Genomic DNA, 72,089 nt, shown 5'->3' on the forward strand with positions numbered 1-72,089 from the left:
CCACAGCAGTATCATAATTTCCGAGATGTGTTCAGTCCTCAGGGGGCTGATGTATTACCTCCCCACAGGTCATATGATTGTCCTATAGACCTGTTGCCAGGCACCATGCCACCACGAGGGCATCTTTATAATCTCACTGGGCCTGAGGTTCAGGCTCAGCGGGAGTATATTAAAGAGAACCTTGAGAAGAATTTCATTCGTCCATCCACTTCCCCTGCTGGAGCTGGATTCTTCTTTGTGGAGAAGAAGGATGGAGGCTTGAGACCTTGCATCGATTATCGTGCCCTTAATCGGAGTACGGTGAAGAATCGGTATCCACTGCCTCTGATTGATGATCTGTTTTCTCAGGTGGCAGGGGGCCGAGGCTTCACCAAACTCGATTTAAGGGGTGCTTATAATTTAGTTCGCATTAGAGAGGGTGACGAATGGAAGACCGCATTTAATACCAGAGACGGGCATTACGAGTATCTCGTGATGCCTTTCGGTCTCTGTAATGCTCCCGCGGTCTTCCAGGAGTTCATCAACGATGTTCTCAGAGATTTCTTGGATAGATGTGTTGTTGTCTATCTAGATGACATACTAATCTACTCCTCGGATCTGGTCTCTCATCGGAGACACGTGTGTCAGGTTTTCCAGAAGCTGAGGGAGAACCGCCTCTATGCCAAACTTGAGAAGTGTCTGTTTGAGGTGAAGGAGTTGCCTTTCCTGGGGTACATTATCTCAGAAAAGGGATTGGCTATGGACCCATCCAAACTTTCTGCTGTCTTGGATTGGCCTCAACCTAAGGATCTTAAGGGGTTGCAGCGTTTCTTAGGCTTTGCCAACTTCTACCGCAAGTTTATTAAGAATTTTTCTGCGATAGTAGTACCTCTCACCAACCTCACTAAGAAGGGAGCTAATCCTTCTAAGTGGACGAGAGAGGCAGTCAGAGCCTTTGAGACGCTGAAATAGGCCTTTTGCACTGCACCAATTCTTACTCATCCAGACACCTCCAGACCTTTTGTTCTCGAGGTCGATGCCTCAGAGGTCGGTGTAGGGGCAGTTCTCTCACAGTATTCTGGGGACCCCGAGAGGTTACATCCCTGTGCCTTCTTCTCTCGGAAGCTCTCTCCAGCCGAGTGTACTTATGATATCGGCAATAGAGAGCTTCTGGGAGTAAGATTGGCTTTTCAAGAGTGGAGACATTGGCTAGAGGGTGCAGAACATCCCATCACGGTTTACACTGACCACAAAAATTTGGAGTATCTAGAGAGTGCCAAAAGACTCAACTCCAGACAAGCCAGGTGGGCATTGTTTTTCACTCGCTTCAATTTCCGCCTCACTTATAAACCAGGTTCCAAAAACGTGAAGGCAGATGCCCTGTCCCGCTGCTTCCCTGAGGCTGCTTCCGTCCTGGACTCTGAGCCAGAAACCATTCTCCCAACTAAATGTTTTCTTGCTGCCCTGGGGGCCGCAGAAGTAATGGAGGACTTGTCCTCTCTTCTTGAGCCCTCACAGGCAGAGAGTCCACCTGACAAACCCGAGGGTCGATGGTTCGTACCCATTAACCTTCGATTGGAGGTCATCCGACAGCTTCATGACTCAAAGTCTGCCGGGCATTTGGGTGTTAAAAAAACACTTGCCCTTGTTAAACGTCACGTGTGGTGGCCCAACATGTCCGTGGATGTTAAGGCCTATATCCAGGCATGTACTGTTTGCGCCAGATGTAAACCGTCTCGGTCTGCCCCTTCTGGGACTTTACTCCCACTGCCTATTCCCCAGGCTCCATGGACTCACATTTCCATGGATTTCATCACAGATTTGCCAAGGTCCTCTGGAAGTACGGTAATCTGGGTAGTGGTGGACCGTTTTAGTAAAATGGCCCATTTTATCCCACTCCCTGGATTGCCCTCGGCCAGAGAATTGGCAGATCTGTTCTTGAATCATGTCTTTCGATTACACGGAGCGCCGGATGACATTGTTTCAGACAGAGGAGTGCAATTCATCTCCCGCTTCTGGCGTTCTTTCTGCTCCCGATTGGGTATTAATTTGTCTTTTTCTTCTGGTTTTCACCCAGAGACCAACGGTCAGACGGAAAGGACTAACCAGACCCTGGAGCAATATCTCCGGTGCTTCGTGTCAGACTGCCAGGAGGAATGGGCAGCATATCTACCCTTTGCGGAGGTGGCTTATAATAACTCTGAGCATGCTTCCACTAAGATGTCTCCGTTCAGGTGCGTGGGGGGCAGGGATCCAAGACTCTCTTCTTTGGCCGGACCCTCCACTGACTCACCGGTGGTGGATCAGTGGTTCAAGGATAGGCGTCCCATTTGGTCGTCGGCCCAGCGGAATCTCCGCAGTGCGGTGGCGCAACAGAAGAAATTTGCTGATCGTCATCGCACCGTAGAGCAAAAGTTTAAGGTGGGAGATCAGGTGTGGGTCTCCACCCGGAACATTCCGCTGCGTCAGCCATCTTCCAAGTTGGGTCCTCGATTCATTGGCCCATACCCAGTGACACAAAAGATCAACCGAGTTACGTACAAGGTTGCTCTTCCACCGTCGATCCGAGGAGTGAACACCTTTCATGTTTCACTTCTCAAATCGGCAGCCGACTCCGCTCCCTTCATTCAGACCCCATCCCCGCTGGAGGTCCAAGGGGTACCGGAGTTCGAAGTGAACAGAATTTTGGACTCTCGTTTTGTCCAAAGGTCTCTTCAATACTTGGTGGACTGGAAGGGTTGGTCCAGAGGAGAGATGTTGGATACCTGCTCGCCAGGTGCATGCGGATGAGTTGGTGGCAGCCTTTCACCGGGATAATCCGGGGAAAGCTTGCTTGGAGTCTTCAGAGCCGCCTCCTCGAGGGGGGGGTAATGTAAGATCCTCACCTGCTTTGCACTCCAGGGGAACCAAGAGGGGTCCTCGTGGAGTTGCGGGACAGGTTATGCGTGTCTCTGATGCACCAGCGCTGACCCCTTTGCGAGCCAGTGCGGAGATGCGTTCGCGTGGACATCGGAGGGGAGGACCGTCGGAGTCCCGGGGACAGAGTGGCCAGGCGAGTGACAAGACGCCGCGGCCAGGGTTGTCTCCGGTGTCTCCTGCGACTTCCGTTTCCGCATCTGGGTCCACGCGCTCGCATACTCGCGCTGAGTCAATCATGCGTCCGTGCGTACGCACGAGGGCAGGTTCGCAAAGGGATACACGGTCGCGAGTACGCGCTTCTTATGCACTTCGTCGACCAGTGGCGCATATTATACTGACTCACAAGAGCAAAGTGGATTAGGGAGCCAGCCATGGGTTAATCAACTTGTGATTGCCTTAGGCCTTGTACTCAGGTGCAGGGCAAATTGTTCACCTATGGTAGTGGACACTTGGCACCCTGGGATTGGTCAGCAGGCATTTAAAAGGAGGTCTCTCAGGGTGATCAGTGCCCACTGTTATTTTCCCTCAACCAGGTATAGGTCACAACTCCTAGTGACTGAAGACTGCCAGGAACTTTGTCCTTACAGCGGACCCAAGATCTGGAGTGACTCGACTGCCAAGTGCACAGCATCATTCAGCACTGGTTGGGACTATTCCTGGAATCTCCTTGCCTGGTTTTTTGTTATTATTCCTTGTTACCAGCAAGTGTCCTGGACGTTTATGTTTCTGGTGAATAAACACCTTTTTGCTTTCATCACTGGTCTGTTTGTTGGTGCCTTGCATTACACCTACACAATATTTTACTAGCACCCAAGCTCAGCTCGAGGTGCACCACCATACAAGAGTATACAAAATATCTGTAAAGAATAAATCAAGGCAACTGGACATACTGTAGATTTCTTGAAAACGTTTCACTCGTTCTTCCAACGAGCTTTCTCAATTCTGAGTGACTGTACAAAAATTCTGGGAATAAATATGTAACTGAATCAACATATGGTAATTATACCCAGCATTGGGTCAAAGGTGTTGATTCCATTATCCTAATTGGAGTCAGTAGGTGATAAAGACTTCCCAGAAAAAGGTGTCATCACCTACCGACTTCAATTAGGATAATGGAATCAACACCTTTGACCCAATGCTGGGTATAATTACCAGATGTTGATTCAGTTACATATTTATTCCCAGAATTTTTGTACAGTCACTCAGAATTGAGAAAGCTTGTTGGAAGAACGAGTGAAAGGTTTTCAAGAAATCTACAGTACGTCCAGTTGCCTTGATTTATTCTTTACAGATATACCATGACCTGGATAAAGTAGAACCTTCACAGACAAGAGAAAACAAAGTTTTGTCTAGGTGGTACCTAACCCTAGCCAAGCTAAAAATGATGTACGGATCTACCTCTGACCTCTGTTGGAGGTGTAAAGTAAATAAAGGCTATTTCTTACACATATGGTGGTCATGCCCTTTGTTAGTGACTTTCTGGAAAATAATCTTTGACAATAGAAACCAATATCTTAAAACTATGCAACTCAAAACTTCCGATGTGTCCCAAGATAGCTTTATTATCTTTACTCCCAGATACACTCTCTAAATCAAAGCAAGGTTTATTGAGAATTCGAATAGCAGCAGCAAGGCTATTGATAGCCTTGGACTGGAAGTCAGAAACACCTCCTTCAGCCACTCTTTGGATTGACAAGGTAGAATCCATCTCCAGGTTAGAAGAGCTTTCCCACTGGGAACAAAGGTCTCACCAAAAGTATATCGCAATCTGGGCGCTATCAGAGAAATGGAGAGCTAATAAAAAAGGGTCCTGCAATTGACATTATGTCCCCCCTCCATTAAGAAGCTCACCAGGCTTTGCCCAATAGCAATATCCCTCCCTGTATACCTCAGTCGTAATAAGGTGTAGTGGTATACCCCCTCTTACTTAATTGGGGTCCACTGTGACGCGTCTGTCTGCTAGGCACGTGTTCTGCCGCACTGCAATACCCCTGCCCATCTCCCCTTCCCTTGTTTCCCTTGCCCCCACAACAGGTTATACATTTGTTAATGCTGTTTGCTCTTTATTTATGTGCTAATTGTATGCAATGCCAGCAAGGATTAAGAAATTATTTCAGCAGTACCACTACATCTGCATTGCCGGTTACCCCGTTATACACAGTCTCCGGCTATTGAGGACATGTCCATGCTAATGTATTGCACCTCATTTACACTGCTGGTCTACCAGAGTTTCTGAGCACCTTGGTTTGTTTACTATACAGTATATGTCTTCTTTGTTGTAAATCACTAAAAATATTTTGTAAAGAAAGAAATAAAGTACATTACTTTCAGGGGGCTTGCCTTGTACGACTGAGCGTCGCTTTCACTAACCAGCCATAAGGGATTACCTGGAACTATTGGGGCTATTCATGAAACAAGTTGTTTAGCTGGATAGATTAACCTTTTCACGGAAAGATGCTAGTTCCAATGTGATGTTCACTTCTAATGTAATTAGGTGTTCAGGGTCATTCACTGCGCGATAAAGAACCCACCTAAACAAGAGTGTTACGGCATTGTATATCTATCCTAATATAAATTTACATAAATATACCTGTCCACTCATGATCATGAAGGCAAGTAGTGACTACAGTTATACAGACACAGGAACACAATGACAGAAGCTCATTTTATGTCCAAAACAACCCACTTAAGGGGGCACCACTTTGTGGACGGCCACTTAAGGAAGCATCACTCTGTGAGGAAGCATCACTCGGATGGGGAACTTACTGTGTTGGGACCACTTAAGGTGTCATACTGTGCATCATACTGTCACCACTGTGTGGGAGGAACTTAGATGGCATCACTCTCTGTGGGGGCACTTAGGGGGGCATGACTGTGTGACAACCACTTAAGGAGGCATGGTGAAATTGTTATGGTGCTGGGGCACAAGGGAGCATCCTTACTGTGTGAAAAGGCACTAAGAGGGCACTATGAGTGTTGGGGGCTCAAAGGGGATTGGGTGGGATTAGAGGCATGGCTTATTGAAACAAATAAAAAAAAATGATGCAGTGTGATACAAGCCACTGTTGTCCCTCACCAAGGGCAGACCCAGGAATGTGGACCTTTACAAAAAGGTACCTAACTACCCCTACTGTATATGGTCACAGCATCACTTCTTTATATTTACATTCTCTCTATGACAATAATAACATTGAAAAAATCTTCTTTATAAAATGAATATATAGATATCATTTGGACAAGGAAGTTTGGCCCCATTGATGGTTGGTTCCCAATGGACGGCTTCCACAGCACCATATTGACAGCACGCTTGTCCTTTCTTCATACCAATCATCTTATATCAGACCTCTGTAAAATCTCATGGGTTAATTCCATTAAGTTTTTCATTCTTTTCTGTGCTGTACATTTCCATGTCGCTAAATGCAGGATTATCTGTCCCTTTATCTGGATGCGGATCACTGTCCTGAATCTTCCAGTTCAGTACTTCTACTTTCTCATTCTTCAGAAAAAGACAAAATAAGCAGAATTAATATAATTCATTTTTCAAACAATAATGCAGATATTATGTATTACACAACACTGCAATTAGTAAAGCAATGTGTATGCCGTACATGTAATTGTACTCCGTAATACAAACCGGATTCCCAAAAAGTCGGGACACTAAACAAATTGTGAATAAAAACTGAATGCAATGATGTGGAGATGGCAAATGTCAATATTTTATTTGTAATAGAACGTAGATGACAGATCAAACGTTTAATCCGAGTAAATGTATCATTTTAAAGGAAAAATAAGTTGATTCAAATTTTCACGGTGTCAATAAATCCCCAAAAAGTTGGGACAAGTAGCAATAAGAGGCTGGAAAAAGTACATTTGAGCATAACAAAGAGCTGGAAGACCAATTAACACAAATTAGGTCAATTGGCAATATGATTGGGTATAAAAAGAGCTTCTCAGAGTGGCAGTGTCTCTCAGAAGCCAAGATGGGTAGAGGATCACCAATTCCCACAATGTTGCGCAGAAAGATAGTGGAGCAATATCAGAAAGGTGTTATCCAGCGAAAACTTGCAAAGACTTTGCATCTATCATCATCAACTGTGCATAACATCATCCGAAGATTCAGAGAATCTGGAACAATCTCTGTGCGTAAGGGTCAAGGCTGTAAAACCATACTGGATGCCCGTGATCTCCGGGCCCTTAAACGACACCGTACCACAAACAGGAATGCTACTGTAAAGGAAATCACAGAATGGGCTCAGGAATACTTCCAGAAACCATTGTCAGTGAACACAATCCACCGTGCCATCCGCCGTTGCCAGCTGAAACTCTACAGTGCAAAGAAGAAGCCATTTCTAAGCAAGATCCACAAGCTCAGACGTTTGCACTGGGCCAGGGATCATTTAAAATGGAGTGTGGCAAAATGGAAGACTGTTCTGTGGTCAGACGAGTCACGATTCGAAGTTCTTTTTGGAAATCTGGGACGCCATGTCATCCGGACCAAAGAGGACAAAGACAACTCAAGTTGTTATCAACGCTCAGTTCAGAAGCCTGCATCTCTGATGGTATGGGGTTGCATGAGTGCGTGTGGCATGGGCAGCTTGCATGTCTGGAAAGGCAACATCAATGCAGAAAAATATATTCAGGTTCTAGAACAACATATGCTCCCATCCAGACGTCATCTCTTTCAGGGAAGACCCTGCATTTTTCAACAAGATAATGCCAGACCACATTCTGCATCAATCACAACATCATGGCTGCGTAGGAGAAGGATCCGGGTACTGAAATGGCCAGTCTGCAGTCCAGATCTTTCACCTATAGAGAACATTTGGCGCATCATAAAGAGGAAGGTGCAACAAAGAAGGCCCAAGACGATTGAATAGTTAGAGGCCTGTATTAGACAAGAATGGGAGAGCATTCCTATTTCTAAACTTGAGAAACTGGTCTTCTCGGTCCCCAGACGTCTGTTGAGTGTTGTAAGAAGAAGGGGAGATGCCACACAGTGGTGAAAATGGCCTTGTCCCAACTTTTTGGGGATTTGTTGACACCATGAAATTCTGATTCAACATATTTTTCCCTTTAAAATGGCACATTTTCTCAGTTTAAACTTTTGTTCCGTGATTTATGTTCTATTCTGAATAAAATATTTGAAGTTGGCACCTCCACATCATTGCATTCAGTATTTATTCACGATTTGTATAGTGTCCCAACTTTTATGGAATCCAGTTTGTACTATAATATATAGTATTGTATATATTTCGGCAGAGGGATGACTGGTTTCTACACAAATTGCCCATATACAGTTGCAAGAAAAAGTATGTGAACCATTTTGGAATGATATGGATTTCTGCACAAATTGGTCATGAAATGTGATCTGATCTTCATCTAAGTCACAACAATAGACAATCACAGTCTGCTTAAACTAATAACACAGAAAGAATTAAATGTTACCATGTTTTTATTGAACACATCATGTAAACATTCACAGTGCAGGTGGAAAAATTATGTGAACCCCTAGACTAATGACATCTCCAAGAGCTAATTGGAGTGAGGTGTCAGCCAATTGGAGTCCAATCAATGAGAAGAGATTGGAGGTGTTGGTTACAGCTGCTCTGCCCTATAAAAAACATACACCAGTTCTGGGTTTGCTTTTCACAAGAAGCATTGCCTGATGTGAATGATGTCTCGCACAATTCCAAAGGGTTCACATACTTTTTCTTGCAACTGTACACTGAAAACCTCTCTAACAAAGCTGCATCCTTCAGGATTATCACACCATGGATATGGCCAGCTTTGCTAATCAAACATCCCTTCTTTTAAAAAAAATAAGCCCCACCACCTAAATTGTATGCTATCAGTATACTCGCCTCTTTGCACCAGCTGGAAGGAAGCAGTACTTTAAGATATGCAAAGTCTTGAGATGTTAAGAGGAAATCTCGGTTTACATTTTGTTTTAAACCTCCTGTAAGAAACATTTAACAGTGGGTGAGATACTGATCACACTGATGAATGTAGTATTTATATATTTTTTTAGAGGAGCTCATTTCTGTATGTTAAATGATAAAAAAGATTTGACTGCTTTACATAAAGAATCATTCACCATTATTGCGTACTCTCAATATCTATGAATCCTCTATCCCCACGACAATGTCATAACACCTGGCCCTGTCAATCAAAGTGCCGCGGGTGCAGCAGTCGCAGAGAGAGAGAAGAGACTCTATGTGTAACGGCAATGACCCTGTTGCTCGTAGACGCTCATTTGTAGATATTAAAACATAATTTTTCTCAGCAATGCAGGGACATATGAACTTGGGGCCAACACAGATGTCTTCAGCTGCCAAGCGCACATGTAACAGGTCAGCCAGTTTGATAGGTACAAATCCCCTGACACATACTTTAATAAAGAAATGGGATGCACGGTAGCAAAAAATCCTAACACATATAGAGTGGTTCCTGTGTAAACAACTCGTTCTCAGCTTTTTGACCAAAGTGCTTTATGGGGATTAATGGGGTTATTTGTCAAACTGGTGTAAAGTAGAACTGGCTTAGTTGCCCATAGCAACCAATCAGATTCCACCTTTCATTTTTGACTGCACTGTAAGGCTGCATTACATAGCCTAATGTGGCAGACGACTGTTGGGAGTGAAGCAGAGGACAGCACTGCCATTACACGCAGCTATCTCCTCCGCAGCCATTGCTCGTCCCCATACTGTATAGACACCATGATCTTACGCCTGCAAACGATAATTTTTAAATTAACATTATTAATTTAATATGTCAAAAGATTTGGATTGCCCGATGATCATGCTTATTAGCTATCATCTGCCGAAGAATCGGCAGGTGTAATACAGGCTTTAGAATCAGTACTCCCATATATTGCTGTGTATGGGAGTATGGATTCCTCTTTGGCCACACTGAGCATCGCTGCTCCTGCCTGTAAGACCGCTGCTCTGCTAAAACCTTGCATAGCATATCTATTCCAGGCTTTAGCAGAGTGGGTACAGGCTGCGTCCTCTTGCTCCTCTCTGCTAAAACCTTCCATAGAACAAGGCTTTAGCAGACTATATTTTGTATCCGTGTCTGATCTGCATTTTCTGCGGATTGCACACAGACCCATTCATTTCTATGGGTCCACAAAAAACACATGGATGTCATCTGTGTCAGTTAAAGTGCAGAAGAAGCAGCAGTCAGTCACAGTAAGAGCAGGGCCTTTAGGAGTAATGGCAAGACCCCTGTTGCACCTAGAGGCTCATTTGCATATATTAAAACATAATGTTTCTCAGCAATGCGGACACATATGAGCATGGGACCAGCACAGATGCCTTCCGCTGCCAAGTGCACATGTAACAGGTCAGACAGTGTCATACTTATAAATCTGCTGACAGATGTCCTTTAATAATAAAATAGGACATAAAAATATAACTTTTTATTTTAAATGAAAGGGTTATGTTTGGAGAAAGGAAAATACTGCATTCCAGGATAAAAACCTTATCCCATCTATGAAACATGGTGGTGGTAGTATCATGGTGAAGGACAGTTTTGCTGTATCTGGGCCAGGATGCAGTGGCAGATTATAATTGGGCGTTTGGGTCTGTAGCCTCAGGCCCGGCATAGCTGGGGGGCCCAACGTGAACCCAAACACCCACAAACTACGGCGGGGCATGGGAGCGCATAGTTCTCTGCCTCTTCTGTCCGTCAATCACCGCCATAGGCTTCAGGGTAGAATTGGGTAGACAGCCCCGTGACTATCATGCTGCACTTTATCCGCCCCTGCCAGGATGGCTTGCCATCACTAATGGAAAAATGAACTATACCAGCAAATACTATAGGAAAATGTCAGGATATCAGTCCATGAGCTGAATATCAAGAGAAAATGGCGAAGTCTAATATTTTTGAATAATTTGTTTAATTTGGCACATTTTATCAATTTTTAGGATGCGTGAAATTCTGACGACGTTGTAGGTCAAATCTATGCAGAAAGATAGAAAATTCTGAAGGATTCGCAAATTTTCAAGAACCACTGTCTATAAATATATATATGTATATATATGTAGCCGTATGGCGACCAATTCTGACCTTTACTATGGGTATGGGGTCCCTTGGTTTCTGTGTACGTCCCTGGTTTAAGTACACTGTAAGCATAACCGCTAACCTGCAACCCCCAGTTATTGATTAATTATATGAAATAACAGAGGAATAGCACAACATAAAATTCTATGTTCTAGAACTGTTATATTACACTATCATATACTAAAGCTGACTATATAGTCCCTTTTAGTTTCCTTGCAGAAGCCGTCTTAGCTATATTGCCATGCTACTGTAGAGGCTCTGGCCGTTCCCTGACAAGTAAGGGCAGTAAGTTATTTCTATTAGCTACTGTGCGGTGAATAAAAGATCACTATGAGTTCTGGCTGTGGGGAGAGTGATTGAGCTTGCATGTCCACTCAGCTCAAAAGGTGGACATGCAAATGACTATACTGTACATTTTAAACAACAAGTGACGTCATACTATGTTAGAAAATGCTGAATTTGTACATCTGTATTATACTGTTATGTATTTTATTGTTTATCTGGACATATGTACTAGTACAGGGGTGGCCAACCCGTGGCTCTTGAGCCGCATATTGCTCTTTGCTTCTTAAAGTGCGGCTCTAGCTGTGGAGCCAGGAAGCAGTCAGGCGGCTCACTCTCCACCCCATGCCCAGGTCTCTTTTCCTGATTGGGCACTGTTAGTACTTTGCAGCTGCAGCTCACTCTTCACTACGTCCTGATGCACACAGTGTAAGAATGTAGTACGTGGAGACACGCACTATGACCTGACGTTGTGCTCATCAGGTCACAGTGGAGAGCGTGTCAGACCTTCAGAGTAGCAGGTGCCCGAGCAGGAGCCCAGTGTCTGATCAGGAGAGGGAAGAGATTTTTATATTATAGAACTGAGCATGGGGGCCTGATCTAAGCATGAGAGGTTCTGATCTGAGCATGGGTGGGGGGATTGTGGGGGGTCCTGATCTGGGTAATGGGGGTCTGAGCTGAGCATGGGGGGTCCTGATCTGAGCAATGGGGGTCGGGGGGGAATATGAGCATTGAGGTTCAGATTTGAGCATTGGCGCAGATCTGAGCATAGGGGCGTTTTGTTTGAGCATGGGTTGGTCAGGTGTGAGCATGGGGGGGGGGGGAATCTGAGCACAGATGGTTTGACACTGGGAGTCTGATTAGTGTTGTCTGATCAGAGCATTGGGGGTTTTATTTTGGGGGTCTGAGTTGGAGATCTAATGAGGTTTAGGGATCTTATTTTAGGTCAGATGAGGATTGGGGATCTGATTTAGGAGTCTGATCTGAGGTCTAATGTATAATATATTTTTTTTTCTCTGCTAATGAAAAATAAGAAAAATATTTTTATCAGACCTCAGATCAGATAAAAAAATATTTTTATTTTCTCTTATTTTTCTTTGTTAAAACCTAGGTGCATCTTGTGAGGCGAAAAATACCATGACTCGTGTGTAAATGTATAGCTTGTGGCTCCTGGTAGTCATAAGTTGTTGTTTTTTTGGCTCTTTGTGTCTGTAAGGTTGGCCACCCCTGTACTAGTAGGATATGGATGGCAAGGGTTAACAAGGAACAGGGCTAACTATCCTGTTCCTCCCCTCTTGGTAGGAGTTGACTGATCCTGCTTCCTGCCATGGGGGGGGGAGTTCCTGCCAAGATTGAGAGTGGGGAGAATGCACACTGCAGAGCTCCTGCATCTTTTACAGATTCTCTAGAGAAATCAACTTTATCGTGAGCCTCAAGTGAATCCTTGAGAAGACACAATGCAGAGTGACCCACTACAACCAGCATTAGGTGAGAGACTAAAGTTAAGACACCCATCACCTATAGCACTACAAGACTGGTACAATAAGTGGTAAATCGCAGCCGTCCAACCTGCCTCCATAATCCTTACTGGTGCCAGAGAACTGCACTTGAAATCCACTGCTTATTGAATGTATTTGAAGTTTTACATTGCACATAGCAAAAAAGACTTTTATGTTTAATTCTGACTTCATTCTTCAGTACTACATTTCCACTGCACCGATCCCCAGGGAGCGACGGCCTGAGGGAGTACATCATGACACAACACTTCATCAGGGCCACTCCTATCCTCTGCTCCGACTCCTCTGGACCTCGCTGTACAAACTCTTTAACATATAAATACATTCTCTATAAACCCTGTAAAGCTTGAAATAAAAAATGCATTACAAATTACATCATTAATTGGTTCTCTGATTCATGACTCATTTTCAATGCGATATCCAACTGTGATATATTATGTTTCTACTTTATTGTATTTATTAATATTGCTACAGTGCCTCAAAAAAGTATTCATATCCCCTGAAACTTTCCAAATTTTTTCACATTTCACCTCAAACGTAAACAAAGTAGAAAGTATATGTGAAGTGAAAATAAATTGGTACATGGTTTTCAAAATACTTTGTAGGACTTTGTAAGACCACCTTTTGCTGCAATTACAGCTGCAAGTATTTTGCACTATGTCTCTACCAGCTTTGCACATGCTAGAGGCTGACATTTTTGCCCATTCTTCTTTACAAAATAGCTCAAGATCAACTTGGGACCATCTGTGAACAGCAATTTGTCAATGAGATTTAGGTCTGGGCTTTGACTGGGCCATTCTAACACATGAATGGGCTCTTATCTAAACCATTCCATTGTAGCTCTGATTGTATGTTTAGGGTTGTTGTCCTGCTGGAAGGTAAAGCTCTTCCCCAGCGTCAAGTCTTTTGCAGCCTCTACCAAGTTTTCTTCCAAGGTCGCCCTGTATTTAGCTCCATCCATCTTCCCACTAACTCTGACTAGCTTCCCTGTCCCTGCTGAAGAAAAAAATCCCTACAGCATGATGCTGCCTCCACCATGTTTGAAGTGTTTTCTGCTACACATAGCATTTTGCATTTAGGCCAAAAAGTTCAACTTTGGTCTCATCTGACCAGTGCACCTTCTTCCGCACATTTGTTGTGTCCCCTACATGGCTTGTGGCAAACTGAAAACGGGACTTATTACGGCTTGCTTTCAAAAATTGCTTTCTTCTTGTGGAGTACCCAACTAATTGTTTTCCTGTGGATAGATTCTCCCATCTGAGCTGTGGATCTCTGCAGCTACTCCATAGTGACCATGGACCTCTTGGCTGCTTCTCTGATTACTGCTCTCTTTGCCTGGGCTGTCAGTTTAGGTGGATGGCCATGTCATGGTAGTTCTGCAGTTGTGCCATACATTTGTGCCATACACCTTCATTGAAGTGCTCTGTGAGATGTTCAGGGCTTGGGCTATTATTTTATAACATAACCCTGCTTTATACTTCTCCACAACTTTATCCCTGACCTGTCTGTTGTGTTCCTTGGTTTTCATGATGCTGTTTGAAGAAACCTCTGAGGTCTTCATAGAACAGCTGTAATTATACTGAGAATAAACTTCACATAGGTGAACTTGATTTATTAATTAGTGACTTTTGAAAGCAATTGGTCACACTGGATTTTATTTATGGGTATTTGATACATGGTGCTGAATACAGATGCACGTCACACTTTTTCTTTTCACATCACATATACTTGCTACTTTATGTTGGTCTATCACATAAAATCCCCCAAAAAGTTCAAGGGATATTAATAACTTTTCAAGACACTGTATATTTATTAGTATTGCTATATTCATTAATATTATTTTAATCATGCCTTACCAGACAACAGGCTTACTATTATTCCAACAATAATAGCAATGATTGTACCGATGGTACTGAAGTATAGATAGGACAATGAGTACCACTCATCAGCCAGTGCAGGTCTGGGAAATAAAGAAATGGAAACAAAATAGGTTATCTCATAATTACACAGTATAACAGGGACCCATCTTATTAAAAGGCTTTATGCATAATCTTTCAGATAAAAAAACACATTCAAATATTAAAGGGGTTGTCACCTCTTCTGTATTCACTTAGTATGTATGAGAGGAGCATCAAAGCATTTTAATGTTCAGGTGCTCCCCTTTGCCTGGCTGCCACTTTTTTTGTGAGCCGGTCATGCACCGAGCTTCACAATACTATGCTAGACGGAGGCTTCACCTAGCAATGAGCCCAGTGAAGTCACTGGCACAGATGGGTGGTAGTATAAAGTGCTGCCATAGGCTCTTTTGGAGGCGGGTACTATGCTACTTTGCACATCTCATGCATACTAAGTGAATACAGAAGAGGTGATATCTGGGTTTAGCCCTGAACCCGGACAACCCCTTTAATGCTGTAGTGGATGGTTAGGATGTATAATTTCTTGGAGGAGGTCAAAGACTAGACACAGTACCATATAAAGAATAAAATTTAACTGCTGCTGTACCTCCCAACTAAACAACAAACTATTTAATACACAACCAGCCTGCATGTATTCACTACCACAGATGCACTCCCTCCCACACCCAACAAATTAAGAGGAAGCTCTCTTGAAGAAATCTCCACTGATACACAAACTGTTCAAGAGCAAAATCTTACTGCTAAATTAAAGTGTTTGCCACCCCCTCAAAAAAATAAAAAAAATAACACTAATGCATGGAAACAGTGGAAAAATAAATAAAAAAAACACCTTTTGAAAGCTGCTCTGTTCCAGTGCTGCTTCTATACTCAGGTGGACAGGAAATGCTAATGTCCCATTCATGGTCACATGGGCTACTGCAGCTATTCACTGGCATCAGTGTTGACTTGTTCCCCCATCAGCCTCTTATCCTTATCTCTATTACTAATGACTGCAGTTTATATAGATAGTTGCTTTGTGTTTGTGAGTTTAGGATAATTTGTTAAGATCATGATAGGAAATAACTGTCATAATCACAAGAAAAATCTGAAACTTATTAAAGATTTTCCAGTTATATAGATCGGTCGAGGCTATATGTAGTATGCCACTGTTAGTAAGTAGAGATGTTGCTCACAAGGTACAATCATGATAATTACAACCTTAGACAGTGTACTAGATATCTTCCTATTGTCTTAACCCTAGGCACCATTTTGTGTATGAATCCATGACTTCAGTCTATTTCTGTAATATTGGATTCCCCACTTGTAAATGTCCAAGTCAGTTTTATTAGCATTCAGGTTATACAATATGAGATACTGTACCTAACATACGTACCTCTCACTGACTTGTGCTACTATCATTAAGTCTGTTACTGTAGGAGGTGCCGTTGTTAAGTTCCAGTTGGTATCTGTGGTACTAAAATTACAGCCCTCTACAGACAGGAATTTAGGTAAACTTCTTATAGGAAGAGGGGGATAAATCTGAGCTCCAATCCCAACCCACAATGCAACTGTAAATCCCACCAGGAGACCAACCATGGCACCCTGCAATACAAAATAACATTAGATTTAATGGGTATTTTGTCATGGCCCATCAAGATAATATATCCATTAGTAAATGTACACTGACGAGCAAAAGGGTAGCAATGTTTTGAACTTTTGACTTTCAGGCTCCATCTTTCACCATCCACTACAGCTTTGAATGTGAGACTACCATCATTTATAGACAATCATCTTTGCTATCTCATACACAAATTGGACTTGCAACTATTTAGCATATGATTAGTTATGCAGATTCTTGTCATGTAACTGCATCATTACTGTTGTGCTCCTCGTGGTGGAGAAATCTTTTTCTTCTTGTATACTACAAATTACAACCTGTTCTCACATTCCCTATTAGCTCAGTATTAGGTTGATTCCCAAGTGAAAGATCACTGGTTTAAATTGAGGAGCAGCCACGAATATTTCCCAAGAGAAGAGAAACAGCATCATCCAGTTCAATGGATAGGGGTATCTCGGCCAAGAAAATTGCCAAACTGCATCATGTGAATGCTATGACAGTTAGAAGAATACAAAATTAAGTCTGTCCATCCATTCCAAAGCCAAGAAGTGGATGTCCAGGCAAAATATCAAAGTCAACAAGTTGGCTCATCACTAGTGTTGATCACGAATATTCAAATTGCAAATTTTTATTGTGAATATCGGCACTTCGAGAATTTGCGAATATTTAGAATATAGTGATATATATTCGTAATTTCGAATATTCAAGATTTTTTTTTCCATCAGTACACATGATCCCTCCCTGCTTCTAGCTTGTAGGCCAATAAGAAGGCTGCAAAATTTTTGACTTTAGGAGTAGTGTTGATTGCGAATTTTCGTAATGCAAATTTTTGTAATGAGAATCAAAGAGATCGTGAAAACTCAGATCCGATAGTATATTCTAACCCCTAGGCATTCCCATGGTGATGGGGACGCTTAAGTTAAGCAGGAAGGAATCATGACTTCAGATGGAAAAAAAGATGAATATTCTAAAAAACAAATATAGTTATATATATTCGTAATATTCTAAAACAAGAATATATAGCAATATAGCGAATATTCGAGATTTTTAATCAGTAAACATGATCCCTCCCTGCTTCTAGCTTGTGGGTCAATGAGAAGGCTGCAATATCTTTGACTTTAGGAGTAGTGTTGATTGCGAATATTCGAATTGCGAATTTTTGTAATGAGAATTTTCGTAATATAATAATTTGCTACATTGCTATATATTCTTGTTTTAGAATATTACGATTATTCTAAAAAACTAATGTATAGCAATATAGCGAATATTCGAGAAAAAACTAATATAGAGCAATTTAGCTAATATAGTGCTATAATCTTCTTTGTCTAATAGTTGCAATTTTTTTCTCATCTGAAGTCCAGATTGGAAAAAAATTACAACTATAAAAAAAAAAAGATTATAGCGATATATTATTAAAATTGTTCTACATTTGTTTTTTTTTTCGAATTTTTGCTATATTGCTATATATTCTTGTTTTATAATATTACGAATATTCTAAAAAACAAATATATACTTTTATAGAATATTCGTCTTTTTATTTTAAATCTGTACAGTTGTTCCACTTTGGCATACTCCTCTCCGACAAGCGTACCCGTCACCATGGGAACGCCTGGGGGTAAGAATATACCATCAGATCTGAGTTTTCACAATCTCATTGATTCTCATTACGAAAATTCCCATTACGAAAATTCTCATTATGAAAATTTGCTAACAACACTACTAACTATCGCAAATTAAAATATGACCCCTGCCGCTCATCGCTACTCATCACTAGTGTTGAGCGCGAATATTCGAATATCGAAATTTTTTTGTGAATATTTCGAATATAGTGATATAAATTCGACATTTCGAATATTGTTTTTTTTTTATTTTTTATTGTTATATTTTTTTCTTTCCCACTTCCCTAAAGTTGTTCTTACCTGTCGTTTGGATTCCTGGCTTCCTGGCTGCTCCAGTCAGTGCCCGTTGCTGCTTCTGCCGACTTCCGTGCTCATGGAGCGTCCCCATCACCATGGGAACGTCTCCATATACTAGAATGTACTGTCAGATTTGAGAATTACGTTGAAATCGCAATTTGATTTTTTTCAAGTTATAATAATCGAATTTCGATTTTAACTTAAAGGCTACTCTCCTATTGAAATAGCAATGCGATTAATTCAAGTTATAATAATCGAATTTCGATTTTAACTTAGCACTGCTATATTCCATATTCGTTAATTCTAGCCTAATATGGAATATAGCAGTGCTAAGTTAAAATCGAAATTCGATTATTATAACTTGAATTAATCGAATTGCGATTTCAACTTGGACCTGGTTTACTATGGTTGGCTTGGTAGAATTAGCGAATATGACTAAATGTATTCGTCATATTCCACAAAACAAATATAACAAATGTATTCGTCATATTCCACAAAACGAAGATAACAAAGTATTCTGCATCTTCGTTTTAGCTACCTATTCATCAACTTCGCTAATTCTAGCAATCATATAGGAAAGTTTACTATAGAGACAGCTAAGTTTAATTCGCTATGCGATTATATTACTTTTCTTTTAGAAATAGAATAATTATAATAATTATCAGGTATTATAATTATTCTATTTATATATTTTTTTTAAAGCAGTCATATAATCGCATAGCGAATTAAACTTAGCTGTCTCTATAGTAATCTTTCCTATATAAATGCTAGAATTAGCGAAGTTGATGAATAGGTAGCTAAAACGAAGATGCTGAATACTTCATTATCTTCGTTTTGTGGAATATAACGAATATATTCGTCATATTCGCTAATTCTACCAAGCCAACCATAGTAATCCAGGTCCAAGTTGAAATCGCAATTCGATTATTTCAAGTTATAATAATCGAATTTCGATTTTAACTTAAAGGCTACTCTCCTATTGAAATAGCAATGCGATTAATTCAAGTTATAATAATGAAATTTCGATTTTAACTTAGTACTGCTATATTAGGCTAGAATTAACGAATATGGAATATAGCAGTGCTAAGTTAAAATCAAAATTCTATTATTATAACTTTAATTAATCGCATTGCTATTTCAATAGGAGAGTAGCCTTTAAGTTAAAATCAAAATTCGATTATTTAAATCGCATATTAATCGTGATAACAAGAATAATGACGAATATTCGATTTCGACGAATATAAAACGAATATTCTATCGAATATTCACGAATTTTGTCGAAGTCGAATATGGCACCTGCCGCTCATCACTACTCATCACAAGGTCTATCAGTTCTGGGGCAACAAACACTGCAGTGGAGGTGGCTTGTATGCTTCATAAAAGTAAGATGACAGACGTCCATGCAAGCCCCATGCAACGGGTATTACACAAGTCTGGAATGGTGACCCGAAAAAAGGTAAAGAAGCCTCGACTTCGATATCATCATAAGAAGCATTGGCTCAAGTTTGCACAAAAAGTACAGACAGTAGAAGATTGAAAAAGGGTGATTAGGAACAATGAGACGAAAGTCAATAGACTGGGCTCTGATGGGTGCAAATGGGTCTGGAAGAAACAAGGGAAAAGGGAACTATCGGATCGAGAAATTGAAGGAACTGTAAAGTTCGGTGGAGGAAGCCTGGTTGTTTCACAGCCAAAGTTGTTGGATACTTGACCAGGATCGATGGTGTCTCAATGCAGAGCTATATGTGAGTATCCTACAAGATGAGTTACTTCGTACGCTCGAGTACTATGGATATGAAAAAGATGACATAGTGTTCCAGCAGGACAATGGCCCAAGCATAGGTCGAGATTGGAGAAGAAATGGTTTAATGACAATGAAGTAGAGGTGCTGGAATGGCCCCCACAGTCCCCAGACCTCAACCCAATCGAACACTTGTGGGTAGAGTCGAAGAAAAAGCTGTATTCGTACCCAAGTGAGTTGACCAGTAAGCACCAACATTGGGAACGTGTAGAAGAGACATGGTAACAGACATGCTTGAATCTGATTGAGAGCATGCCCAGAAGGATTCAGGCAGTGTTGAAAGCCAAAGGTGGATTTACAAAATACTAACAAAATAATAAAAATTTAAATTTACAATTTTAGGAGCAAAACAGTAACAATGCAGTTACATGATAAGAATCAGCATAACTAATCATATGCTAAATAGTTGCAAGTCCAATTTATGTATGAGATAGCCAAGATGATTGTCTATAAATTATGGTAGTCTCACATTCGAAGTTGCAGTGGATGGTGAAATATAGAGCCTGAAAGTCAAAAGTTCAAAACATTGTTACCCTTTTGCTCGTCAGTGTATATTGATGGAATGTGGTAAGAAAAATAGGAAAACAACTCCATACTCAAATCCGCCTTGTCTAGCAAAAAGATGGCTGCTGCTCAGTGTCAGTGGAGACATTGTATAAGTTGTTATAAAAAATGTATTGAAATATCCCAGGCATGCTCAACCCGCGGCCCTCCAGCTGTTGCAAAACTACAACTCCCACAATGCCCTGTTGTAGGCTGATAGCTGTAGGCTGTTCAGGCATGCTGGGAGTTGTCGTTTTGCAACAGCTGGCGGGCCGCAGGTTGAGCATGCCTGAAATATCCCATTTAGATTAACATACAAATTCATTTATACTTACTAATGAATTAGCAAAAGGAAAGAGGATTCCTAAAGAGAAAAGCCCCAGCAATGGACCACCAACCATTCCAAAAATTGAGAGTGCTGCCTGTTTAAAATATAGAAAAAAGTCATCAGTTGGACATAAAAAGTGCCATAGTCATAATAATGTATGATACTCATTTACTGTAAACATTATATAAAAATGCTATTCCACATAGTACTGTACGGTTTATCTAAAGAACATTTTCTATTTACAAATCAGTTTATATGGATAAAGAAGACAAGAACTATATGTTATGTGGCAAATGTCATAAAATGTACTTTAGGGATGACTGAATCGGATTTGTACTGAAAATGTTGTTTGTTAATGTGTCTGACAAAAAGCAATTAGAGACACAAACCAGCAATTTTAGAGTGTTGCAGGAACAATATAGCTAGGTAGTCTGGGGATTCGCTCTGGTGTTTATTCACACATAAAGCAAAAACTAAACATCACTTTGCAGTCTTGGTGTTAGTCCACACACAATGGAACCACAAAATGGGGAAACGCTGACTCTGACCCTGGTTGTTGTGGTTCACCATCTACTATTAATACATTTCCCCAAGCTCAGGATAGGGTTGGGTCTCGGTGTTGTGCAATACCAAAATTATCCCCAGAGATATTAAGGTTGGCCAGCTCAGGCCCCGGCGGCTAGTCCACTACATCTCCCACCATTACATTCAGTGGGGTTGTCCCCCCCTCTTCCACCGAAGTGGTGGTCACCGCTACCGCTGGCCCTTTCGACTCGGGTTCCCAGGGTTCTGCCCTCCCCCCCGGAGCAAGGTCACTCTGCTGGGGTTACCCTTGTCTCATAGGTATCAGTCACTCTCATAGCAGGCCACATTGCCGGGAATCCCGAGAAGTCTCTTCCTATTATAAATTCATAGTGTAACTTTCATGAGTCCACCTGCCGGCCCCTGTGGTTATAGACACCAGGGCGGTGGTATAGTCTTTTAAGTCTCCATGGATGCACATGACCCCGACTTTCCAGCCAGTATACTCCATGGACCATACCAGGGGAGCCCTTACTAGGGACACCAGACTCCCTGAGTCCAGAAGAGCCTCCGCTGGAGTGTCTACCACTTCCACCCGGCACAAATGGTTTAGAGTTTCTGGGGTACCTGCTGCACACAGCTTCCTGGCATATAACGACTGATGGTAGCCATAGTTAGTATCCATGGGTTCCACCTGATCTGGACAGTCAACTCTTACATGGCCAAGCTCCTGACACCGCCAGAAGACTATCAGAGCCTGGTTCATAGGGGGTACGTGGGTTTGGTCTGTACAAGTCGCCGGGTCTGGGATGGAGATTTACAGGGTTTGACTACCCCCCCTCCCAAAATGACTCCCCGTAAGATTATTAGTAGCCTTGTGGCGCTCCACCAGGTCCACCATTTCCAGGGCATTGCCAGGAGACACCTGGCCGATCCAGCGCTGGAGAGGGGGTGGCAGAGCCCTCCAGAACATATCAGCCAATACTCTATCCACAGAGCAATGACCTCAGCCCACTGATCTCGGGGTAGCTTCTCCCTGATGGCCACTTACACTCGTACATCGCTAGGTAGGTTTTCGATGTTGTCTGCGGGGGTCAGCTTAGGAATCGTGGCACGGACTGCTTTCCAGGCATCGTGGACGTTCGGAGTTGCTCCTGCTGTCTGCAAAGTCATCACATGTTGTAGCAGCAACTGATTGGTCTCCTGCTGCTGCTTATTAGCCTCGCATTGGTGCAGGTTTGTCTCTCGCTGCTGCACATTAGCCTCCATGAGGGCCTTCACAACAGCCTCCATTTTGCCACTGGTTGTAATACAGCTGGTTTAATGATTGACATACATCCGTGCGTGGAAAAAATGCAAAACCCAAAAATATGTCTGTTCATGCCAGCCTCACTGCTCTTGCTCGCATCCTTCACCAATTGTGGGGATTCGCTCTGGTAGACAGAGTGTGTGGATGCAGTACAGAGGCAAATTACCAGTTCTTAAATCAAACTTCCATGTTTATTCCCACATAAAGAACAAAACGTCACTTTACAGTCTTGGTGTTAGTTCACACACAATGGAAAGTCCACAATAAAAATCACCTTGTTGGCCTCCAGCAGTCCATAGCAGGCTTTTAGGGGGCCCGTCTCTCTCTTACAGACAGGTCTCAGCCCTCCAGCACAGCACAAGCCTCAAATCCCAGCACACACACCTCCTGAGCTCCACTGTCAGACTGGGGTAATCCTCCTCACCTGGCAGTGCTGGCTGTTTTTTTAGGCCTGGCAAAACCTGGCCTGGAACATGGGAGTTGTCACCCACCCAGCACTTTGACTACTCCCAGTAAGAGCCGTCCTAGATCAGCTATACAGCCATACTATGTATTAAGGTGTCCAACAGCAACTGCTGTCTCTTACTCCACCAAGGCCAGGAACCTCAGTGACACATACCTATCATTCACAATGATTCCTTGTACCTTCTTACAGTAGATTGAATCAATATGTATAAAAGTCAGGTGTGTGTTTCATACTGAGGGCATGCATTGCAAGTGGAAAGCTTCACACTGCAATAGCCAAAACCCACCCAAACTAAAAAAAAAAACAAAAAAAAAACTGAAGCTTCTACAGTGTTTTATAGCTATATTCCGAGGCAACCCCAGCACCGTTGCATACATTTAGACTACACTGCACAATTGTATCCTTTTCTTTTTTTAAAACCAGCTGCAATTTTGCGACTATTTAAAACTGCACAATTCAAAGCATTGTAATACTGCATTAAGATACCAGTTCAACATATTGCATTAATATACCAAATAAATTTAATGCATCATACTGTTGCCATAATATACCTGTTAAATTCAACGCATTATACTGTTATGTTATATTCAATGCATTATACTGTAAATAAAGCATTGAAATTTAAAGCATTATACTGATGCATCATATACCCATTAAATTCAATATACCTTAATATACCCGTTAAATTCAGTGCATTATACTATGGCATAAATAAAGCATTTAAATTTAGGGCATAATAGTGTTGCATTAATATAGCAGTTAAATCCAACACATTATACTGCTGTATAAATAAAGCATTTTAACACATCATACTGTTGCGTTCATATATCAGAGCAATTTAACACATTATATTGTTGCTTTAACTGCATCAATGTACCATTATTAACACCAGTGTGCAGTGTGTTCGTAAATGAGGAGGGACTGTGTCTGTTAATTACTGAAAAAACACTTGGAATTTTGCTGCCATTAAATAATAAGTGTACCATACAAACCTGTAACTTTTCATTTTCATTTATAGGCCTCATAATAAAATGTCTAGTAATCGGAAGAGCGGAAAAAAAGAGTGGAAAGACCCATACCTCATCATCCAAGAGTCAAAATGTGGGTGGCTGTAGTAGTGTAAAGAGCAGGAACAGCACCAGTCATCCAACCAGTAATAGTAGAAGTGGCAGCAGGCCACAGTTCTCCCTTGCTTCCATTAGGCACCAGATTATTATTGAAGAGGATGACATTGTGAACTAGATGGCTCACTCCTCCTCAGTCACAACATGAAGATGTTGATGTCACCTCTGAGTCTGACACCATGCCTTTGAGCCAGGGGTTACAGCATCCCTCTTGCTCTTCCTCCTCCGCCCCAACAATGCAATTCACTTACATCATCTCTGTTTTTACTGCCCCCACCTAGTGGGGTGCCTTCTTTTTTCCTAAGAAGAGGCAACAAAATCCTATTTTCTATGGAAGATACTCAAGATAATCTCCCTGTTGATGATTTGTGGGAGAACAGTCAATGTTTGGACTGCCATGAGGAAGAGTTTCAGGTGGAGATAGGGGATCCCATGCGTAGCTTTGTTGCTTTTGGTAGTAGTAGCAGTGGCATTTGTAGCTACAGTGATGGTGGTAGGCAGTGGTAGCTGTAAACGGAACGCCTGGCACCCCGACTGGGCACTTTCCACTGATGTATGCTCTTAGCGCTTCCCGAGGGCTCCAAGCACTCCACCGGACACCATAACCACCACAGACCCTACAAACCGCCGCAACTTGGTTGAGGTCTCACTGTCCTCCACCCACGCTGGACCCAAGACCGGGCTTCAGCTTCCAGTGGGTGAACCTCTCCTAAATCCAGAGTGCAGGAACCAGGAACAAGCTCTTACAAGAGCTTATACTCAGGGGAGTATTGTGATATAGTAATCCCCAAGAGTGTAGTTATCCCATCCCCCAAACATGAGCCAAGACTTCATGAAGGGGTAAAGCAGGACTCTTTAATGGGCTACCTGTCAGCCTTTTATGCAGGTCTTCCAGCAAGGGACACTCCCCCTGGGGACCTTGTGGAGGACTGAGACAGTTTATACATTAGCCAATCACTTGCATTTACAGTATTGAAACACTCCCAGCAATTGTAACACCCCCCCCCCTGCCTGTGATAGAATTAACAAAATACAATGGGCATTGTTTGTGATGCAATCAACAAATACAATGGGCATTGCTTGTGACACAATTAACAAAATACAATGAGCATTGTCTGACACAATTAACAAAATACAATGGGCTCTGCCTGTGATAAAATTACCAAACACAATTAACTTAATCACTCACAGGCAGAAAACACAAATTTTTCCCAACCACCCAAAACACCACATATCCCCATAAAAGTCACATCCCCTGATAGCCTCGATCTGGGTGAACAACCTATCCAAAAATAACCCAGATCGGTTCAGGGGTTCAGGAATTTCCTGGAAGTCTTATTTTTGCCCCATCGTGCACATTGTCCCATGCCCAAAATAGTTCCATACACTTGACGGCAAAACACTATTGGACAATTTTAGATGGCCACCGCCACATGTTTGAACCTGTTACAGTTAAAAGTCCAAGGGGCAAAAACAGTGCCTTTAAAATCCAATATTCCCAAATAGTGTCCCAGGGGCCATAGTCAAGGGGCAAGAGGCTGGCAAGCAGGCCTCTCCAACTCCCAGTGACAAAGGTGCTTTCATCACTGTAGCCATGGCAACAGTTGTACTAGACGCAAATACAGAGGAGGCAATCGTGAGGGGTCCAAGGAGACCAAGATAATATATCCCACTCTGATAAAAGTGGCGGGAGGGTGAGGACTATGACGGATTTGACGATGATTATGCGTTTTACCTCATTGTGGCTATATTGTATGTAAGTGAACAATAGAAGTCATATTCACAAGTTGCAAACCATGATTTGGTGGTACAAACCATTTTGTTTATTTATTTTTCTTTAATCCATTCCAGTATAAAATGGTACATCATGATGCTGAGATAGACATCGTTCACACCTCCTCCCCTCCACGTGACGTTTCAGGAGAACATGCCCACTTACTCACGCATGAGTCACATCAGGGGCCTGCTTACCTTTTGTGAATCCAACCTAATCATTCTTGATGAGAGAAGGTAAGATAGGTAGTAATCTGTTTGCTAGTATATTTGCATAGAGTTTGCTGTGATGTGGGGAAAAAGTTGCCAACATTATCTGGAGTTTTGCCTGGTTTGTGGAGCATAATAATAGTTGCCTTCAGCAACTCCTTTGAAAAATAACCTGGCTGCCTTGCCAAATTAAAAAGTTGGGGAACTAATAGGTCATGGAATTGTTTGCAGTATTCACCCGAGAATCCGTCAGGGCCTGAGGCTTTACCAGATTTAAGGATTTAATAGAGGTAGAAATTTCTCACTCACTGAGATAGGGGCATTTAGCATTGCAACTTGGTCAGGCTTAAGTAAAGGAAGATGGACCATATTTAAAAAGTAATTTATATGGGACAATGTAGGTGAGGTGTATTAGGGTCTTCTCTTAGGCTGTAGAGGTTATGGTAATATGCGCAAAATTCTTCGGCCTTGTTTTGAGGGTGTTAATAGAACAGTTGCAAGACTGAGTGTTAAGATATGCTATTCTGGATTTTATCTGAGCCGCTTTGTCTCTGTTGACCACAAGTTTGCTTGCATTGTTGTAGAAATTACAATACACAGTTTAACTCTATTTGTCTGCTTATCTAAGGCCATAGCAAAGTTTTTTGAGTGCAAGGTGTGTCTCTTGGAGGGACAATATATGCAGGCTTTGGGGTTTGGTGCATGGCTTCTAGGTTAGACATTTTGGACAAGAGATAGTGGGTTTCCTTGAGGCATGATTTATTACAGTATATGGGGAAGTCTGTTGGATTAAAAGACCCCTCAGGTATGATTAGTGGGCATTCCATAATAGGAAATGGTCTGAGACGCTCCCAGTATTTAGAGAGAAAAACTCCATTATGCCCTTAGGGAGTTTGTCACCAACTGCCTTTACAGATAAAATAAATGTATTAAGGCATCAGATATAAGTATTTGTCGGATGAGCAGGACTGTGTATAATCATTGAGACAGACAACTGCTCTGAACAGGTGATATTACCGACATCACAAGAGACAACATCGGGTAAAAACCATTTACTAGTGAGGAACATATAAATTCTTGTGTATGTGTTATGAAAGTTGAAGTAGAAAGTGAAATCTTTCTCGTTAACATGTAAGCATCTCAAAACGTCATGAAGGTCCTCACTATGCACCCAAAGACCTCAATGAAGGGGAAGTCTATTGCTTCTTGCAGTGGAGTCTAGTTCTAGGTTATTGACTATATTAAATTCACCACACATTATGAGTTTGCCTTGGGTTTTTGCCCCCAATTTCTTGCTTAAGGAGTTTGAGTAAGAGTGCTGTATACCTTCTCCTGTTGTCTGCAATGATATCATTTTCCTGGAATGTAATCGTTTCACGAATAGCTATACACACCCCAGCTCTCTTCTTCCTTAGGTTAGAGCAATAGATATGAGGAGGATAATGATTATTAGTGAACTAAACTTCAGCGGATTAGACCTTTTAAAATGGGATTCTTGGATGCATAATATATCCACATTGTCTTTTGAGAAGGGATCTTTTAAAAGGGCTGTTAAGGTCCATAATATTTATGGATGCAAATGTGACTGACATGTTGAAATAGAGACATAGTGCTAAGATAAACATAGGCTTAGTAGATCAAGAGATGGCGTAGCTTGGAGTCCCCACTGCCATAGAAGGTTGAGGCCATTTCCAAAGAAGAGATTGTGTTAGTGCTACCAATCCTGGAGATGATTATTTTCACGGGGAAACTGCCATGTTGACGCAGCAATTGCGTAACCAGTATAAGTTTCTTCCTTGCCTGTAATGTTATTTGGGATAAGTCAGCAAAAAGAGAAATTACCTGATATGTTTCCGTAAGCTTCTACATCTTTCTACAGGCTTGAATGTGGAAGAAATGGATGTTGCTTTAGGCAGGTTCTTGGGCTTAGGCAGCCTGTGTGCACGGTCTATGATGAGATCTGTCTCTGTAGTGTGAGGCAAGGTAGTTCAAATAAGATGCTGGAAATATTTAGGCAGCTTCACTGTTGTTACCGAAGGCCCTGTCTGTGATTGTGGGGAGCAGCCCGCTGAGCTGATTATTGAAGCAGGAGAGGAGCTAGATAGCTCTTTAGCTAAAATAAATTTGTCAAAAGCTTTGGTGCCTCTTTTTTGCTCCTTCTTGTCATACTGGGAGGAATCCCCAGTGTGGGTCTCATGTATTGTTTGATGGATGAGTCATGCTCAATTAGCCACTATGCAGGTTGCCTGAAAGGAGCGAGTGAGTCAAGCAGCCATCTTGCTCCAGGTCCAGGCCACGCCCCTTGCGCATGTGTTTTCCCATAGCCATGTATTTCACTGTTACTACTGCTGTCATTGTGTTAAAGAACTTTAAAAGGAGAGGGAGAGGAAATGTAAAAATGCAGATTAAAAAATAAAAAATATGAGAGAAAGGCAAGGAAGAAAATTATGAGTTCTAGGAGGCCAATTGAGGCGCCTCTGATTTGGGTAGAACTGATTTGGACCCGTATCAAATTCTTGGAACAATTCGGTGAATAGTTTATTACATGTAATAAATGCAAAATAATCAATTACCTGTAATAAGGCTCCCATTACTGATGCCAAGGCAGCCATGGCAATACACACAGCACCATAAAGTAAACCTGGGAAGTATATAACTGTTTTAAAAGCTGGGAACTTGTCAAAAGCTAATTTAACATACATATAAGAGGAAAACCTGGGTGAAATTACATATGCCAATGATTAATTGCTCTTTGCTTTCATTATTCAGCAGTTCAATAATAGAGTGCTTTCAGAAAGTCTTTAAACCCTTAAACTTTTTTCTCATTTTGTTATGTTGCAGACTTGTGCTAAAATAAAATAAAAATAAAAAAAATTATGTTTATCCCTATCATTCTGAACTCAATAACCCGTAATGACAAATTGAAAATAGAATGTTAGAAATCTTTCCCAATTTAATGAAAAGTAAAAACTAAAATATTGCATTGACACAAGTAGTCAGACTCTTTAGTAGCGATTATAACAATTCTTCTCTGCAGATTCTCTCAAGCTCTGTCAGGTTGGATGGGGACTATTGGTAGACCATTTTCAAGTCTTTCCAGAGATGTTCAATTGGGTTCAAGTCAGGGCTCCTGCTGTGCCACTCAAGGACATTCCGTTGTCCATAAGCTACTCCTGTGTTGTCTTAGCTGTGTGTTTTAGGTCACTAGGAAGAAAGGGATGCAAATAAGCTCTTAACAAGCTCTGCCTCTATGCCACCAGATGTAAGGGAGATATCCTATAAGTCAATGTTTGACCCTTTTTTTTATTATTAAATCTTTATTGTTTTTATGAAATTCTTACATAATCTTTAACAATCAATTAATTTTGTTTTACACTATTAACAGCTTACATATTTCTTCCCACCCACCCTTTACCCGCTGCCTGCTCCTCCCCTGGAAAGGGGAAAAGAAAAAAAGAAAAAACCGTTTGGCTCTTACTCTCTCTCCGGGCCCCCGGGCCTCTACTCTTAGTACCCCTCATTCCCCGTTTTAACCATTTATGCCACGTTCTAGCAAATCTATGTTTTTTCATAGTAGAAATTCCTCTCTGGCAAGCAAGACTCTAGTGAGGTTCTCCCATTCCTTAACCGTGGGAACAACACTATCTCCCCAATGTCCAATAATACATTTCCTAGCCTGAAATAAGAGTTTAGATGCTATGTCTTGATGTTTAGGAATATCTATTTTATTCATCACCTCCAAAATACATGCTTCAAAATACCTAGGGACTTTTAACACATGATATTTCTCTATTCTTTCATTTACCTTTTCCCAAAACTCTTGGATATTTGTACATGTCCAAAGTATATGGAAATCATCCACACCTACATCCCCACATTTTTGACGACTAAATTGTTTGGTTTTGTAACATTTCATTAAAATCTTAAGGGAATAGTATAGACTGTATAATATATTAAATTGAGTAATTCTATGGGAGAAGTTATTTGAAACTCAATTTTTTGCCTATATAGCCAGTTCCCAAAACTCTTCCAATTGGGGGGTTAAAACATCTTGCCTTTTATGCATCAAGCTATTAACTGCTCTTTTTTAGCTTTTTGATGTAGCAGACATTCAAATATTTTAGAATCCAGGTTTCCCCCCGCAGTTAATTTGGAAATTTTGGCTAATGGTTGTGGAAGGGTAGCTATTTGTATTCCTTTTCCTAACGTCGCTTGCAGAGCTTGTTTCAATTGTAGATTTAAAAAAAACTCAGATCTTTATTACCCATTCCGTAATCATTTTTGAGCTCTTGATATGGAATTATATCCCCCTCTTTCCATACCTGGCCCAATTTAAAAATTCCGTATTTCCACCAGATTTTCTGTTCAATTGACTTTAATTCTATAAGGTGAGTGTTATCCCACAGTAAGGTGTCTATATGTAATCCATTCTGGGGCCACAATTATCTTGCTTCTTTCCATACTTTAGCCAACAGCTCAAATAACAATATTTTACTAGGTTGCTGTTGTGCTAGAATGCCAGCTTCAACTAATTGGAAATTAGATATTTAACGGGTTCTTTAGCCCTCTTAATTTCCAAAGACCCTGGTATAAAATTGTTCAGCGGATCGATCTGGATACAGTAAGTGATCCATGGGATCCCACAAACAACATAATGTCATTTGCATATAAAGCTATTTTTTCTTCGTGAGCAGCGAACCTGAACCCCACAATTTCTTTGTCTTGCCCAATCATGTCAGCTAGAGGCTCCATGGCTAAGGCGAATAGCAGAGAGGAGATGGGGCAACCCTGTCTATCCCCTCTGCCAATGTGTATGTTATCAGAATATTCTCCATTCAGTATCACCTTTTGCAGAAATTTCGGTGTATAATAACTTAACCAAGGAGACAAAGTTATCGCCAAACCCCATTTTCTTCAATGGTGCAATTAAAAAGGGCCATTCTATAGTATCAAATGCCTTTGAGGCGTCTTTGGTTACAATAATTCGTTCACCACAGTTTGTGGGTTCAAGTTGGGTGTTCACGAAATATCTCATTATCTTGTCCGTTGTAGTTTTATCTGGCATGAATCCCGACTGATCCTCATGGACAAGCACCGGTACTACCCTCTTAAGTCGACTTGCAAGAATCTTTGCTAGTATTTTATTATCAGTATTAAGTAACAAAATGGGGCCGTATGAATCTGGGAGGTTTGGATCTTTTCCAGGTTTTAAAATAAGTGCAACTAGAGCTTCTCTCAAGGAATTTGGCAGTTGGCCATTCTGACATAAAGATTGGTGGAATGCCCAAGTGATGGTTGACCTTCTGGAAGTTTCTTCTATCTGCACACAGGATCTTTGGAGCTCATGCATTGATAAATCGCCAGCTGTGAGACCTTATACAGAGTGGGTGTGTCTTTCCAAATCATGTCCAATCAACCGAATTAACAACAGGTGGACTCCAATAAAGGTGTAGAAATATCTCAAGGATTATCAAGAGAAATGAGAATGCAGTGATGGATCAGCTTTTCATTAATAATATCTCTTCTTTATACTTTTCTTCATTCAACTTTCCCTCAACCCTGACCACTCTCCCTGTCCTAGCCGCTGGATGCTCCAACCAGCATGTCACCACCATGCTTCACTTTAGGGATGGTATTGGAAAGTGCCTTGTTTCCTTAAAAATGAGGCCAAAACTTTAAATCTTTGTTTTATCAGAGTCCTTTGGGTGCTTTTTTGCGATCTCCAGGTGGATTAGTGGAATGCTGCAGTGACGATTGACCTTCTGGAAGGAATCTTTGGAGCTCATGAATCGTCAACTGTGAGACCTTATACAGACAGGCGAGTGTCTTTCCAAATCATGTCCAATCAACTGAATTAACCTCAGGTGGACTCCAATCAAGGAAATATAGAAATATCTAAAGGGTGATGTAGAAATATCTCAAGGGTGATCAAGAGAAATGAGAGACCCTCAAAGCTATATATTTTTTATTTCAGCACAAGGACGCAACATAACAAAATAATAAAAAAAGTAAAAGGTCTGCAGACTTTCTGAAAGCATCAGTTCTCCTTTGAGCTTAATGGTTATAAAAGTCTCTCTTTCAAGGCACAAGGTTTAGACAGGGCAAGAAGCAGCTGATTATCATGAAGGAACTGACTTCTTATTCAGTGGGGGTGAAGCATGCAGTGATCACCATCACAGTATGAAAACGAGTGATCACCATTGCGATCACTTGTCCTGTTTAGACAGCATGATCTAATGCCCAGAAACAATAATTTACTTGCCTATAGGAATGACAGATCAGCTGCACCTTTAGATGGGCAGATTGTTGGGAAAGAGTTTTTGCCAGAATTTTCGTCCCCGATAACCTGCCCAACTATTGGGCTGTGTAAACCCAGCATTAGTTAGAGGCAACAGATTAGGTAAACAAACACTCTCTTTGCATAGCAGGCTTTCTCTCTCTCTCTCCATCAAGCATTACACCCAACTCTCTTGGACGATATCTGATTTTCCTTTTGCTTGACAAGTCACCTTTTGGTGCTCTCCATATACTTCAGACAGGCATTGCTATAGGGCAGGGTGTCTATCCTTGTGGCTCACAGATGAACACTGTGCACAGGCACCTACACAGGTTGTGGTATATATTTCCTCATGACACACACTGGCATCTCTAGATACAGCATTTCATTGTATTGTACATTGTATTACATTGTATTGTACAGTGACAATAAAGGCATCTTATCTTATATCCACTGACTATCCAGGGTTTGTGGATTAAGGCTAGGTCTACACGACGACATTTGTTGTCGTGCGACATTTTGTTGCACCAATGTCGCGCGACAATTTTTATAATGGTGTCGCACTGCAACATGCGACATGTTGCGACTGCGACGCGACAGTCACAGAAAAATCCATCTTGTATGGATTTTCTGCGACTGTCGCGTCGCAGTCGCAGCATGTCGCATGTTGCAGTGCGACACCATAGACTGCCATTATAAGAATTGTCGCGCGACATTGGTGCAACAAAATGTTGCGCGACAAATGTCGTCGTGTAGACCTAGCCTTAGAATTACAAGTTAGCTATCCCTGTTCCAGGCTACCCTCCGTGCTTCTGCAGATGATCAGCTGACCCTCTAAAGTTATGTCCTAATTTGAAAGCACCACTCACCTCTACTTGCAAGTTAAGTAGCTTGTAGTTTAAGCTGGCTCTCTTTCTCCTAGCATCTCCCAACACTCTCTTGGCTGCCTTCCTGCGCCTCACCAAGAGGTCCTGTTGGTCATCTCTATTTATAATCTAGCAGAAACGTGCTCTATATCATCAGGACACCACAAGTGTGACCCCGTACACTCAACTTACACTCAGTCCAGCATGGCCGCATATCTGCAGGTGGTTCCTAACTGCATACAGTGCATTTGCATAATAAACAGTGAGGTTCAAATCCCACTTAAAGGGAACCTGTCATGTGGATATTTGATTATAATCTAACTAATTATATACAATCATTAACTACTAAAAAGTACCTTAGATGTATTCACTTACTGGTGTGACAGATGGTTACCCCATAATATACACACATGCTGCATGCTAATGCTGATTCGAGTCCAGCGTGATGTCATTGAGTCCAGCGTATATTTAATTCAGAGCTATAGCCACTCCCCTGCCCACCTGCTGCTGATTCATATGGAAACAAACTGTCATTCAGCAGCAGGTGGGCGGGGAGAGTCAGGAGCTCATGAATATTCATGACTCATCATTATCAGCTGGAGCTTTTCAATACAAGATGTTGGCAGATTGACTGGGTCAATTAAAGAAAGTGACCCAGCATTTTGCTAAGCGAATCAGTCACTTATTTATGTTGCCCTTAGTTAGGACACCATAAAACTGGTGACAGGTTCCCTATAAATGCATCATCCATTGACATCCTGCTTGAAGGTATATGACTTACAGTGACGTCACTCCCAAATACATCCTTAACATGACCTCTGTGGGCATTCAACCCACAGCAGTGCCGATATTTAATGAATAACTCCCTAGCATCTCACAGTGAAGTAAGGAACATCATAAATTTACAAAAATGTGGCCCGTCATACGTGGCACACAATTGCAGGTCACATACAACTAAGGTAGCATATCATATATCAGGTGCATTACTGGCACTTTCTCAGTCACAGAAGAGTTCAGCATGGATGATATTTCCACTGTAATAGGGTCAACAGTAAGCAATAGCTACAGAATATTATAATGGAAAAGAGCATATGATATCTTGTAATAGAGGGTAAGGTAATTTTCAACCTTATTACAGGTGTTCACTAACAAAACACATCTTGAACACCTTGAAGGGGCTTTCTAGGACTTTAATATTGATGACCGATCCTCCTGTGGGAGTCGCACTGCAGTAACCAGGCACAGCCACGTCACATTGTACAGAGCTGTGGTCTTCTGGTGTCTGGTTAAGATGCACAGTAAACTCTCAGGAGTCAGACACCCCAAGTCTCACATTGATAGGTCATCAATATTAAAATCCTAGAAAAAACCCTTAAATGCATATATGTAGGAAATGTATTAGTACAAAATCAATAAGGCAAAACTATGATTGAATCAGAAAATTTGCTTTGGACTTTCTGGCAGGCCCGGGTTCTAATTTTGCTTATCTCTGAGGAATGATATACTGTATATTTATGTAAAGTATATTGATATTATGTCAGTCTTATCTTACTTGTTCCTTTGGAAATCCGTGACAGTTTCGTCTCACTGAGAGATGGGAAATAAGGTTTAACAAGGTCTTCTACTGTAACAGCTGCCAAAGCATTAATACTGGATGACACAGTGCTGGAAAACATAATTAATAGTGTCCTTAGTTTTAACATTTCCCTTTTATAGTATAGTGTAGGCTGTATGTGGCTATCTTATACTACCTATAAAAAATACTAAAATTGGCCCGTTTTGTAGTCGGGTCCAAATTGATGTAAGGAAGGCCTGGCCAGCAGTAGCATATTGTGCACAAATACCACAGTCCATCACAAAATACTACCAGCAGAACAAAATACATCTCCAAAAACTTCCACTAGTTGGCTGTGAGGAGGACCCAGGCAGCCTCCTGGGCATTGGCCCACCAGGAAATTTCCCTGTAAGGTCTATGACCAATCCTCCCCTGATAGTAGTATAAACCTACAGGGATCTAGAGATATCATGATTGAAATGCCATATAAAAAAATGTACAGAAAAATATAGGAATACTGGTGCAAATCCCCCCCAACAACATATTTACATATTGTTTATGTCCCAAACACAAATGGGGCCTCTACATAACTTAGAAACACCTACAACCAGCCTAAATATACACCAGCTCCCTTGCTGGCATAGATTTAGATAATTTTCTATGCTTAAAACAGCCTAAAACTGACCTGCCTCCTTCCCCACCCACACCACGGCCCTTTTTTCTAAAACTGGCGTACGCAGCGTGGATGGGGAAGAAGTCGCAAATTCAGCCACAAATCCCCTTTGCAGCCGAATATGCAACAGATATATAGTCAGGTCCATAAATATATTCTAACATTTTTGGCTCTATACACCACCACAATGGATTTGAAATGAAACAAACAAGAGGTGCTTTAACTGCAGACTTTCAGCTTTAATTTGAGGGTATTTACATCCAAATCAGGTGAACAGTATAGGAATTACAACAGTTTACATACGTGCCTCCCACATGTTAAGGGACTAAAAGTAATGGGACATAATAATAATCATAAATCAAACTTTCACTTTTTAATTCTTTGAAGTCAATTACAGCCTAAAGTCTGGAACACATGGACATCACCAGATGCTGGGCTTCATTCCTGGTGATGCTCTCCCAGGCCTCTACTGCAACTGTGTTCAGTTCCTGTTTGTTCTTGGGGCATTTTCCCTTCAGTTTTGTCTTCAGCAAGTGTAATGCATGCTCAATCGGATTCAGGTCAGGTGATTGACTTGGCCCTTGCATAACATTACACTTCTTTCCCTTGAAAAAATCTTTGGTTGCTTTTGCAGTATGCTTTGGGTCATTGTCCATCTGCACTGTGAAGCGCTGTCCAATGAGTTCTGAAGCATTTGGCTGAATATGAGCAGATAATATTGCCTGAAACACTTCAGAATTCATCCTGCTGCTTTTTTCAGCAGTCACATCATCAATAAATACAAGAGAACCAGTTCCATTGGCAGCCATACATGCCCACACCATGACACTACCACCACCATGCTTCACTGATGAGGTGGTATGCTTAGGATCATGAGCAGCTCCTTTCCTTCTCCATACTCTTCTCTTCCCATCACTCTGGTACAAGTTGATCTTGGTCTCATCTGTCCATAGGATGTTGTTCCAGAACTGTCAAGGGTCTTTTAGATGTCGTTTGGCAAACTCTAATCTGGCCTTCCTGTTTTTGAGGCTCACATCTTGTGGTGAACCCACTGCATTCACTCTGGTGAAGTCTTCTCTTGATTGTTGACTTTGACACACATACACCTATCTCCTTGAGAGTGTTCTTGATCTGGCCAACTGTTGTGAAGGGTGTTTTCTTCACCAGGGAAAGAATTCTTCTGTCATCCACCACAGTTGTTTTCCTTGGTTTTCCAGGTCTTTTGGTGTTGCTGAGCTCACCGATGCGTTCCTTCCTTTTAAGAATGTTCCAAACAGTTGTTTTGGCCACGCCTAATATTTTTGCTATCTCTCTGATGTTTTTTTGTTTTTTTTCAGCCTAATGATGCCTTGCTTCACTGATAGTGACAGCTCTTTGGATCTCATCTTGAGAGTTGACAGCAACAGATTCCAAATGCAAATAGCACACTTGAAATGAACTCTGGAACTTTTATATGCTCATTGTAATTGGGATAATGATGGAATAACACACACCTGGCCATGGAACAGCTGAGAAACAAATTGTTTCATTACTTTTGGTCCCTCAACAAGTGGGAGGCACATATGCAAACTGTTGTAATTCCTACACCATTCACCTGATTTGGATGTAAATACCCTCAAATTAAAGCTGACATTTAAAGCACATCTTGTTTGTTTCATTTCAAATCCATTGTGGTGGTGTATAGAGCCAAAATGTTAGAATTGTGTCGATGTCCCAATATTTATGGGCATGACTGTATCTAATCATAAATGACCCCCAAAATTTTGAAGCTGGCATATCAGTTCTTTCTTAGCTGGCAAGAGATTCCAGATTTGAAAATCAATTTAACAGTAAGTTGTGAATTTGTCAATTTCTCAGTGCCAAATGCAAGAGTCTGCAAGCCTCGGTAGATCCGGAAGAAGGGAAATGTTGTAAACCAGGAGGTAAGAGTGTAAGACAGAGATAATATAACCACTGCCCATTCTGGACCATTTTTCAATATAGCATGAATATAAAGGTGATGAAAAGGAACATGTTTTACCTTAGGGTTCCACTGTATGCACAAGCCACAAACAATCCAGGAAGTCCAGGATAATCACGCAAAATGTCAAGAACTAGATAAGGCATCAGCTAAGGGTGAACAAAATAATATATCTAGTATTATGTACACCCTAGAGTATATATAATAATACTAATAATAATAATAATAGATATCGCAAAGCTTTGTGCATATGAAAGTGCTTTTAAAAAGGTTTCAGGTTTTTAAAATACAGTTCCTGAAAATGAAAAAAAGAGGCAAATTTATATATATATATATATATATATATATATATATATATATATATATATACTGTATATAACGTATACCACCATGCAAATGTTTTAGGCAAATGTGAAAAAATGCTGCAAAATAAGAATGCTTTAAAAAATAGAAGTGTTAATCTTATGTTGGCAATCTATGCCTGCTGCTGTTCCACTCCTCAATTGGAGCATGGGCCTTGCACCACTTACCAGGCTACTTCCTCTTCTTCCCAATGGCCCAGATCCATTTCTCCTTCTCTTGCTGCTGATATTGGGTGCATATACTGGTGTCCTATATGCTCTTCATGCAGGCTGTGTTCTGATCCTGGTGCCAACCCCTCTTCCTTTTACCTAAGGGCATGTGGCATGCTCCTGCTGAATCTTAAAGGGCCAGTGGGTGTGCTCTAATTTGTTCTGGGGAAAGACTGGCTACCTATGTACCGTTCAAGGCACCTTTCCTAGGAGGAAGGTGCCTGAAATTAAGGTATTCTTGCTTTCTAGTCCTAGTAAAGGTATGATTTTCTGTTTGCCATGTACCGAACTCTGCCTGTTTACTGACTCTGACCCTCTGCTCCCTGCCCTGACTTCTCTCTTTTTATCGTATTGACCCTCAGACTTGTTTTACGGATATGCAGAAACTCTGCCTGTTTTTCTGACTATGAGTATTGTCTGTTCTTTTGGTTCTTCGCACTGAAGTCTCTGGCCCCCATGGGTCAGCTGACAACTGCACCAGGACTTGTCTAAAAGGGAGCAGCTTGGTAGCTCCCTTGAAGTGAAGATCCATGGCATATATACTAAACATTCAAAACATCTTCAGACCTTCAGACCCTATCACATTTTTCAGATTTTGTTATGTGGCAGGCAGCCTTTTGTTAAAAAGAAAAAAAAAGTTTCCCCCATCATTCTGCCATTAATACCCAATAGTGAAAACATGAAAACAGAATGTTAGAAATCTTTCCTAATTTATTGAAAAGGAAAAACTAAAATATTGCATTGACAATAATATTCAGACCCTTCACTTAGTACTTCACTCAGTTGAAGCACCTTTGGCAGTGATTAAAGCCTCCAATCTTCTTGGGTATGATGCCAAGAGGTTTGCACACCAGGATTTGGGGATTTTCTTCCATTCTTCTCTGAGGAGTCTCTCAAGCTGTGTCATGGTGGATGGGTACCATCGGTGAACAGTCGGTTTCAGGTCTCTCCAGAGATGTTTGAGTGGGTTCAAGTCAGGGCTCCGACTGGGCCATTCATGACATTCACAGAGTTGTCCACAATCCACTCCTGTGTTGTCTTGGCTGTGTGCTTAGAGTCATTGTTTTGTTGGTAGGTGAACCATTGGTCCAGTCAAGAGCACTCTGGATCGGCTTTTCATAGGAATATCTCTATTATTTTTTGTGCTATTCAGCTTTCCCTCAACGTTGACCAATCTCCCTGCCCTATCTGCTGAAAATCAACCCCAAAGCCAGATGCTGCCATCACTATGCCACAATGTAGGGATGGTATTAGGCAGGTGACAAGCAGTGCCTGGTTTCCTCCAGAAATGATGCTTAGAATTAGTAGTGTAACTATAAATGACTGGGCCCCACAGAAATTGTTTTAAAAACCAGCGGTGTCTTTGCACCCCCTTACTCCCGTGCAAACCCCACTCCTGAGACTAGTCAAAATTGCTGTTTCAGACTAGGCAGGCAGCCGCTCAGTTTGTTTCCTGCACATATACACTACGTGCAGAATTATTAGGCAAATGAGTATTTTGACCACATCATCCTCTTTATGCATGTTGTCTTACTCCAAGCTGTATAGGCTCGAAAGCCTACTACCAATTAAGCATATGAGGTTATGTGCATCTCTGTAATGAGAAGGGGTGTGGTCTAATGACATCAACACCCTATATCAGGTGTGCATAATTATTAGGCAACTTCCTTTCCTTTGGCAAAATGGGTCAAAAGAAGGACTTGACAGGCTCAGAAAAGTCAAAAATAGTGAGATATCTTGCAGAGGGATGCAGCACTCTTAAAATTGCAAAGCTTCTGAAGCGTGATCATTGAACAATCAAGCGTTTCATTCAAAATAGTCAACAGGGTCGCAAGAAGCGTGTGGAAAAACCAAGGCGCAAAATAACTGCCCATGAACTGAGAAAAGTCAAGCGTGCAGCTGCCAAGATGCCACTTGCCACCAGTTTGGCCATATTTCAGAGCTGCAACATCACTGGAGTGCCCAAAAGCACAAGGTGTGCAATACTCAGAGACATGGCCAAGGTAAGAAAGGCTGAAAGACGACCACCACTGAACAAGACACACAAGCTGAAACGTCAAGACTGGGCCAAGAAATATCTCAAGACTGATTTTTCTAAGGTTTTATGGACTGATGAAATGAGAGTGAGTCTTGATGGGCCAGATGGCTGGATTGGTAAAGGGCAGAGAGCTCCAGTCCGACTCAGACGCCAGCAAGGTGGAGGTGGAGTACTGGTTTGGGCTGGTATCATCAAAGATGAGCTTGTGGGGCCTTTTTGGGTTGAGGATGGAGTCAAGCTCAACTCCCAGTCATACTGCCAGTTTCTGGAAGACACCTTCTTCAAGCAGTGGTACAGGAAGAAGTCTGCAAGGTAAGAAAAACATGATTTTCATGCAGGACAATGCTCCATCACACGCGTCCAAGTACTCCACAACGTGGCTGGCAAGAAAGGGTATAAAAGAAGAAAATCTAATGACATGGCCTCCTTGTTCACCTGATCTGAACCCCATTGAGAACCTGTGGTCCATCATCAAATGTGAGATTTACAAGGAGGGAAAACAGTACACCTCTCTGAACAGTGTCTGGGAGGCTGTGGTTGCTGCTGCACGCAATGTTGATGGTGAACAGATCAAAACACTGACAGAATCCATGGATGGCAGGCTTTTGAGTGTCCTTGCAAAGAAAGGTGGCTATATTGGTCACTGATTTGTTTTTGTTTTGTTTTGTTTTTGAATGTCAGAAATGTATATTTGTGAATGTTGAGATGTTATATTGGTTTCACTGGTAAAAATAAATAATTGAAATGGGTATATATTTGTTTTTTGTTAAGTTGCCTAATAATTATGTACAGTAATAGTCACCTGCACACACAGATATCCCCCTAAAATAGCTAAAACTAAAAACAAACTAAAAACTACTTCCAAAAATATTCAGCTTTGATATTAATGAGTTTTTTGGGTTCATTGAGAACATGGTTATTGTTCAATAATACAATTAATCCTCAAAAATACAACTTGCCTAATAATTCTGCACTCCCTGTATACTGTATATAAAATAATTGTATAATACTATTGAGTAGGCCCTGACAATAAAATCTTTTAGTCCTCCTCTTGGATAGGCCCCTTCTCAAGTAGGTCCTAAAAGAATCTGCTTCGCCTATAGCTATGCCCCAGCTTAGAATTGAGGCCAAAATGTACAATCTTGGTTTAATCAGACAAGACAATCTTGTTTCTCACAGTCTTAGAATCTCTAGTGTATTTTACTGAGGAGCGGCTTTTTTGCAGCCACTCTGCAAAAAAAAAGCCCAGATTGATGGAGTGGTGGTTGACCTTCTGTCAGTTTCTCTAATTTGTCCACAGGATCTTTGGAGCTCCTCCAAAGTGACCATTTTGTTCTTGGTCATCTCTCATAGCAAGACCCTTCGCCCCCAGATTATGCAGGTCGGTGGGGCAGCCAGCTCTAGGAAGAGTCCTGGTTGTTCCAAACGTCTCTAGTGAACATTGAGTGCAGCAGAAATGTTCACACAATCCTGTCCCTGAGCTCTACAGGCAGTTATTTCCTCCTCATGGCTTTGTTTTTGTTCTGATATGCATTGTCAGCTGTCAGACCTTATATAGACAAGGGTGTGTATTTCCAAATCATGTCCAATCAACTGAATTTTACATAGGTGGACTCCAACCAAGGTAATGAAACAACCCAAAGATGATGAAGAGAAATGCGTGGCCCGCATAACTAAATTGCAAGTGCAGGATCTGAATACTTATATCCATGCAACATTTTTGTTTTTCCTTTTTGCAAAAATTTCTAAAATTCTGTTTGATGGATAGTACAAGGTCGCAACATAACAAAATAAATATATACAGTATATATACATATATATATATATATATATATATATATATACATTAGGAAGGCGGAGGTTCAGCCTGCATTTGTGGGAGGGGCATCTGCCCCATTTGTTCATCGGATCCCTCAACCTGGCACGCGTCTCTCTCATGCTTCCGGGGTAGGAGGAGCTGCCTCTTCGTCTCCCTTTATAGCCATTCCGGCTATCGCCGCTGTCTTTCTGCCGCCAGTACACGCCGTTCGTCAGGGGTAAGTGGCCGGTTCCCCCCCCTCTGCGTTTTTTTTTCCCACCACTTACCCCTTGGGCTTGGTCGCACTGCCTGCGGCCCCCTCACTGCCTACTTCTCTCTGCCGGGGTTCATGCCTCCGCTCGTTGCGTGCGTTCCACCGTGGAGCGCACCGATGTGCTCGCCCCTACTGCAGCCGGCCTGGCAGCCGGTAGGAGCACGCTCGCGGGCGCCCTCTGCCACTTCCTGCGCCACACTGCAGCTCTCCCACCCGAGGCTCTTGCTGGTCGGCCGTAGCATGGGCAGGGGTTATTTTTGTTTTTGCTGGATGTCACCACTTTAAATCGCACTGCCAGCTGCTGTTTCTGTTACACAAATGTCCTGAGCTTATGTATGCTCTGCAGTTTACAGAGGCGCCAGGTCCCTGTTAGTTGCTCTGCAGGCTACACTGGTGTCATGTCCACATGAGACGCTCTGCGGCTTTCACTGGTGAGTGAGTTGTACCGCACAGGACACCAGTGCCTTTTCCATATGCAATGCTCTGCAGCTTACAGAGTTTCTATTTAAAATAAAAAAATACAGGGTTGGCCCTGCCCCAGGGTAGATTGTTTGACGGTCAGGGCCGTCCCGGCGCTTCATGGTGGTCTTGTTAGCCTTGGCTTCACCTAGAGTCTTTTTAAGTAAAAAAGAAAAAAGAAAAAGAAAACATTTTTATTTATGTGCCTGTTTTGTTTTCCTTTAAAGGGAACCTGTCACCAGGATTTTGTGTATAAAGCTAGCACATCCGCAATATCCAGTCCCCATAGCTCTGTGTGCTTTTATTGTGTAAAAAAAACGATTTGATACATATGCAAATTAACCTGAGATGAGTCCTGTCCCTGACTCATCTCACATCCAGGATAATTTGCATATGTATCAAATCGTTATTTTTTTACACAATAAAAGCACAGAGAGCTATGGGGACTGGGTATTGCGGACATGCTAGCGGCTATCTAACAACCCATGTCCTCAGCTCTATACCCAAAATCCCGGTGATAGGTTCCCATTAAGCCTTTATCTCTTCCGTTCTTTACTCCTCATCTCACTTAGTGTTTTTCATCACCCCTTGACTTGTCTAGTTTCAATTATTACAAAAAAAATAAAAATAAGGGGGGTTTCTATCTTTGTTTTCCCCTCACTTCATGTCTTTCCACGGTCACCTGGCACGTTCTTCTGGTCCTCTGTCACGCCGCTCAGTCTTTGTCTCACCACGTTATCAGGTTGCCTGATAAGCTCATTATCATGTCGTCAATAGTCGCCTGTTACGTCCATTGTTTTGTCTGGTCCCCTGATTCGCTCAGGTTTGTCTTGTGTTTTCAGTCATCTCACACGCTCACGTTCTGGTCTCCTGGCACGCTCCGCAATTGTCTTGTCACGTTGTCTGGCCACCTGGTTCGCCCAAGGGCTTGTCTTCTCGTTGTTGCCTGGTACGCCCAGGTTTCGTATCGTCATGCTGTCTGGCCACGGTTCCGCTCAGGCTTTGTCTTGTCTTTGTTCTCCCTGCACCTACAGGTTCCTTTTTCGTTTCTCCGTTTTGTTATCTGGCACTCCCTGTCTTGTCATTCTGTTTGGCTGCCCGGTACGCCCAGGCTTTGTCTCGTCTCTGTTCGCCTGGTACGCCCAGGCTTTGTCTCGTCTCTGTTCGCCTGGTACGCCCAGGCTTCGTCTCGTCTCTGTTCGCCTGGTACGCCCAGGCTTTGTTTCGTGTCCCTGCCGGTTCACCTGGTACGCCCAGGTTTCATCTCGTCTCCTACGCTCAGGCTTTGTTTCATGTTTTCTGTCTGCCTGGCACATCCAGGTTCCGTTTCGTCTCTCTGTCTCACTTCCTGTCCTGTCTCTCTATCTGGTCGCCTGGTACGCTCAGGCTTGTTTTATCTTCTACGTAGTCACCTGGCACGCTCAGGTTCCGTCTCATCTCGCTGTCTAGTCGCCTGGCACGCTCAGGCCTCGTACTTTTTCTCCTCGCACGGCCATTGGCTGGCCAGGTTTTGTCTCGTCCTTTCTGTTTCCTCCCTGCCACGATAGGCTTAGGTTCACATCTCCCTTCGTCCGGGCCCCCCCCCCCCCACTCAGTAGTCCAGGTTCTATCCCTCTTGCAGGTCCGCCACTGGTCATCTTCCGCCACGATTCCAGACTCCTCCTGCTCATGTTTCAGGATTCCGGGTCTCGTGTCCACCTTTTTCGGCTCCCTTGGTTGAACATGCACCCAGTAATCTGCCAATCTGCTGGTCCGATTCCGCACCATTCTCTTTTAGTTCATTCTTCAGGCATGCATGTCCTCCCCCTTCGATGGTAACCTTTTGGGCCCTTCACCAGTACGGTTATGAAAGCTGCCATGTTCCTCAGCTTTTATGGCTTCCTCAGGCCAGGCGAGCTTACCTGCAGTTCCCCTAGGTGCAGCAGCTTGCAAAAACAGCAGTCGGTTGGTGCAATGACCTTCTCATCTTCAGGTTGCTTTCACAATATCAAGTCAGTCTGGCCCTCCAACTGGAGTTAGATTCTTTAAAACCTCCAATGCTTGGTGTCCGGTTGAGATCCTTTTACATGATGCGCCACACGATAGCCTTTGTTGCCTCACCACAATGTACCTCTCACTTCTGCCCAATTCATTTCACACAACCGCGCCCTGGCCTCGGGCCTAGGGTATAATCCTCCAGTCATTTCCAGTCATTCATTTCATACTGAGGCCGCTTCAGCAGCTTCTAGGAATAAGGTTCCTGCACATGTAATCAGGAAAATGGGGCGTTGGCGTGAGGTACATTCCGAATCCCCACGTTGAAATTTCTCGGTCTCTCGTACTCTCGCTCTCTGATTATGATTGAGGTGGTTCACCTTAATCCTGGTCTCCTTGCTTCCTTTTTGCCCCCTTTTAGGCCTACCCACGTACCTTGCTCCAGGCACAAGTCAGCCAGTGTAGGGTCCGGGGTTAGGCATGCTTCCCCGATTCGTTCACAGGTAGCCCCAACCACAAATTAGGAAGGCTGAGGTTCAGCCTGCATTTGTGGGAGGGGTGTCTGCCCCATTTATTCACCGGCTCCCTCACCCTGGCATGCGTCTCTCTCATGCCCGACCCTCCCACCCCTATTCTCTGTTGTCCTCATCAGGATATGCCCCTTTTTAGGCCTACCCGCGTACCTGGCTCCAAGCACAAGTCAGTGTAGGGTCCGGGGTTAGGCATGCTTCCCCGATTCGTTCACAGGTAGTCCCGACCACAAATATATATATATATCGTAACCCTTCATACCATTTCACCTTTTTTAAATTTTGTTATGTTGCGACCATTTCCTAAAAAAAATCAAGTTTTTTATAATATAATATAACTTAACTGAAGGATCCGGCTTTGCACAGGCATATTTAATCTATTTCATTTAACGTTTTTGTGTGTCGTAAAAAGATATCGACAGTATCCACTATAACAGTGACATCTACAGTACCCCGCCCCCTTAACAGTGACCTCTGCAGCCCCCAACCTTCGAAACTCCCTGTCCTCCGTCCGGCGCAGGCCCTGGACGGACACAGGGATGTCCTTTTGAACACTGTCCTGTCTGAGTGTGAGCTGCAGAGATAAAGTCACCCTCTCTCCCACCCCTGCAGCTGACAGAAGTAGATTTTTACCTTCATTTTTTCAGTCCCCGTCGACTGCGGAGTGGGAGGGTCAGGGCTTAGCGGGACCTGGGGGCGGGGCTTTTAAGCCCATCTTTTGAGGGCGGCCTGAATGGCCACCCTACCTGCCCCCTGAACTGTGACCTCCACAGCACTCCGCACCCTTAACAGTGTCATCCACAGCCCCCTGCCCCTTTAAAGGAAATCTGTCACCAGGATAATCGCTATTGAAGTAAAGCCATAGCCTAATAGCACTTAGTACCTTATTTCTAGATGTGCCTTTGTTTCAGCAATAGATGTTTTCTATCTTCTGAAAATCCAGTTTATTTGGTATGCAAATGAGCCTGTAAGGTGCCCAAAGGTGTGCCTGGGCTCCTTCCTGCAAGAATGACGCCCCTCTGGGTACCTTACTGGCTTATTTGCATACCAAATAAACTGGATTTTCAGAAGATAGAAAACATCTATTGCTGAAACAAAGGCACATCTAGAAATAAGGTACTAAGTGCTATTAGGCTATGGCTTTACTTCAATAGCGATTATCCTGGTGACAGATTTCCTTTAAAGCTGACCTACAGCAGTGAAGAAAAATGGCGGGGTTGTTATGGAAACCTGGTGTAAAACTGTATGCATGTGGAGACTAAGGGCCTGCGAGCTTCTATTGGCTGATAAGGGTTATGTGACCAGGCTTCTATTGGCTTATGCATTTTTTGGGAATATCTCAGGAACGGTACATGCTAGAGAGCTGAGATCCGGTCTAAAACCTTCCTGGACACCTGATGTACCTGTGTGCAAAATTTTGTGATTGTAAATGCGATGTTGCGGATTCCTTTAGCAGACATACACACATACATACACTCAGCTTTATATATTAGATATAATAATTAAATGTTTTAATAATAAATTACCTTAAAAAAGTAGATGTTTGACCCTTTTTCTTACCTGGTCAGGGGCTGATACAAATTTGGCAGTCCAAGGGTCACAGTCCTTATATATAGAATACATAGCTAGTCCAGAAAGTACCGCACAGGAAAGAATAGCCCATAGTCCTAATAGATTCACATACAGGGACCTAATAAAATGTAATACTATTATTATTGTATTCATTTATATAGCAATAACATATTCCACATCACTGTATAGAGATTATCCTCACTCAGTCCATGTTTCTATTGGGGCTCACAAAGGAGCAGACTGGTCATATAACCTACAGGGAAACTTCCCATTGGGCCTATGCTTGGGGGCACCCGAACCCGCCTCACAGCTGCTGGCCATTAATTAATGCTAGAAGCATCAGTTACTTATGCACCTGGTCAGCAGTCACAGGAGCCCTCCTGAATTCATCTGTATCACCATCCTGTATGGTGACAGGGCAGTATTTGCACTGTGGTATTTGGTTTTGCTGGGGTTATATTTTATGCTGCACTTTAGTATTGCTGACCCTGCCTACTTCTGTTGTGTCTGCCTACTTGTGGCTTTGTGTTGGCCCTGACTACTTATGTTGGCCTGCCTTCTGTCAATATGGACTCCTCTACAACTTGGGGCCACTTTTAGATTTTGTTGTCTAGGACCACTTTAGCTGTGTACACCTGTCTTTGTTTTTGTTATATTATTTTTACTGTTTATCACATCCACACATTTGCTATCCTGTGTAGAATGTCCATTGGGGTACTTATGGTCCACGGTAGGCATCCTCCATTGTATGCATTTTTGCTGGGAATGTCATGTCATTTTTTGAGCATAGTGAACACTGTAATATCAAAAACCTTGATGGAATTGTGTTTTTTTTCTCTTTCCCCCCCCCCCCTGTTTTCCAGTAAAAGATATGGTAAATTAAATGTTGCCATTAAAAAATATAACTTGTCGCGCAAAAAATAAACCCACATATGGCTATGTGAACGAAAAAATGAAAAAGTCGTGGCCCGGTCCTTAAAGTGGTTATCCCATGAAAAATAAAAATAAAATAGAATCAGAGGTCATACTGTACATGACAATCTCTTTCTAAAAAAAACTATGATCAGCCCTGTACCTCACATGGATCCAGAGATCTCCCCATTCATTGCTCTGCTAGATTTATATCAATCTGACCGCTCAGGGGGCGTGTCTTTTTTTCTACTGCAGCTCAGGGGGCGTGTCTCAGCTCTCCTTGTCACAGATCAGGAGGCAGTTGAAGGATGAAACTGAGTATGTGCGGCCATCTCAGTGAGCAGGACAAAGAAATAAAAGAAAAAACATACAGCAGGTGGCGCTATACAGATATATTTTGTTGAATAACTCAGTAGCTATGCTAAATTTTTAATGACATTCAATTATGAAAGTATTTAGATCCAGGTGCTGGTGGGAAAACTGTAGAATATTTTTTGTGGGAAAATCCCTTTAAGGGGTTTACTTACATTTTTGCGTGGAATCTGGTTTTGCAAGCAATATATCTCTGTACTTGTGATTGATTAACACCATAGATACCAGTCCATGTAAAGGTTCCTCCAATTACAATTGTCCAAAAGGAATGCCGCTGCAGTGGATTGGGGTTGAAACTAGTGATAATCAAAAGTATAGATTAAAATATTATACTAGTATCAGAAGCATACTGGTATGCACTGTCACTAAGATGCTTATTAGTTCCCCATTATCATCCATTTGTTAGAAATGCTTTTGAGTACAAAAATTAGTAAAACTAAGTCTATTTATTCATATTTAAAAATCTACATGTACTAAAATACTCCTGCTTTTCAGTTTAGCTTGCTGAGCTTTCAAACCCTGTTACAATTAAATCAAGTAAAGAAAGTAAAGAAAAAAGCAGTTCAAACATCTACTTACTCCCAGAAATTTAGCCTGTCTCCATAATATGAGTCATTCAAAATGGGGCCAATCCCACCTTGGACAACGACAGCTCGAATAATTACAGATGAAAATCCTGCAACCATGATCCCAACCTGGAATACATCTGTCCATACAACTGCCTTAAGACCACCCTGTAAGAAATCACAAAATAGTTGAAGTACTGCCCTGGTAAGTCTGAACTAAACCAACAGTAGATTATGTCATAGTTCATAGGTCAATATGGCCAAAATCAACAAAATATGTCTATGGTTAAAAAAAACTTGAGTAATTTAGGGGATATTAATAAGAAATCTAAGAATATCCTTGTTATATCTTGTAGTGTTTGGTGTCAAAGTGATGCAACACGGGCTTTGCTTCTGCTATGATCTGGTTCTACAAACATACAAGTCAATATTTTGCCACTTTTTTGCCCATATTTAGTTTTTTTACGATTAACCCAAATATTAGAAAAACAACACATGAAAGGAAAATACATGGAAGTGTAACTGTATATTATAGAAGAATAGCAATATTACAGAGGTACTAACCAGCGTACAGTAGAAGGTACAGACCACTCCTGTCGCCACGACAGCTCCCCACAAATCAAACCCAGTCACTGAAATAGATATGGATATTGAATACTATTAAAATTAGTGGACACAAAAGGTTTAACCTATAGAGAAAAGTACTGATGCAGACATGTTCCTAAATATAGCCTAAAACATATCAGAACCTAGTTTATGGTTTCCCCAAATCATCATAGTAGTATTGGTAGTCACTGTAAAATCTACTGATAAGGTTTTTGAAATTGTACCAAATAACACTCCAGACACAGCTTATATACTGCCCATTAGGTATAGAGTATGACACAGGATTTATTTTTCACTCAATGTGTCATACCCAGTGAGGTCAAGCAGAAGACCTAACTCCATGATCAATTTTGTCTGGATTCTTCCTTTAAATTGGTTATTCGAGACTGAGAGCCCTTTTTCAGATGGCCAGGCAGGACACAAGAGTTAAAGGGAACCTGTCACCGGGATTTTGTGTATAGAGCTGAGGACATCCTCAATACCCAGTCCCCATAGCTCTGTGTGCTTTTATTGTGTAACAAAAAAAGATTTGATACATATGCAAATGAACCTTAGATGAGTCCTGTCCCTGACTCATCTCAGGGACAGGACTCATCTCAGGTTAATTTGCATATGTATCACATCATTTTTTTTTACACAATAAAAGCACACAGAGCTATGGGGACTGGGTATTGTGGATATGCTAGCGGCGATCTAGCAATCCATGTCCTCAGCTCTATACACAAAATCCCAATGACGGGTTCCCTTTAAGAAAAAAGAGTCACCAGTAATCAGGGCTCCGAGTCTAGTGCCAATCCCCTTTCTCCTCCACTTCTGGCCTTTGCTGCACCAGGTGTGACATGCATTGAGTGGTCAAGCAGTGCTGATGCACACTTCCACTTAACAGCTGCATTTTTTTTATTTTATTTTTTGAATTTGTGCTATCTGAAAAAAGGCAACCATCTCTAAGAACCCCTTTAAGACTGCAAAAAGTCTGTAAAGTAGCTGCGTCTAGGACAAATGACCAAAGAACATAACATCACTGGCCTCAAAAGACTTCCATGGCCTCTTCAAACCAGGAGTCTGAACCCCACCAATCTGATATTGATGACCTATACTGAAGATAGGTCATCAATATCAAAATATCAAACCCCTTTAATGAAGCATAAAGTTATGTATAACAAAGTCAAATACAACTTGCACATGCTCCACACAAATGGGCCATGAAAGCTCTTGAAAGTTCTATGCCTCTTTTAGGACAATTCAACAGGTCCCCAAGCTAATGTTATTAAGCCAGGCATAACGTGCTTTTATGAAGACTATCAACATTAGCTTAGAGATACAGATATCAGAGATTCCTTAATTCTGTCTCTTACCTATCATTCTTACCTTGATTCAGTGCCAGAGCTGGAGCATAAATTACAATTCCAGTGTAAAGAACCTAAAGAGAAATCAAAAATATTTTGAATGAGGAAAACCACAAAATAAAAATAAATAAACAAGTAGCTAAATTTAAAGGAGGATCAGATGAACATGACATTACATGACCTAACAATGCTGGAAAAAGCCGTGGCGCTACTGCTGCCTTCTCAAACAGCTGATCGGCGAGGGTCCCGGGTATTGGACCCCCACCAATCAGATACTGATGATCTATCCAGTGGATAGGTCATCAGTAAAAATCTGTTGTAAAAACCCTTTAAAAGCAAATCTCCAGTGTAATAAAGCCATATACTCAACTGAGTTTTCATGAACTGTGACCTCTTTTGATGACTCTTACATATGGTGGGCAGACACTAGTGAATAATGTCAGCCTTTGCACGTCAGCTCCATGTGAAGAATTTTAATAAGGGTTTTCATGGGCAGCTTTCAAAGTACACACTGTTATCTCTATATTTGAATATGGAGATAACAGTGTCTAAAGGTCCCTTTTACACTGCTCAATTGGGCAGACGATTGTTGGGAAGGATGAGTTCTTCCCGAAACGCACCTGCTTGTCAGTGAAGGAGACCACTGCTATTACATGCAGCAATCTCTTCCATAGTATGGAGAGAAGCGATATCTAATGCCATCGCTCGTCCCCATACAAAATCATTGTTTGCCGGCAGCTGAGTGCTGTTTAGACAGCAAGATCTACTGCAGTCAAACTTTGATTTAGGTGACACCATGAAAGATGAAATTACCAGCGGCATCTTTGCACAGGCAGATTATCACTAATGAGCATACGAAGGCTTGTTAACAATGTTCAGGAACGCACTGAACGCAATGTTATCAGGGGTCAGCTGAGATCACTCTGTCACGCACTTTAGCTAAGTTGCAGACCAGCCCCGAAGCGTCAAGAAGACAGCTGGCACTGACAATTTGTATTACAGGTCCAGGGCTATTTTGAGCAAGCCATGGACCTGAAATGCTTCTGTCCCTGCGATTAGAACGTTTTCCCTGTGATCTGTCCCTGCTGACAAGAATTTTCTCCCAGAGATCTGTCCCTTAGAGCTGTAACTGTGTATAACAGCTTCAAGGCAACTGCACATAGAGCTGTTCTTCACAAGCTAGTGGCGCAGATACGAGGTGGCGCCTATGTGCGCTCCTGCAATCCCAGCCATCAGAGAGGACAGCTCTTGTTCCTGTAGTAAGCAGCTGGATTGCAGCAGTGGTCAGAACACCTAGAAACAAGCATTTTATAATGGGATGAAAAATGAATTCAAACAAGCAGAGGAGGCAATATGAACAATGAATATACATTAGTAAGTAGATTATATTAACTTTATGCACTTGATAAATGCCATTTTCTCAAGTGAGACAACCCCTGCTTTTCTAGATGTCACATGTGGGGAAGCAGTAGTTTAAGGTCATCACAAGTTTCATCACCATCATGTAGTGCTTACTTTAAACTAGACACAGCTGCACATAACGTATACCCATCCTCCAAACTGTATAGTGCACTTCTTCCTTTGAAATATGTTTGGAATTCTTTAAGATTCCCCAATATATACCATAGATATTCCAAACTATGACTATTTTCCATTATCTTGTAATGAACAAGGTTCATGCCATTCCTAATGGAAATTCCACTTTTCAACACAATTTTACATTTCACAGTACCAAAATATGATGGGGTTGTGTCATTTCAGCAAATAACATTTTTCATGTAGACAATGTTAATACAAGCCACTTACTAATGTATTGTGATTGTCCATATTGCCTCCTTTGCTGGCTGGACTCATTTTTCCATCACATTATACACTGCTTGTTTCTATGGTGACGGACACCCTGCAATCCATCAGTGGTGGTCGTGCATGCAAACTATAGAAAAAAAATCACCAGCCTATGTGCTGGTGCCAGAGTAAAGCCGGGGTCAGCAGCACAAGCAATCCAAATGAGCACAGGAACCAGAACCAGGAACACAGACAATCAATGGCAAAGGTGTATGGCCAGGAGGGAGGGAGACCCTGAATCATAACCTGATATGTCCATGGAATCGACACTCCATAGGACAGGATACAAACTGCAAAGTAACAGAGCAGCTCGGCTGCCATTCATCTTGCTGCTAAACTCCCCCTGCGCACGCACGCATTGCGCTCTGTTGCTAGGGACATGACCCAGCAGCGAGTCTCTCCCGGCGTGTGGGTGCCGGAGCTGAGAGCCTTGTCAGGTAATTATGTTACATCATTCACAGTAAATAACTTGTTCACTATATTGAAGGGGTTATTATGATTACAGGGATACTGTAAAATACAGTGCTGTGATATTTCATACTAAGTATGTTATAAAAACTGTAATAGCTTTTGCTCCATTATATTTTTTTTGTAACAAAAACAAAACTTTGCAGAACATTATAAATTTTACTATAAAAGAAAAAAGATATTACTTACCGTTTGGATAATGAACAACAATGTGCCAATAAGTCGTACACACTTGTTAAATCTGAGCTCAAGGTACTGTGAAAATAATGAATGAATGAGGTTATTTATTACAATGGATATTATTGAATTTGTACAAATTTGGGTCTGATTTAGATATTACAGGCAAGTAATATTATATGTATAAATATATATGTACACACACATATATATATATATATATATATATATATATACACACAGTACAGACCAAAAGTTTGGACACACCTTCTCATTCAAAGAGTTTTCTTTATTTTCATGACTATGAAAATTGTAGATTCACACTGAAGGCATCAAAACTATGAATTAACACGTGGAATTATATACATAACAAAAAAGTGTGAAACAACTGAAAATATGTCATATTCTAGGTTCTTCAAAGTAGCCACCTTTTGCTTTGATTACTGCTTTGCACATTCTTGATGAGCTTCAAGAGGTAGTCACCTGAAATGGTTTTCACTTCACAGGTGTGCCCTGTCAGGTTTAATAAGTGGGATTTCTCGCCTTATAAATGGGGTTGGGACCATCAGTTGCGTTGAGGAGAAGTCAGGTGGATACACAGCTGATAGTCCTACTGAATAGACTGTTAGAATTTGTATTATGGCAAGAAAAAAGCAGCTAAGAAAAGAAAAACGAGTGGCCATCATTACTTTAAGAAATGAAGGTCAGTCAGTCAGCCGCAAAATTGGGAAAACTTTGAAAGTAAGGGCTATTTGACCATGAAGGAGAGTGATGGGGTGCTGCGCCAGATGACCTGGCCTCCACAGTCACCGGACCTGAGCCCAATCGAGATGGTTTGGGGTGAGCTGGACCGCAGAGTGAAGGCAAAAGGGCCAACAAGTGCTAAGCATCTCTGGGAACTCCTTCAAGACTGTTGGAAGACCATTTCAGGTGACTACCTCTTGAAGCTCAGTGTGCAAAGCAGTAATCAAAGCAAAAGGTGGCTACTTTGAAGAACCTAGAATATGACATATTTTCAGTTGTTTCACGCTTGTTTGTTATGTATATAATTCCACATGTGCTAATTCATAGTTTTGATACCTTCATAGTCATGAAAATAAAGAAAACTCTTTGAATGAGAAGTTGTGTCCAAACTTTTGGTCTGTACTGTATATATATATATATATATCTATATATATATATATATATACACACCAGCTGTGATTATATATAGTATATAGCATGGCTGTAGTCACACAAATGTTAAAGGTAGCTGTGTTCAATTTTTATAGTTACCAGTTTATAGTCTATAGTTACCAGAAGAAATTATTAACCAGACTCTTGAGGAACTTCTGCAACTTTTAACCATCTGGGTACACTTTACCATCTACTGAGGATTCATTAATAATCAATATATTTCCAGAGATGACATTGCAAGGAAATCTTACATCCACTCATTACTTAGAAGTCAACATGTTACGGGAGATTTAGGGTGGGTTCACACTAGCGTTAGGGATTCCGTTATGGCTTTCATAACGGAAAATAACGGAATCCATAAGATGGAAGGACGGATCCGTTCTTCTGCCCATAGACTTGTATTATGATAGAATTCAAAACAGAAGCCTTTAAAAGGCATTCCGTTTGCTTTCCGTCCTAATAGAAGTCTATGGGAATCAAAACGGATCCGCCTGGGTCCCGTTATGCAAGATGGAAAACAAAGTCCTGTCGACAGGACTTTGTTTTCAGTCTTGCATAATGGGACCCAGGCGGCTCCATTTTGATTCCCATAGACTTCTATTAGGACAGAAAGCAAACGGAATGCCTTTTAAAGGCTTCCGTTTTGCATTCTGTCTGGGCATTCTGTTATAACATGATTATTACGGAAAGACATAATGGAGTCCCTAACAATAGCGTGAACCCACCCTTATCAAACTGGTGTAAAGTAGAACTGGCTTAGTTGCCATAGCACCCAAATTAGCTCCTTTAGAAAATGAAAGGGCAACTAAGCCAGTTCTACTTTACACCAGTTTGATAAATCTCCTCCGTTATTTCCTGAGCAGTAATGCTATCAGTATGCCTATTAAAGGAAATGGGTCACAAAACAATTTATCTGCTGAAACCAAATAGTGACACATATTCTTTTTATCTAATTTTATTTTAGATATATCTGACATGTGTCACTTTATGCGGTGATAACTTTAAAATGCTTTTATTTATCCAAGAAATTCTGAGACTGTTTTCTCATCACATATTGTACTTCATGACAGTAAAAAAAATTGTTGAGTTTATTTTACAAAAAATTTGGAAAAATTGTAATTTTCTAAATTACAATTTTTCTGCTTTTAAAACACATAGTGATACCTCCTAAAATAGTTATTACTTTACATTTCCTATATGTCTACGTCATGTTTGGATTGTTTTGTAAGTGACATTTTCTTTTATTGGGACGTTAGAAGGCTTAGAAGTTTAGAAGCAAATCTAAAAATGTTTAAGAACATTTCCAAAACCCACTTTTTTATAACCAGTTCAGGTCTGAAGTCGTCTGAAGTCACTTTTCGGGCTTACATAATTGTGTACCGCAAAACACACAACGGTCGTGTGCATGAGGCCTTGATTCATTTTATTTGGCTAACAAAGCAAGGGTTAACAGCCAAACAAAACTCTATATTTATTTCCCTGATTCTGTAGTTTAGAGAAACACCCCATAGGTGGTCGTAAACTGCAGTACGGGCACACGGCAGGGTGCAGAAGGAAAGGAACGCCATATAATATTTTAAGTTGCCATTTCATATTTGAAATGTTGATGTACCCCTAGATTAGAAACTCCAAAAAATTACCCCATTTTGGACACTATGGGATAAGGTGGCAACTTTGTTCGTACTATTTTAGGGTACATTTGAATTTTGATTGCTCTATATTACACTTTTTGTTAGGCAAGGTAACAAAAAATAGCTGTTTTGCACCGTTTTTAATTTTTGTTATTTACAATGTTCATCTGACAAGTTAGATCATGCGGTATTTTTATAGAGCAGGTTGTTACGGACGTGACAATACCAAATATTTTTTTGTTTTTTGTTTCAGCTTTACATAATTAAGCATTTTTGAAAAAAATGATTTTTTTGTGTCTCCATATTCTGAAAGCCATATTTTTTTATATTTTTTTTGGCAACTGTCTTATGTAGGGGCTCATTTTTTTTCCGGTATGAGATGACTGTTTGATTGGTACTACTTTAGGGTGCATATGACTTTTTGATCGCATGGTAATACACTTTTTGTGATATAAGGTGACAAAATATTGCTTTTTTGACAGCTTTTATTTTATTTATTTTTTATGGTGTTCACATGAGGGGTTAGATCATGTGATATTTTTATACAGCAGGTTGTTACGGACACGGCAATACCTAATATATCTACTTTTTTTGTTTGTGTTCACTTTTAGCACAATAAAAGCATTTTTAAAACAACAAAAAAATCATGTTTTAGTGTCTCCATATTCTGAGAGCCATAGTTTCTTTATTTTTTGGGCGATTGTCTTAGAACGTGGCTCATTTTTTGCAGGATGAGGTGATGGTTTGATTGGTACTATTTTGGGGTGCATATACGCCTTTTTGATCGCTTAGTGTTGCACTTTTTGTGATGTAACGTGACAAAAAAGTTTTTTCTACGGCATTCAGGTGAGGTGGTGGATTATGTGATATTTTTATAGAGCCTGTCGTTACAGATGCGGCAATACCCAATATGTCTGTTTTTCTTTTCTATTTTTTCATTATTTTATGTGTTTTATTTTGGGAAATTTTATTTTTATTTTTACTTGAAACTTTATTCATTTTTTATTATGAAAAACACTTTTGGGGCTTTTTTTAAACTTTTTATTTTTGTCCCAATATGGGACTTCAACTTCTGAGGTCTGATCCCCTCTGCAAAGTATTACAATACAACTTGTATTGTAATGCATTGGCTGTTAGCTTTTATGCTGACAGCCTGCCTGTGAGTTCCAGCCTAAGGTCTGGATATCACAGGCTTCCGTATGAGGCACGCCCTGACGCCTATGTAAGGCATCGGGCTTGCCTTCTCTGCCATCGGGTCCCCACCACTGCAGCGCACGGACCTGATGGAGATGTTGAGCACACCTGTACCCTCCGCAAACCCACTGCATGCCGCGGTCAGCTTTGACTGTGCATACAAGGGGTTAATACGCCGGCATCGGTGTCTTCACCAATGCCGGCGTATGCAGCAGGGACCTGGCTGTCAGTGACTGCCGGGTCTGTGCTGCTGATCGGGTGGGTGCAGCTCCTGCACCCGCCCGATCAGCCTGCCATACATATACGTCACTGGTCCTTAAGTCACGTCCAGCTGTGACGTACATGTACGGCAAGGGTCCTTAAGGGGTTAAAGACGTATTAAAAATTATAACAGTGATCCAGGCCATTTAAAGTCTATTCGTAGAAGCTAGCTTTTTTAGTGATTACATCTCTAGATAAGGAGTAGGCACATTGAGATTCATTAAAACGAGAGCAGGGGAAAACTGAGTATATTGTATACATTGAGAGAAGCTACCTGGATAAGTATATCAGAAAGAAATGTAAAAATTGAAAAATCTTAATCTCAAAACATTAAAAAAGGGAACTGGGTATATGTCCTATGTGGATGTACCATAAGAGGCTGCTGCAATTTTATCCATTCTAGGTAATACCCTATGAGCTAAATCATCCGCAGCAAAAATCTGTCAAGAGATTACTAATATGTTTAATGCATGTAAAGTGTATCAGTTTTGGAGGAACTCAGAGGATCATTTAGACTGGATACTATTGCAACAAGCTCTCAGATGTGTGAAAAAAACATTTATCATCTATCCACTGACTAGATGATAAATGTACAACCACTGGGGGCCCCACAACGATCGTCTATCTCCATCAGCCCACTGTCTATCATTCCATTCAAACTCATCTTCATTCTGGTCATGCAGTGAGGAGAAATAGGGTGACCTCCATTCTAGTGAGCAGTGGTGGTCCTAGGAGTCAGGCCCCCTGCCATTCACATATTTATCACGTATCCTATACATAGGTGAGAAACATTTTGTGTGATAACCTCTTTAAGGTCTGTACATTTATTCTTCATATCTAACTGCACTTACCTCATAGGTGCTGGTGATGCCCAGTCTGTAGAACACTGGCAGATATACTTCAGATGTGATCACCACAACAAGGGTGTAAGTTATAGCGAATATGCTGAACATGGCACCAAATCTGTACACCTCCGATGGGGTACCCAACACTGTAACTGCTGACATGAAGCTGGCAGTAAGAGAAAGAGCCACTGGGACTCCAGTCATACTTCTGCCACCCATTAGGAAATCTTTTGAGGTTTTCTGTCCACCACCAGCAAACGCATAGTAAATCCCAATAATAGCAGAGATGAGGAGCATGAGGGCAAAAACGACATAGTCCCATACTGAAAAAGTACCAATGTCACCTGCAGTGGCCATAGTTACTCAAATGTGAGTTTGAATGTGAATGACTGCAACAAAAGGAATGTGGGTAGCCAAGTGGTGATTCTACGCTTTAACTGGCTCCCAGCTACCTCTGAACAGTTATATGCAAATCAGAACAGCATTTAGTAACTGAGTAAAAGGAATGAAAACATCAAAGTACACAGAGTCCTCAGAGACTGGCAAGGTGTGCATGCGATTGTGCCTCAGGACAAAGTTGTCATTGTCTCAGTGTGACAAGCAGATGGAATTGCAACACAGCTATTTCATGCCCAAAAGTACATTCTGTATGTGATTCCGTTTTTTTTTTTTGCGGACCCGTTGACTTGAATGGAGCCACGGAACGTGATTTGCGAGCAATAGTAGGACATGTTCTATCTTTGAATGGAACGGAAAAACTGAAATACGGAGACGGAATGCATACGGAGTACATTCAGTTTTTTTTGCGGGAAGGATTGAAATGAATAGTTCCGTATACGGAACTAAAAAAACGGCCCGTATACGGAATGCAAAAAACGTTTGTGTGAACAAGCCCTTACTCATCGACTGTTTCTAACTCTCAGCTTGGCATGCGAGCAGCAGCTCACTGGAGCCTTATTGCCTCTCTTACCTATCTGCAGCCCTCCTCACAGCTCATTCTTCCCTCAGAACGTTCTTATCAGAGACTGACATTCCTCCATGTATGACTTTGCATATAGAAATAGCTGTCAATCACTGGTAGGACATCCTCTTTGACTTCAAAGCCTAGACTGAGCAAGAATTTAAATGAATGGAATAAAAGTTTTACTGAATCTTTCTTACAAAACTATATAGCAATCTGCTTAGCTCCTACTCCTCTATAAAATGCTGCGTGCAGATTACACAGCATATTTATGGTGACAGGTTCCCTTTAAAGGGCTTCTCAGGTAATTTGACAGTTCATCACACAATTGAGGAGGCGCCAAGAGGAGTGCCATGCCCCATTCTTGATTTACATACCCATATTGGTTCATCCATACAGACAGCTGTATTTGGTACTGTAGCCCATCCCATTGACTTAAATAGGACAGTATGAGATCAGTTGCAGTACCAGACGTTGTAACATAGTAACATAGTATATAAGGCCAAAAAAATACATTTGTCCAACCAGTTCGGCCTGTTATCCTGCAAGTTGATCCAGAGGAAGGCAAAAAAAAAGAGGTTGAAGCCAATTTTCCCCACTTAAGGGGAAATAAATTCCTTCCCAACTCCATTCAGGCAATCAGAGTAACTCCCTGGATCAGCGACCCCTCTCTAGTAGCTATAGCCTGTAATATTATTACACATTTCAGAAATACATCCAGGCCCCTCTTGAACCCTTTTAGTGAACTCACCATCACCACCTCCTCAGGCAGAGACTTCCATAGTCTCACTGCTCTTACCGTAAAGAATCCTCTTCTATGTTTGTGTACAAACCTTCTTTCCTCCAGATGCAGAGGATGTCCCCTCGTCACAGTCACAGTCATGGGAATGAATAGATGATGGGATAGATCTCTGTACTGACCCCTGATATATTTATACATAGTAATTAGATCTCCCCTCAGTCGTCTTTTTTCTAAACTGAATAACCCTAATTTTGATAATCTTTCATGGTACTGTAGTTCCCTCATTCCAGTTATTACTTAGTTCCCCCTCCTCTGGAACCTCTCCAGCTCTGCTATGTCTGCTTTGTTCACAGGAGACTAGAAATGTACACAGTACTCTATGTGTTATCTGACCAGTGATTTGTAAAGTGGTAGGACTATGTTCTCATCACGGGCATCTTTGCCCCTTTTGATGCACCCATTATCTTATTGGCTTTGGCAGCAGGTGCCTGACACTGTTTTTTACAGCTTAGTTTGCTGTTCACTAAAATTCTTAGGTCCTTTTCCATATCAGTGTTACCCAGTGTTTAACCATTTAGTATGTACGGGTGACTTGCATTATTCCTACCCATGCGCATAACCTTACATTTGTCAGTGTTAATCCTAATCTGCCACTTCTCTGCCCAAGCCTCAAGTTTACTGTCCTCTTCCGTGTCAATTACTTTACACAGTTCAGTGTCATCTGCAAAAATTGATATTTTACTGTGCAAGCCTTCTACAAGATTTGACCCCTGAGGTACTCCACTAGTGACAGTGACCCAATCTGAGTGTGTACCATAAATAACCACCCTCTGTTTTCTATTACTGAGCCAGTTACTTACCCACAAACAGATATTTTCTCCCAGTCCGAGCATTCTCATTTTATATACTAACCTTTTATACGGTACAGTGCCAAATGCTTTGGAGAAGTCCAGATACACGACATCCATTGATTCGCCGCTGTCAAGTCTAGAACTTACCTCCTTATAGAAACAGATTAAATTAGTTTGACATGACCGATCCATCATGAAGCCATGCTGATATGGCATTATTTGCTTATTTTCATTGAGGTGCTCCAAGATAGCATCTCTTAGAAAACCTTCAAACAGTTTACCCACAACAGATGTTAAACTTACCGGCCTATAGTCTCTGGGCTCTGTTTTTGGACCCTTTTTAAATATTGGCACCACATTTGCTATGCGCCAATCCTGTGGAACACTCCCTTGTCAGTATAGAGTTCTTAAAAATCATAAATAAGGGTCTGGCTATGACATTACTTAATTCTCTTAGGATACGGGGGGTGTATGCCATCTGGTCCTGGCGATTTGTCTACTTTAATCTTTTTAAGATGCCGCTGTACTTCTTCTTGGGTCAGACAGGGCACTTTTAATGGGAAATTTACTTTTACATTCTGCATTTCATCTGACCGTTTATTTTCCTCAGTGGAAAAAAAAAAATTTAATAGCTTTGCGTTCTCCTCGTCGCTCTCTGCAACTTCCCACTCTGTAAAGGGCCGACACCTTCAGATTTATACTTTTCACCATTTATATAATTGAAGAACATTTTAGGGTTAGTTTTGCTCTCTTTATTTTTTACATATTCTATTTTTTTCCTTATAGTTTTTTAGTGCTTCCGTGCTACCCTCCTGGTTTAGTGATTTAAATGCTTTCTTTTTGTCATTTATTGCTTTCTTCCCAGTTCTATTTATCCATATTGGTCGGGTCCTGAACTAGTTGGGAAAGGTAATTGTCTTTGGTTATTGCCAAGAACCGGTTTCCTTTATGAGATGTACAGGTTTCAGTTTCCCAGTCTATATCTGGGTAGTTGAAGTCCCCCATAATAACGAACTCATTATGATTTGTTTATTTGATTTATTATTGTTTTTGCCTCCATGTATTTCTATCCACATTGACTCCACATGTTTATGTCCCTCATTTATATCTTCTCGGACTGTGGACTTTAGACAGTACTTTACATAAAGGCAGACCCCTCCCCCTCTCCGGTTTTGGCGATCCTTTCTAAACATACTGTAACTGCCCAGTCATAACTATCATCCAGCCATGTCTCAGTTATTCCCACTATGTCATAGTCCTCCTCACACATCACTAATTCCAGTTCCCCAGTTTTATTAGTCAGACATTAGTATACATACATTTAAGAGCTTTATGTACATTTTTTACCCTACACCTTTTCTTCTGAACGGTTTTAGTCCCTACTTCCATTCCTCCCCCATTTCCATTACCTTGCCCCTGGTCTCTATCTGCACTATCTTCCCCTCCTATAACGTAATTACCCCCCCCTCCCCCAGTCCCTAGCTTAAACACTCCTCCAACCTTCTAGCCATCTTCTCCCCAACACAGCTGCCCCTTCCCCTTGAGGTGCAGCCCATCCCTATGATAGAGACTGTAGCCGAGAGAGAAGTCGGCCCAGTTCTCCAGGAACCCAAACCCCTCCTTCCTACACCAGTTCTTGAGCTACTTGTTAACCTCTCTAATCTCCCGCTGCCTTTCTTGTGTGGCTCGTGGTACAGGCAGTATTTTGGAAGATACTACCTTTGAGGTCCTTGCCCTAAGCTTTTGACCTAAATCCCTAAAATCATTTTTAAGGACGCTCCACCTACCTCTAACTTTGTCATCGGTTCCAATATGGACCATGACCGCTGGATCTTCTCCAGCCCAGCCCCTCCCAGTAATCTGTCAACCCGATCTGCGAGGTGTCAAACTCGAGTGCCAGAAATACAACACACCATTCGATGATCCCGGTCTTTGTGACAGATCGCCCTATCTGTACCCCTAATAATTGAGTCTCCCACTACCAGCACCTGTATGACCTGCCCTGCTCTCCTGGTCGCCTGCTTACTGGAGCCGACATTCCCCTGACTGGCAGATAAAGTTTCCGCTGCAGCAGTGCTCTCCCTGAACTGACATCTACCTCATCTGCCAACCTTGCAAACTTGTTGGGGTGTGTCAGATCAGGACTAGCCTCCCTGGCACTCTTTCCTCTACCCCTCTTTCTAACTGTTATCCAGCTAGCTACCTCACTTTCCTCAGCCTCCTCGCTACCACCCTCCCCCACATCTACCCCAAAGAGTGCTTGCTCGGTGAGAAGCAAACTCTTTTCCAAATTGTCAGCTCCTCTGAGTGTTGAAACTCACCCGTTTAGATACTCGATGTGCGATTCCAAATGGGCAATTTTCTTACAGTTTGAACAAAGATATGCAAACGGTTGTTTCAGAACTGCAGACATTAGACAAGATGTGCACTGGACTGCGCTGTCAATAATGGAACACATACTAAGTGGGGATTACGCAAGAAAAGAGAAAAATACAATATAGTGCAGTGATAACAAACTGATTTACTGCAGTCCCTTCCTAAAGCCCCTGACTCTCAAGTCACTTAATCGAAAGTCACACACGAAAATGCAGTGAAAAAAACGTCCTTTAAAAACGGACACTGAGCGCTCCAACGTGGTTGCGTCACCACTCATATAGCAGGTCCTGCTAATTGAAGAGAGAAGAGACTGTCGCAGCGCAAATGGCCATATAGATAAAGTGTACCCGTTTTTAACCCCTTAAGGACTCAGCCCTATTTCACCTTAAAGGCAGAAAACAGAAGAAAAGAGCTTAGAGTACCAATAATTAGAAAAATATATACGCTTTTATTAAATTCATGATAAAAAACACACATATAGTGAATGCCAAGGACAGGGTAAGGGAGCAGGGGAAGAGAAAACGAGCGCCACCCTGGACGGACACACTGGTCACAACCTATAATAGTCTATCAATAGAGTTACTGCAGATATGGGAAAAAACAGATAAAGTATGGTACAATGACCAACCCATAGGTGCAGACCTGATAAATCATTTACTGTAAAGGGTGAGTGGAGATCAAAGAGTGGTCAAACCGCCATGGCTGTAGTGCATAATATATGGTACAAAAGACATAAGTCATACGAGGTATAGACAGTGTACCAATAAAGACCCGGAAATTTTTTGCAAATCTGATCAGTGTCACTTTAAGTGGTGATAACTTTAAAACGCTTTGACTTAGGGCTCTTTCACACTTGCGTTCTTTTCTTCCGGCATAGAGTTCCGTCGTCGGGGCTCTATGCCGGAAGAATCCTGATCAGGATTATCCCCATGCATTCTGAATGGAGAGAAATCCGTTCAGGATGCATCAGGATGTCTTCAGTTCAGGACCGGAACGTTTTTTGGCCGGAGAAAATACCGCAGCATGCTGCGCTTTTTGCTCCGGCCAAAAACACTTGCCACAAGGCCGGATCCAGAATTAATGCCCATTGAAAGGCATTGATCCGGATCCGGCCTTAAGCTAAATGTTGTTTCGGCGCATTGCCGGATCCGATGTTTTTTCTGAATGGTTACCATGGCTGCCGGGCGCTAAAGTCCTGGCAGCCATGGTAAAGTGTAGTGGGGAGCAGGGGAGCAGCATACTTACCATCCATGCGGCTCCCGGGGCGCTTCAGAGTGACGTCAGGGCGCCCCACGCGCATGGATGACGTGATTGCATGGACATGTCATCCATGCGCATGGGGCGCTCTGACGTCATTCTGGAGCGCCCCGGGAGCCGCACGGACTGTAAGTATACTGCTCCCCTGCTCCCCACTACTACTATGGCAACCAGGACTTTAATAGCGTCCTGGCTGCCATAGTAACACTGAACGCATTTTGAAGACTGATCCGTCTTCAAATGCTTTCAGTTCACTTGCATTTTTCCGGATCCGGGGTGTAATTACGGCAAATGGAGTACACGCCGGATCCGGAAAACGCAAGTGTGAAAGAGCCCTTATCCAGGCCATTCTGAGATTGTTTTTTCATCACATATTGTACTCCATGACACTGGTAAAATGAAGTTAAACAAATAATTTTTTTTTTATAAAAAAAAAACTAATTTACCAAAAAAATTCAAATTTCCAAGTTTCTATTTCTCTACTTCTATAATACATAGTAATACCTCCAAAAATAATTATTACTTTACATTCCCCATATGTCTACTTCATGTTTGGATCATTTTGGGAATTATATTTTATTTTTTGGGGATGTTACAAGGCTTAGAAGTTTAGAAGCAAATCTTGAAATTTTTCAGAAATTTTCAAAAACCCAATTTTTAGGGACCAGTTCAGGTCTGTAGTCACTTTGCGAGGCTTACATAATAGAAACCACCCAAAAATGACCCCATTCTATAAACTACACCCCTCAAGGTATTCAAAACTGAATTTACAAACGTCGTTAACCCTTTAGGTGTTCCACAAGAATTAATGGAAAATAGAGATACAATTTCAAAATTTCACTTTTTTGGCAGATTTTCCATTTAATTTTTTTTCCAGTTACATAGCAAGAGTTAACAGCCAAACCAAACTCAATATTTTTTGGCCCAGATTCTGTAATTTACAGAAACACCCCATATGTGGTTGTAAACCGCTGTACGGGCACACGGCAGGGCGCAGAAGGAAAGGAATGCCATACGGTTTTTGGAAGGCAGATTTTGCTGGACTGTTTTTTTTTTACACCATGTCCCATTTGAAGCCTCCCTGATGCACTCCTAGAGTAGAAACTCCAAAAAAGTGGCCCCATTTTAGAAACTACGGGATAGGGTGGCAGTATTGTTGGTACTAGTTTAAGGTACATATGATTTTTGGTTGCTCTATATTACACTTTTTGTGAGGCAAGGTAAAAGCCGCAAACAAGTCTGCGGTATGCGGCGATCGCCGACACGTTGGGGTCACGGGAACCCCCCCATGCATTTAGCCAAGGTGCCTGCTCAATGATTTGAGCAGGCACCGGGTTCCGATCACCACCCGCAAGGCGGCGGTGATCGGAACAACACATGACGTACCGGTACGTGGGTCCTTAAGGACTCGGGAACCATGCCATACCAGTACATCTCAAGTCCTTAAGGGGTTAAAGGCCGTTAGACGGGTGCACTCCTGTCAATTGGCCGTTTCAAACGGTCCCATTGATTTCAATAGGGTCCGTCTGGCCGTGGAAATGGGCAAAAATAGGACATGTCCTATTGTTGCACAGACGCTATTCACTGGCCATTAAAAATACAGCTATGTGAATAGCCCCATAGACTTTCATTGCTGCTAAAAATGGCCGTGTGACGGCCGTCACACGGCCATCATTCACTGTCGTGTGCATGAGGCCTTAATACAAACACACACTGGAACTCAAACATGTGAACGCTTACAAACTCGCATTGTTTGGCTGTTTGTATAAGTGCAGCTCTCAAACCAATCTGCATTTTTTTCTCTGGATTCAAAGGTCTGATCTGCCCTCAGGGTTGGCTATTTAACTTATCTTAATTAGACAGCCACACCCTAATTACTCACCTTTGCAAGACCCTGCAGAAGGAAGAGAAAAGAAAATGTAATCACAGTATACTCTCAGCTGCTTTGCAATAAACCTGGCAGCAAAAGCAATGCACACAAATAATTTAGCTCTCATAGATACTCCCTTCCCTCAATTAATCTAATGAACTCACAACTTTCTACATTAAATCCAAGAACCTTAACCACTACGCTATATAGCTATTTTAAACAATAAAGAAACTGTGGTCCCTTTACTGAGCTTATGCGCGGGACCCATAAGGATAGATTATCAATGTAACATAGTAACATACAGTAGTAACACAGTAACATAGCTTAACAGGCTGAAACAGACATACATCCATACAGTTCATCCTCTTATCCTACAAGTTGATCCAGAGAAAAAAAAACATGCGGTAGAAGCCAATTGTCCTCATTTTAAGGGAAAAATAATTCCTTCCCGAATTCAATCAGAATAATTCCCTGGCTCCATGACCTCTCAAGAAATCTAATAACTATAATGTGTAATATTATTACTGTAAGACACTCTCCTGTTTCACGGTCCACTGGGGCCCCCAGGAAGACTCGTGGGGCTCGGCCTGCGGGGGACCCCATTGGAGTAGCGGGACAGGTCACGCGTGTGCCTGCGGAATCTTCAGTTCCGATTGCTTTGCAGGCGGACGCGGTTCCGGCGTCCGTGCCGATGTGATTGCGTATCCATGCTGGGCCGCTTGGGCGTCCGTGTGCACGCTCGAGAAGAGGTTCGCAAAGGGTTACACGGTTACACATTGATTACCTGCATATAACTTCTGGTCTGGACTGTACTGCCGTCATGAATAAATCCACCATTGTTTAAACTCTGTCTGGTTGTTTGGGTGTTCTGCACCATTACAATTACGCTCCAGAAATACATCCAGGCCCCTCTTGAACTCTTTTAGTGAACTCACCATCACCACCTCCTCAGGCAGAGAGTTCCATAGTCTCACTGCCAGGGGCGTACATAGAAATCATTGGGCCCCATAGCAAGAATCTTAATGGGGCCCCACTAACTCCGTCCACTGGCCCATCCCCTGGCTTCTCCCCTGCCATACCCCTAGCAGTTGCAGCCGTGTAGACATTAGGAGCTACTTTCACACTTGCGTTTCTATTTTCCGGTATTGAGATCCGTCATAGGGTCTCAATACCGGGAAAAAACCCGCTTTTGATTGTCCCCATTCATTGTCTTAGGGCACTGTCCACTATAAGCAGCACACAGGCACAGCTCATTGGGGGGGGGGGCTATGGTGGTGCTGGCATAATAGTATACCAGTGCCACCATAGCCCCCCTTGCCTTATTGCCTTATGAACTGTCAGAACCTCCTAATGCATACCTCAGCTGCTGCAGAACATATAAAGCTTCGTTCACATCTGTGTTGGGGCCTCATTCGTGGATCAAGTCATAAATGCTAGACACAATTTTATAGCCTGGAAGATGGAAACCTGACAGATCTCATCATAGTCAGCGGGATCCGTCGGGTGTTGTCGTCCATGAAGTGCCAGATCCGGAACTGCAGTGATTTTCGTTGATTTGCTCCTATGACGGCAGAACAGCGACCGTCACCAGCACAGAAGTGAACAAGTAATACACACCTCAGCTGCTGCAGAACCTCCTAATACACACCTCAGCTGCTGCAGAACATTATAATAGTGACAAGGGAACTACAAGTCTCATCATCACCAGATTATTATTGGAAATTAGGGAGCAACACAGGGAGAGGTGAAAGTGGAGAGAACTACAATTTCCAGCATGTCCAGGCTGTTATGATCAGATACAAGTAGATATTACACAGAGTATAAGGCCGGGTTCATATCACCGTTTAGTTTTCAGTTCTTCTGATCCGTCAGATGAACAGAAAAATAAAGAAAAAAAATGATCCTGTATTTCAAGCATCAGTTCTGCACATTTGGCATCCGTTTATGCCATATCTGTCGGAGATCCGTTATTTTAGACAGAAAAAAGTCCTGCATGCAAAATGGAAAACTAAACTGTGATGAGAATCCAGCCTAAGAAAAGAGAACTACAACTCTCAGCATGTCCCGATTATAGGACATCATCTAGTTGTACCAGGTAAGAGCTTTAAAAAGAAATAACTATAACCCCCAATATGGCCAGACTTATTATGGGGCATCAGTATACATTTAAAAGAGGGAGTATAGGAGGAGAGAACTACAACTCCCAGCATTACCAGCCTGTACTAGGGCATACATTTAAATTACATTGAGAAACATATAATACGACAAAACTACAACTCCCAGCTTTTCTAGGATGTTATGGGTTATCCCAGAACACCACTAACCTCTCCTCCAGTCAGCACACAGAAGCTCCGCCCCCTCACAGTGATATGCCACAGGTCTTTCACCAGTCCTCTGCACTGGTCACATGGTTGATGACATCATCAAAGGTCCTTTAGACTTCTGCTACTCTGCTATTTATTGGCTTCCTCCACTGGTCACATGGTTGATGACATCACCAAAGGTCCTTTAGACGTCTGCTGCTCTGCTATTCATTGGCTTCCTGCACTGGTCACATGGTTGATGACATCACCAAAGGTCCTTCTCCACCTCTTACTTTCTCAGGTAGCCATACAAGTGTAATTAGTGGGCGGGGCCTATCCTCCACTGCGGGCCCCCTTCCCCCAGGGGCCCCATAGCAGCTGCGTGGTCTGCCTCTATTGGAGGTACGCCACTGCTCACTGCTCTTACCGTAAAGAATCCTCTTCTATGTTTGTGTACAAGCCTTTGTTTCTCAAGACACAGAGGATGTCCCCTCATCAGTCACAGATATTTTTATATATTCTATGCTGAATTATCAGTGGTTGACATTATAGGCCCAGAAGCTGAGCCGGTTATGCTGTGGTTTTCTCATAACAACACTTTTGTTCAAATTTTTCTCAGGTCTTTGTCAGCTTCGTCTTTCTCAGCAATGTGCACACTTTCCCAGATGACTATCATTGCTCAAGCTGATAACGTGCATACTGATGTGAAAGTGTACATTTGGCATCTAATACAGCATGCTGCAATTTTTTAAGTCTTCTTATAAAATCAGATGCACATAGACACAGTAGATGCCCTATGCATCTCTATGACAGCTGTATTATTTCTTATTACAAAGCAGATCCATAATACGGCCACGGACATGGCCAGCTTCAGCAATGGAACTTGGAATAAAATGAAAAGAGGGCTTCATGTTTTTTATTACATCTGGCACAGTGGTGCTTGAAAGTTTGTGAACTCTAGAATTTTCAATATTTTTGCATAAATTTGACTAGAAACTACATCAGATTTTCACACAAGTGCTAAAAGTAGATAAAGATAACCAAATCAGACAAATGAGTGCAACGTGCCAGGCCACAGGGGTAGAACACGTGAGGTCCACGGTGGGCCGTAGTGTACAAACAGTTCATTGGTTACTGACGGTTTAGCAGACGCCTCCCTGGACCAGCAGTGCAGTGAAGGGGAGAACAGCACTGGATTCTCTGGGGCATACTCGGTTACAGAAGACACCGGCCAGGCGGTGATTGAGGTGTCCTTGATGGTGAATGGGTGCTGAGTGCTTGTGCGGCTGGACCCCTGACTTAGGTAATGTCGTGATGCCAGCACCTTAATGGTGCAAAATGTTGAGTGGTAGTATGGAGATAGAAAAATGAGGCAGGTTTGAATCCAACTGAGAACTTTACTATAACCAGGTTCTTGATAACAATTTACATCCAGTAATAAAACAGTCTCTTATAAACATGCAGGTTGGATGTGATAAATCCCAGTAACAGGCTGTACATGTAGTTATGTCTCAGGCTCTCAGGCTAGGGTAGTTAGTTAGGTACTCACTGATATTCAGCTCTTTGCCTTGCTTCAGTCTCAGTTGAGGTAGTTCAAGTCTTTTTCTTCTACACACAAGTGATGCCACAGAAATCTTATCTGTCGTTAGAATCCTTCACCTAGATACAAAGGTGCCTAGAGCCCAGAATAATGGCTTTGTTCTTCCTTTGACTTTTCCACAATAAACTTGCCAAAATCCACTTGCTACTCCGGAAGAGGGAACAGTAGAATACAGACTTCACCTCGGCTTATTTTCCAGGCTTCTCACTGAGATACAAGTTGGCTCCTCCACACTCTAAACTCATCCCCCTGACTAGGCCTAAACTGTGCTATATATACTGTGGTGCTATCCCCATCTGGTGGTGGAATGTGTGAAATGCACCTGACAGCCTTGTAACAGGAATTTCACATAAGGATAAAATACAGCATAACATAACATGTGACACAATAAGCTTTTGCAGTGCCCATGTACACTAGTGAGTGCTGCATGAGTCAGTGGTAAAAGTTTGTGAACATTTATGATTGTTAGATAATTTTAAGGTGAAATTAGATGAAATTGTTTTCACTCAATGGGATGACAAAGGGATCAGGTGTGAGAGGGTGACCTGTTTTATATTAAAGAACACAGATCTATGAAAGCCTGATCTTCACAACACATGCTTGTGGAAGTCTATCGTGGCACGAACAAAAGAGATTTCTAAGGACCCCAGAAGAAGAGTTGTTGTTGCTGGAAAAGGTTAAAAAAAAAACCTGTGTACAAATGGTGGAAATTCAAGGTCATTATAACCCTTCCCAAGAGTGGTTGACCAACAAAGATCACACCAAGAGCAATGCACCTAAGGCCCCTTTCACACAAGCGAGTTTTCCGCGCGGGTGCAATGCGTGACGTGAATGCATTGCACCCACACTGAATCCTGACCCATTCATTTCAATGGGGCTGTGTACATAAACATTGTTTTTCACGCATCACTTCTCTGTTGCTTGAAAATCGGCGCATGTTCTATATTCTGCGGAGCGAACTAAAACATGCAAAAGGACAAAAAGTCCATTGATGTTGAACAGATGATCATCCTGGTCGAGGAGAGGCCATGTCTTTGAGACAACAGGTCGGGAAGTACCACGACCGGTACAAGAAGGATGCGGCATGGCTCGAAATCGCCCAGGACCTTTTCAGTACCATCTGGGAGAATAGTCAAGGACTGAGTCGGCAGAGGTTGGGTAAGTAAAGTGGACAATCTATACATGTTTTGTCCTAGCTGTTCTCCATAGCATAGCACATGTCAAATGCTGTCCTCCCTAGCATAGCACATGTCAAACGCTGTCCTCCCTAGCATATCACATGGCATAAGATGTCCTCTGTTATTAAGATTGTATTGTTTGGTTAAATGTTTTTTTTTTGTATTTTTATTTCAAGTTGATGAAGTAAAGAATCGCTGGAGGAGCTGCCAGGACCCGTTCCGGAAGGAGATCTGGCAGCAAGGGCGCAGTGGGTCCAGGACCTCCATAAAAAGTATCTCTTCAAGGAACAACTTATGTTCCTGCACCCATTAATAGAGCTTCGTCTGTAAGTAAATTATAAACAATGACGACTACATGTATTTCAATACACACTGTATGTTTACTATGTGGGTAATGTAATTTGTACCAATGTGTAAATTAGAAATGTCATAGTTGACGATTCCTCCTTGTATTTGCATAAGTAGGTAAAAAATATTACAAGTGGAATAGGATTATTTGCAAAGGCCAGCTATGCCACTTCTAATTTCCATAATGTAGCTACATGACCACATATGTAATACCTGTCACCACTCCTGACATGGCTTTTAAAATAGCTTTATGTATTCCCCATGTAATAACAATTCTGGAGCATCTATTCTTATGGCTCTTATGTAGTGGTGTTCCTTAATTATTCCTGCTAGAAGTTATCATTGAATTGATATTAGACTTCTATAAGGGTACAGAGGGGTGTTAACAAG

The 72,089-nt window shown here is 41.8% G+C and overlaps 1 protein-coding gene across 1 annotated transcript; it reads right to left on the reverse strand.

Annotated features, from left to right (window-relative positions):
* Nucleotides 1-5,549: 5,549 nt before the first annotated feature.
* Nucleotides 5,550-58,657, reverse strand: LOC122928127 (sodium-coupled monocarboxylate transporter 1-like). Its single transcript, XM_044280639.1, has 15 exons — nt 58,220-58,657; nt 53,119-53,184; nt 50,639-50,690; nt 49,229-49,296; nt 48,678-48,832; nt 48,254-48,394; nt 46,803-46,932; nt 37,658-37,746; nt 34,962-35,074; nt 28,840-28,907; nt 20,870-20,956; nt 16,050-16,258; nt 14,618-14,721; nt 8,760-8,854; nt 5,550-6,394 (listed from the first exon to the last, which is right to left on the reverse strand). The coding sequence occupies exons 1-15, from the start codon at nt 58,568-58,570 to the stop codon at nt 6,254-6,256; spliced, it is 1,869 nt and encodes a 622-aa protein (XP_044136574.1). The 5' UTR covers nt 58,571-58,657; the 3' UTR covers nt 5,550-6,253.
* Nucleotides 58,658-72,089: the final 13,432 nt, after the last annotated feature.

The sequence above is a fragment of the Bufo gargarizans genome, chromosome 2 (genome assembly GCF_014858855.1).
Source record: "Bufo gargarizans isolate SCDJY-AF-19 chromosome 2, ASM1485885v1, whole genome shotgun sequence".
NCBI classification, from domain to species: Eukaryota; Metazoa; Chordata; class Amphibia; order Anura; family Bufonidae; genus Bufo; species Bufo gargarizans.

Bases quoted from the DNA above. Each gene is read 5' to 3' on its own strand.
- LOC122928127 (XM_044280639.1), bottom strand. From the start codon at position 58,570: ATGGCCACTGCAGGTGACATTGGTACTTTTTCAGTATGGGACTATGTC. The intron at 49,297-50,638 runs GTAAGAATGATA...TATCTATTTCAG, and splicing joins AGCTCTGGCACTGAATCAAG to TGACTGGGTTTGATTTGTGG. The intron at 48,833-49,228 runs GTTAGTACCTCT...GATTTCTTACAG, and splicing joins GTACCTTCTACTGTACGCTG to GGTGGTCTTAAGGCAGTTGT.